Source organism: Harpia harpyja, unplaced genomic scaffold, assembly GCF_026419915.1.
Source record: "Harpia harpyja isolate bHarHar1 unplaced genomic scaffold, bHarHar1 primary haplotype scaffold_47a, whole genome shotgun sequence".
In the NCBI taxonomy this organism is placed as follows: domain Eukaryota; kingdom Metazoa; phylum Chordata; class Aves; order Accipitriformes; family Accipitridae; genus Harpia; species Harpia harpyja.
The window spans coordinates 1,340,045-1,409,602 of NW_026293404.1; the positions used below are offsets into that span (position 1 = coordinate 1,340,045).

General features: G+C 47.6%; 2 protein-coding genes across 3 annotated transcripts; one reads left to right on the top strand and one right to left on the bottom strand.

The window, feature by feature from the left end:
* Positions 1 to 5,698: 5,698 nt before the first annotated feature.
* LOC128138484 (ubiquitin-associated protein 2-like) lies at positions 5,699 to 41,671 on the bottom strand. Of its 2 annotated transcripts, XM_052779735.1 has the most exons (5): positions 41,016 to 41,671; positions 7,369 to 7,435; positions 7,224 to 7,286; positions 6,508 to 6,595; positions 5,699 to 6,035 (listed from the first exon to the last, which is right to left on the bottom strand). In XM_052779735.1, the coding sequence occupies exons 2-5, from the start codon at positions 7,371 to 7,373 to the stop codon at positions 5,826 to 5,828; spliced, it is 366 nt and encodes a 121-aa protein (XP_052635695.1). In that variant the 5' UTR covers positions 7,374 to 7,435; positions 41,016 to 41,671; the 3' UTR covers positions 5,699 to 5,825. The 2 variants fall into 2 exon arrangements, with proteins under 2 accessions (XP_052635695.1, XP_052635694.1); XM_052779734.1 differs by lacking the exons at positions 5,699 to 6,035; positions 6,508 to 6,595; positions 7,224 to 7,286; positions 7,369 to 7,435 and adding an exon at positions 40,092 to 40,362.
* On the top strand, positions 19,137 to 25,512 carry LOC128138483 (uncharacterized). The gene is made up of 8 exons (XM_052779733.1): positions 19,137 to 19,404; positions 20,866 to 20,925; positions 21,376 to 21,447; positions 21,908 to 21,979; positions 22,180 to 22,251; positions 23,854 to 23,961; positions 24,769 to 24,916; positions 25,104 to 25,512. Exons 1-8 carry the CDS (start codon positions 19,245 to 19,247, stop codon positions 25,486 to 25,488), a joined length of 1,077 nt encoding a protein of 358 aa, XP_052635693.1. The 5' UTR covers positions 19,137 to 19,244; the 3' UTR covers positions 25,489 to 25,512.
* Positions 41,672 to 69,558: the final 27,887 nt, after the last annotated feature.

The window sequence follows — 69,558 nt, forward strand, 5'->3', positions numbered from 1 at the left end:
CTGCGGAGAGTTCTCCAGGGACTTCAGAGGACAGTCCTGTGGAGAGTCCCCAGAAGGATCCCCTGAAGGTTCCTCTGGAGAGTCCCTTGCTGAGCCCTCTGCGGATCCAATTAGACAAAGTTCCTGAAGTAACTCAAGCTAGACAAAGCCATTAAATGCTTTATGAGATCATACAGGAAACTGAACTCAAGTGCCTGCCATGGCATTGCCTCGGTATGCCTTACACTCAAGCAACCAACCTTCAGTACTTTTTCATAAAGCTTATGTAGAAAGCAATTCTGGAGCACTTGCTTTTCATGCATCATTACAGTTATCGGCTACATGATCACTGTTTCACTGGGATGCCTTTCATACAATAGCTCCCAGTACTATAAAAAGAACTGCTTGTTGAGCCCTACATCGCTCCTGGGTAAAGGGTCTCCTACAGCCTCAAGCTACTCACCAGCTAGTGTTTCCCAGAAGTCAACCGCAAAATTCCGCTTCCTCCTAATTTCTGCTTCCGTCCATAGCAGGCACGGAGGGGCTTTTCACCCAGGAACCTCTGGGCTCTGATACCGTAAAACAGGGAGGAACCTAGCCCCATTCCCACTGTGATGATGTGCTCGTAGAAGCTCACCCATCAAATACCTGTCAAACAGAGAAGGGACATACAACACAGTGAGGAAGATGGATGCTTTACCTCTGCAGTGCTGCTGCTTGATGTCCAGTATTTTCTCAAGGAGGAACTATCTACTTGTATTCTCCACAACACTGAAGCTTCCCCACTGCTAGGGTGCAGTGCAGACAAATCCCATGGATGCTACTGGAACAGCAGCTTCAATTCCATACACTGCTGCCCTTCTCCTCTGAGGCCGTCAGCTCCACTGATGGTGCACAGCCAGAAGCTTCATGCTCAGCAGGCCCCAGCTCTGCCAGAGAAGCAAAGATCACAAGCCATTTCAGATCAAGAGCAGCTTTGTTCCATCTTCCACAAGCCTCTAAGGAAACGCACCATGAGCTAGTACGTGGCAGCAGACAGAGGAAAGAACGTCACACTGGTTTCCTCCATGAGCTCTGTCGTGGTTTAACCCCAGCCAGCAACTAAGCACCACGCAGCCGCTCACTCACCGCCCTCACAGTGGGATAGGGGAGAGAATCAGAAGGGTGAAAGTGAGAAAACTTGTGGGCTGAGATAAAGACAGTTTAACAGGTAAAGCAAAAGCCGCGCACGCAAGCAAAGCAAAACAAGGAATTAATTTACTACTTCCCATCGGCAGGCAGGTGTTCAGCCATCTCCAGGAAAGCAGGGCTCCATCAAGCTCACACCCCATCTAGCTACCTGCCAAGCTGCGATAGCTGACGATGTGAGAGAAATTACTGTCCCAGCTGCCACCAAGTGCATTTTGCTGTTCAACAGGCTAGCAGTAAGCAAGTATAACCATAATAATCACTAGTCACTTTGCTGCTCAGATAGGTCAGGCTCTTAAACAATTTTGAAGCTCTCTCCACTCAAATATTCTCACACAAGCACACCTTACTCTCTGTAGCTGGCACTTTTAGCACTTCCCCCAGCCACGAAAACAGACTAGGAATCCCGCAACCTAAGCGACACCATGTTCCACCACTACATGGGAAGCTACAGCAAGCTTCCAGTCCAAACAAAACATTCTAGCACCATTCAGTTATGCCATGAGATTGCGTAAAAGAGTACATTTTGCTTTCACAAAATCTACATCTGAAACCTCAGCTAAACAAGGATCCTTTGGCAAATAGTTGGGGGGGGGGGGGGGGATTCTCTATGTAGGAGTTTGCAATTTGCAAAATGTCCTGTCATCTCATCTCTATTTATTGGGCATGAGGTTGGTTCTGTGTAAGCACCCTACCCCAAACAACTCTTTTACGCAGATTGAACCCCACCACGTCTATGCTTTTCCTTCCTGCACACCACGACACCAAGTTACAAACCCTAGGGCTTTTTTAAGCCCTCTTTGAAGTACCACTGCATTACAGCTAAACAAGCATTCAAACAGGAGGGGAAAAGAGGGCCTTATGCCAGCTACATCCATGTGCCAACTGCTGTCACCGTACCAAGTGAGACCGAACACCACAAAACTTGTAGCCTACTGGAATACACCCAGCGGTACACATGGCAGCAGACATGCGAGAGGCGTGGATGCAGCCAGGGAGTTTCCCCTTCCCCTCTGTACAGATTCCTAACCAGAAACACATCCTCATCCTTCGCCTCCACAACCTCCTGATGTTGCATCCACAGCCGCCCGCATCTGTGACACACACTTCGAACAGGCAAGGCCACACTGTCCTACTCCAGATGTGAGGTGAAGTCTTGGCTGCAGGCTTAATAGGTGGGAAACAGCTGTGCAAGTCTCACACCTGCTGAATTAGATTTACCAGATTTAGATAAGAATTTCCCACTTTAATTCAGAGAACTACAAAGGCATCTGAGCAAGTTGGAGACATGCCCCCCTGCCATTCCCCCCATTCTACAGGCCTGCCTCTGGCAAATACATGCAGAAAGCTTCAAGCCCTCTGCCATCAGCAAGAGCATTCACTTGCCTAAGAGGAGAAAGGGACAAGAGGGGATGTCCTCTTATTTCTGCTCCAAAACTGCTCTTGACAAGCAACCCGGCGCAACACTTCCTTAACAGAAACAGGTGATGGAGGATGAAAGCAGATGGCATATACTTTTTAATGCCATTTATTAATAAAAAGCTATAAAATGCAGAACAACTGTGAATCTTTCTCTAATCCAAAAAATTAACTGAAGGAATCCCTGATGTATCCATGACTAAGAGGATGTGTAGAACAGACTTTCAAGAACAGCACTTCAAATTGGCTCCTAAGGGGCTGAAGTCCCTCAGGTTCATCATTCCCATCAAACAAAAAGCACAACCTGTGCCTAGAACTCATCAGGGTAAGCTCTCCAACATAGCCAGTACTCTACCACCTCTGGACCCGGATTACTTGGGTCAGCAAATTGAGACTTACTCTTGAGAGGCAGGGAGGCTCTACAAATTCCAGAAGGAAAGGAAGACACGGTAGCGTGTCCTACACAGGGAGCAGACACAGAGTCTGTGCTGCGCAAGCCCTGTCCACTACATTAACATTGCTACCTTTGGGATGTAAAGTCAAGGGCACACGACACCACACTGCATGCCAGTCGAGCAGAAAGCAATTGCTCTCACAGATCAAGAGCTAGCGTCCAGGGCCTGCACCTCCCTGTACAGCTGCAAAGAAAAGCAACACTTAAAAGATGCACTAAAAAGCATTAGCTACCTTCTCATGGAGAGAGACAGGCTTATACTGGGTAAAAACCAGTCTTAACTAAGCAACCGCCTTTCTCTGACCTGCTTTTGTATACAACACTAAGGATCTGAAGTTAATGGGGACTTACCCCATTCAGCAGGTACATTTGGAAGCTGAAAGCGCATTCAGGTAACACTTCAAAGCACTTAAAAGTCAATCCAGATGTTAGCCTGCAAATCAGGAAAGAGCCTACTTTCTAGAGGTGCTGCACCACTCCAAGTCCCAGTGAGAGCAAGAGAAAAGTTGAAACACTCGGTATCTTGGGAATTAATACTACTTAAGTGCCTCCACCACCATGCCAAAAAAAAGAGATCTGCCTACTACGCAGAGCAGAAAACAGCACTGAACAAAGGCTTTCTCCAGACATGAACTGGAGATGCCCCAGAGATACTACCTACACATAGATCATCCCCCCAGCAGGGATGATCGCATACAGCAGCTTTCAGCCATCAGTCACGACACTCCAGTAACTTGGTATTTCTTCCCTCTGATACCGAAGGGTGACAGTGTCAGGACCTCCACAGAGCCCTCACTGACAGCGGGTCAGGACAAGGGCTGTTGCTGGTAAGGTGGGCAGGTGACAACACGAGCTGGCGAAGCACCTTTTCTCATATCACAGAAACTTCTCCCGCACCTGAAAGAAGCGGACCCTGACATTCACCTGGACAGCACTGTTCAAACTCCAGTAACCACATCAACAAAACTTTCCCAATCCTTGCCGACATGCATTCTCTTTTCATAACTTGCCCGATGATAAGATGGATGCCTAGAGCCCAGCTAAATAAGGACTGCAATTTAGTAGTCTGGGATTCATATGGTTTAAAATGGGCATCACAGCACAGTGCCTTCTCATGTTTGAAAATAAAGGCTAAGAGAAGCAGCTTATGGGACCACGCACCCTGCAAGCCCTCACACTTGACCCTGCTGTAAAGTTCCATTGGACATACTGCATCCACATCAGAAAAGGAAAACAGCACGCAAATCTGCAAGCTTTTTTCTTTTTTTCTTTTGAAAGAGTGAGCTTTTGTGTATTTGAAGCAAATAAATTCACACTGAAAATTAAGAGTCTCACTCATGACTTTAAAATTCCAAAGCAAGCATTCACTCACAGCACAGACTCCTAATATGATACCACAGAGCAGACAACATGTTTTTTTTTCCATCCCCAGAGGAAAATGCAAGAATAGACAGTATTAGCAGTGGTACAAAGACTGGATTTGCTTTGAGATGAAGTAAAACAGACTAAGACGCGGTACAAAAAAAAGAAGTAGAAGCAAAATTCAGACTTTTCAAAGTTCAGAAATATTTGGATAGTGTACAATTTAGTTGATCATAAAAGCATTAATATTGTCTACCATTAGATTTCAGAGTTGCTTTCACGTTTGGTTTCTCGGTTGCTCGAGCAATACTGTGATAGAACACTTCTGTAAGCTAGGTTCAAGGAAGTTGCAGTGATAAAAACATAACACAGCTAAAAGGAGAAAAGCAACAACCTGACCCAGAGAAAAAAACCTGAAGGAGATGGGATGCCTTATCTGAACCAAGCTGAGATGATAAAGGCTGAAGCCAAGTATTATGCAAAGAACAATGGACATTTTGGTCAGTTGTTTTACCAAACTCAGCTGTGGCTGCTTAGTCCAGAGCTTAATTTTATGCCTACGGACTGCTGAAATACACTGCTGCAGGGTTTTTATCCTTTTCCCTTGCATATCTGTAATCACCTCTGCTGTTCTCTTCAAGCTTAGGAGCTGACAATGTTTTTTTTTTAATGCAGATAGTTGGGCTGGGGACTTGCAAGGATCAACTTTTATATTAAATTCAAAATCAAATTCCAGGATTAGCTTTTGGGGTTTGGGGAAAAAAAAATAAAAACAAACCACAACACAATCTTACTGAACTAACAATTCAAGTATTTGATTTTTATATGAGACTGTTACGATCTTCTGTCACCTGCAGTCTGACACCTCCTTGTACAGAATACTACACCCTGCAGTAGTACTGTACGGCAAAGACAGTAATATTCTGATACTAGAAAAATCAAATCTAGACCGGCGCCCTACAAATAAAACAAAGTGATGCACTGCACTAAGACCAAGAAGGGTTTCAATAGCCAAGGGAGTTCCAAGTGGCTTCCAAAAAAAAAAAAACCCACACTATTTTAAATATATGTATGTACACACATATATACACACAGTCACAGAGTACGTAGGACGATATTAAAAAATAAAAATTGTAGGTGTATGCACAAACACGCACAGAGTAGGATATTAAAAGGAAAAAATGCCTGTAGGGGGGTGTGTATATACACACATACATAATATATATATATGTCTGTGCATGTGTAGATATATACACACCCCCCTACAGACAATTTTTTCTTTAACTAATACCCTACTACCTTTTAATGAAAAAAACCCTGAAGTACAGAGACAACTCTTACTAACAAGAAATATCTACAACACCATTCATTTCTATTTATCAATTTACTCAATTTTTAGAAAAAAAAAGAACTCCTCTGCCAGTTAATATTGCAAACCTGAAGACACCAAGGGAGCTGACCCTGTGGTAGCAGCTGCTAGAGACACACTGGTAACACTCAGGCCAAGGCTGTTTGCAGCGTTCGTACTGCTTGCCATGCTGACAACCAAAGAGGTGGTGCTAGGGGCTGAGGTTGAAGCAGTTGAAAAGGTTCTTGAGGGCTGGAGCAAAGTTGTGTTCTCAACACTGGTGTGCTAGAAAGGAGACAAAAAGAATGACGATCACAGAGCAAATAAAGCACAGTGGGGGAAAGAAAAAACAAACAAACAAACAAACAAACCCCAGCCAACAATCTTTTAAGTAACAGCAGCACACGCAAAAGATAGGCATTATCTATATACCAAGCAAGCAACTAAGTTGCATGCTTGTGATTTTTAAGTATTCAAAGAAAATTATTATGAGTTCAATTCAAACCACTATATCATCACAACATTATACCACAGTAATTTGAATCTCACTCCATTGCATTATTTCTTCCCCTTTGCTTGTACGCTCCTTTAAGCTAGTACTTGTTCTGTTAAACTCCTACATCCTTCCAAAAGACAGCATTTGTTTTCAAAAGACAGGACACTGCTATAGTGATTTCCCCAATGCACTTGTGCAATTTAAAAGATTAAAACTGTAGTGCCCCCCAACAGAGTCAATGTGGTAAACTCAATCACAGACCAGATGTAGGACAGGACCACAGGAGGATAAAGGAGTTCCCGGTTTGAATCCAGCACAATACAGTGCCTTAGCTGTAAGCTGATCAGACCTGCAAAACAGTGTCATCAACACACAGAAGCCAAAACAACTCTGACAACGGAAAAGAAGGACAGTTGGACAAGTGTGAATTTTTAAGTTGCATACTCAGTAGGGATGGAGCATGACAAACCAAACTACAGGCATAAAGAAAGGCAGTAACCTATCTGCACACCCCAACTGGGGTTGTACAGAAGTACCCCAGCACAGAACAAGGCAGCGTCTCTGACATTTGTTTGTGCAACCCTCATCCAGAGCACTGTGTTCACTACCATTTGCCTTGCTCTCTCAAATGCATTAAATACACAGGTGACAACAATGCCACATGGTCAACCCTAAAGCCATCTGTCATGAGGCATTTGTCACGACATGTATCACTCCATCACCTGCATTTTGCCACCTAACCTCTCCAGTAGAGGCTGCTAACAGGCCACATTTTGGAGCAGTCTCAGACAGCCACTTCTAAAGATTTTTTTTATTTTATTTTTTTTGTTTAATGCATTTGTTACAAGAAATTCTTTCTTTAGTTCATCCCCCCTTTCTGGCATGAAAGTTTCCTCTGCAGTTGTGTGACTGGCCAGCCTCTGTAATAGCTATTCCTGATTTAGTAAAAATCACAAGTGGGAAAGATATTTTTTTACCACAAGAGAGAGGGCTGGCAGTCCTTCTTCCCTGAGATAAGGCTCCTTTCAGTTCTTCCTGTACTGGGTCACAATGAACATTAAGAGAGGGTCAGTTTATCTGATGATTATGCCAAACAGCTGTTGAAATGCAAATAGGACTTACTGCATGTGATGTGCTTGAAGACAGCCCTGAGGAAGGGGAGAGGCTGCTCTGATGACTGGAAAGAGAGCTAGAAAGAAATAATAAAATTATTTTTTCCTAGAATTATTTCAAATATATATATGTATGGATATATATACACACACACATACGTATATAAACACATATGTACATATAGACAAACACAGAGTAGGCAGTAGGATACATAGTTAAAGAATAAAAACTGTACCTGTGTGTATGTGTATACACATACACACACAGAGTAGGATCTTAAAGGAAAAAATGCCTAGAGGGGCATGTGTATATACACACACAGATATATACACATATCCCTACAGACTATTTTTTCTTTAACTAATATCCTGCAGCCCTGCTCTGACAACTGGGGTCAGCTCTGACTTAAAACTGCTGGGTTTTGCTATTGAAAAATAGTAAAATTAATGTTTGGTGGTGGGCAGCGAGCAGTTAAAAGATCGTCCTTAAATTTCAGAGCTTTAATTACAAGTCAAGCAGCAAAGCCTCAGTGCAGGCCCCATGCCAGTCCCAGAAAAGTGCAACTCCTGGCTCCCCAGCACCAGGTTCTCATCTTTATTTTTGGCCCAAATTCTGCCAAACAAGACACAAATCTTGGATCTGTTGGTAAAAGTCCTGTTGGGGATGGAGGGGGGGGCAACAGGTGGTTGGTAGTAAAATAGGTGAAAAATCAGGTTTAAAATTCATTGTCAATTTGGAAAAAATTAAAAAAAAAATTGGTGTACAGAAAGTAACAATTTTGGGGATGTATTTTTGTTTGGACATATAGAAACTGATGTTGTACATAAAGTAACAAGTTTTTGGATGTATTTTTTTTTGGACATGCAGAAATTGAGGTTTCATCCTGCCATGCTCCAAAAAGTATGTTCAGGCCCTAAACAGGAAGCTAGGGACTGTGTGGTCCCGGGTCAGGAAAGGGGCAGGGGACCCCCAAACCCCGCGGGTCAGGTCTAGGACAGGGGCAGGACAACTGCAAACCCTGCAGGTCATGGACCAGACAGGGACAGGGCACCCCAAACCCCACGGGTCAGGGCCAGGACCGGTGCAGGGAAAGCCCAAACCCCGTGGGTCACCGCCATGGCAGGGGTAGAGAGCCCCAAACCCATGAGTCAGTGCCAGGACAGGGGCAAGAAACATCCAAACCGCACAGGTCAGGGCCAGGACTGGGGCAGGGCACCCCCAAACCACACGGGTGGGTGATGGCCATGACAGGGCAAGGCATCAACAAACCCCAACGGAGAGGGTCAGAACAAGGGCCAAGAACCCCCAAACCCCACAGGTAACGGCCCAGACAGTGGGTCAGGTCCAGAACAGGAGCAGGGCACCCCCGAGCCAAGTTGCTTTGGGGAAGGGAGCGGGCCACGAAACCCCGAACCCCAAGGTTCAGGGCCAGGACAGGGGCAAGGATCCCCCAACCACCACAGATCAGGGCCAGGACAGGGGTAGGGTGCCCCCAAACGGCACTCGTAGTGGCCAAGACGGGGGTGAAGAACCCCACACCTCGCTGGTCAGGGCCACGACAGGCACGAGGCAGCCTGAAATCCCCACGGGCCACAGCCAGGGCGGGGCAGGGAACCCCAAACCTCACAGATCGCAGCCCATGCAGGGGCCAGGTGATAGCATATTTCCATACATTCTGTATGGTATGCCTAAATAGTTTGATGGTTTTAATATTTTGTACCAGCCGTGGAAACTGGTTTGCTGCTAGGTGACTGTAAAAGTGAGATTTGGTAAATAATGATTAGAAATCTTATACTAACACTATGATTGAAACAACAGACAAAAGGATAGCCAAGCAATTAACTAGTAGAGGTAGTTACTCATAAGTTTTGCAGTTCTTTGCTCTTATGACTAGATGTTCCTGTACGCTAGATGGGAACAATGTTGAAACTGACCACATGTGACTGAAGCTGCGTTAAGCTTCAAGGTCAAAGAACAAGGTCAAGAATAAAGACTTCAAGGACAGCCAACAAGAACTTCAAATGGGTCGGTGGTCGCAAAAGCAGCCCTTCCACTCAAATGGATCCTTCACTGCGCGTGATCGGATGTAGGCAGTCCTGAGATAATCCGTTGCAATTATTTTTATGTATACGTATACTAATCTGATTCATATGCAGTTAGTTATTCTGTATAACCTGTTAGTGCTAAAGCTGTGGTATGCACGCTAGGTGGAACCATCCCCCGTGCATCCAGCGCTGCAATACAGAATGCCTGCTTTCTAAAACCCCAAGACGAGCCTTAGAGAGTTTCTTCAACCGGCTTTTCGGTATCACAGGCACCCCCAAAAGACTGGATCGGGGCCAGGACAGAGGCAAAGCACCCCCACACCTGCGGATCAGGCTGTGGTGGGTTGACACGCCTGGGGAAGGGGTTGTTAAGAGCTGGCTTTATTCCTCAGGACCCTGCTCTGGTTCGGCTGGCGCTACATTACGTTCCTTTCCCCAGGTCGAGTCCGTTTTGCCCGCGACGGTAACTGCTGAGCGATCTCCCTGTCCTCCTCTCGACCCACGAGCCCTTCGTTCTCTTTTCTCTCCCGCTTCCCGCTGAGGGGGGGCAGTGACAGGGCGGCTCTGGGGGGCCCCTGGCGTCCTGCCAGGGTCAGCCCGCCGCAGGAGCGCCCCGGGGCATGCTGGGAGCTGTAGTCCTGGGGCCTGCGGGGCTGCCGGGGGCCCTGGGGGTTCCCGGGGCATGCTGGGAGCTGTAGTCCTGGGGCCTGCGGGGCTGCCGGGGGCCCCGGTGGTTCCCGGGGCATGCTGGGAGCTGTAGTCCTGGGGCCTGCGGGGCTGCCGGGGGCCCCGGTGGTTCCCGGGGCATGCTGGGAGCTGTAGTCCTGGGGCCTGCGGGGCTGCCGGGCGGCCATGTTGGTCTCTGCAGTCTCTGCTGCGGCTGCGGCCCGGCTGAGGGGAGGGCTGGGGCTGCCCGTGAGGCGAGCGAGGCCCTTGGGCGGGCGCGGGGGTGTCTCCTGCCCGCTGCCCGCTCCCCGCTCGGCTGGAGCCGGGCCCGGCCGGGGCAGCCCCGGCAGGGACCCGGGAGCTGGGGAGGGGAAGGAGCCGGAGCCGGAGCTGGAGCCGGAGCCGCCACCGGGCACAGGCAGCGGGCGCCCCGACTGCCAGAGCCCCCCTGAGCCGCCCCCAGCACCTCCCCTGAGGCCTGTCCCGCCGCCCCAGGCCGCCCCACGGCCTGTCCTGGCAGCAGCGAGCCGGGCCTCGGGTGCCCTCGGGCCTCGGCTAAGGCGGGTGCGGGGAAGGAGTGTTACCGAAATCCGGACTAAAACTCCTTCACAGCAGTGAGAAGGTAAGAAGCGGGCACTCCTTTATTGCAGCGCTGGGCACACGGGGGATCGCTCCACCTACCGTGTGCACCTGTCTAGTCTAAGTGTGCAGGTTAAATACACACCTCTTATACATAGTCGCTAAGCTTCTGGAAAATGCTATACATAAGCATTAACTTTCCGATAAATCATTAGCATATCTAAACGTCTCTTCACGCAGGCGCAGTGAAGGTCTCTGGTGGTCTTCAGGAGCCCTCTGGTGGTCTTCCATAGTCTTCCTCACTTGTCCGCTTCTTGACCTCTTGGGGGATTCTGCGCGGTACGATTCTCACCGTCATCTATATTAGTTTACATAAAAGTGCATACTATGTCTATTCTTAAATATAACCTTTCTAATAATTGGTCCTTCAGTCGCACCATCTTATTAATATTCTCATGTTCAAACAATCATTGGTTAATCTCACTTAACTCTACTGATTGCAATCCTCGATAATTAGATCGAGGTGGGAAGGGTAAGGGGTTTCCAAGCAGCAAATTGGTGTCCATACTGGTTTCCTTAGTTTCTTAAAACAAAACACTACAAATCAACAAATCTTTGTCAAAGTTTCTGTGGTGAACTGATTTTAGACACTACTTGAATTCTTATGGTTACACATAGTACGTTTTCTAAAGTTCCTAAGTTCCTACGACTACATTTCAAACTTAACACTCCCATACCTATGCTTCACAATTTTCTACTTCTTAATCAAACCAAACTCTTTTATATAATCAAATTTTAATTTCTTTATCAAAATATTTGCAACAGGAGCGGTGTCTGCAGGAGCTCCTGCAGCAGGAGGGGCTCCAGCCTGGGGCCGGCTGCAGGAACCGAAGCTGCTGCTGCTTTCCCTCTCCCAGAGGCCACACTGAGGGCTCAGGTGTCCGTTGACTGCATCTGGCTGAGGTGTGCCAGGTGGACTGTCTCTGGCTGTGTTCTCCTGGTGGCGGGTGGATGCTTGCTGCCTTTGGCGAGGAGCTGCTGCGGCTGAAGCCAAAGAGATCAGAAGAAGGTGAAGCAGCTGGAGAATGAGGACGGCTGGCCCTCTGTCTCTCTCCAGCTGCAAGCAAGAGGGCAGACCTCTGCGGGGGAGGAGGGATCCCTCTGCGTAGTCCTCGGCAGACCAGATCACCAACGTGCACCGTGGGCTCTGTATATGCAATGGCAAATATAGGGCGGCCCCGTAGTGGGTGGCTGTGTATCTAGGAAGCCTCACGCTGTCAGACACTAACGCGTTCTCTTAGGTGGAGGACAGGCAAGTGACTGGAGCTGCAGAAGGGGAAGGCAGGAAAGGACACACAGACAGAGAAGGAAGTGCCAGAACTGTAAAGTTTGCCTGGTAATGCAGAGAGTCAGCGCTCCGGTGAGTCCCAGGCCCTTGGGGCCATGTCACCCCTCTTCTGCGCCCCTCAGTACTTCCCTGCCCCCTCCCCTTTCTCTCTGTGTAATTTTTTTCTCACTTCCCCTGTACCTCTTCCCCTATCTCTATTTTTGTGTCCTGCTCCCTGTCCCTCTCTTTTCTCCAGGTCCCTCTTTCTCTTTTGCTCTCCTTGTCCCTTTTGGTTCCTTGCTGTCCCTCTCTCCTCCTCCCTGCCCCTCTGGTTTTTTCTTCCTCTCTCTCTGCCCTGCAGCCCGTTGCTGTTGTTGTCTTCTCTGACTCTTTGTCCAGATCTGCATCGCGCTCTGATTTTCACAGTCTCTCTGGCCTGTTCCTTGTCCTTTGTCTCTCTCTGCTAGTATGTCCCGCTCCGTGTCCTTATCTGCCTGCCCCACCCCCCCGTCCTTCTGCTTCTCTTTCTTTCTCTCTGTCGCTCTGTCCTGCTCATCCCTGTCTTTTTTCATTCTCTATGCCACTGCCCCTGTCCTTCTTCCTGTCCATCTCTTATCTCTCTGTCCCTCTCTGCTGCTCCCTGACACTTTGGGGTTTTTTCCCTTCTTCCACCTCCCTGCAGGGCTCCTGATACTGCTTTTGCTTTCTCCATCCTTCCGTGCTGCTCACCGTCCCTGTCTTTCTCTTTGTCGTCATTCTTGTCTGGCGCTCTGGCCTGCTCCCTGCCCCAGTGTTTCTCACTATATCCTTCTGTCCTGCTCCCTGCCCCTATTCCTTTTTGCTCCCTCTCCATCTTGCTGCCCACCCCAGGCTTTTTTTGCAATCTCTATCCTGCCCCCAGTCCTTATTTTTCTTTCTCTCTCCTGCCCCCTCTCCCTCTTTCTGCCTCTCTTCCTCTTTCCCTGCTGCTTCTTTTTCCATCTCTGTCCAGACCGCTGTCCCTTTTTTTGCTCTTGCTGTCCCTCTGTCCTTTTTCTTGTCCCCATCTTTTCTGTCTTTCTGTCCTGTTCCCTGGCCCATCCTTTCTCACTATATCCCCCTGTCTGTCCCTTCTTTCCCCTCTCTCTTGCGCAGTATTTTTCTTTTCTCCATCTCTCTGTCCTGCTGCCCATCACGGTTGGTTTTTCCTCCCGTGCTGTCCTGCTCCCTGTTGCTTTTTTCTGTCCCTGTCACTCTGGCCTGCCCCCTTTGTCTATTTTTTACTTCCTCCATCTCAGTCCTGCAGCACATCGCTAGTTGTTGCCTCTTCCACCCCTTTGTCCTGCTCCCCGCCCCTGTCCTTGTCTCTCTTTCCTTTTGTTCTGCCGCCCATCTTTTCCCCCTTCTGCTCCATCTCTCTGTCCTGCTCCCTACTCCTCTCATTCTCTCTCTGGTTCTCTGTTCTTCTCCCCGAGTCTTCCCCCTGTCCTCTACCTTTGTGTCCTGCTCCCTCTTCAGGTTTTGCCCTCTCTTAGTCACTCTCTCCTGCTCCCTGTCACTGTTATTTCTCTCTCCATCTCTGTCCTGCTGCCCAACCCCGGCTTTTTTGCCTCCCTGTCCTGCTCCCTGTCTCTTTTTTTTTGCCTCTCTTTCTCTTTGTCCTTCCTCCCTGTCCCTTTTTTCTCTCTCTGTATCGCCTTGTCCTGCTCCCTGTCCCTGTCTTCTTTCTCTGATGATCCATGTACTTACTGCTCCCTGTTACCGTCTTGCCCTGTCCCCCCCCTTCTTCTTGTCTTTTTCTTCTCTCTATCCCTCTGTCCCTGCTGCTTCTCTCTCCACCTCTGTCCTGCTCCCTGCCCCCATCTTTTCTGTCTTTATTTCTCTGTCCTGCTGCCTGTCCCATCGTTTCTTGCTATACACCGCTGTCCGGCTGGCTCTCCCTTTAATTTGTCCTCTCTTCCTCTTTCCTGCTTCTCAGCCCTCTTGTCCTCTTCCTCTGTCTCTGTCCTCCAGCCCCTTGCTCTTTTCCCCCCCTTCTCGGTCTCTTTGTCCAAATCTGACCCTCTCTTTATTTCTCAGTCCCTTTGTCTTTCTCCCTGTCCTTCGTTTTCTCTCTCCGTCTGTACGTCCTACTCCCTGTCCCTGTCTGTCTCCCCTTCCTTCTCCCTCTTTCTGTCCCCATCTCTCTGTCCTGCTCCTCACCCCTACTTTGTCTTCCTCCTCCTCTCTGCAGGGCACCTCGTCCCTGTTTGACTTCTCCATCTCTCTAGCCTTTCTTTCTCGGCTCCTCAGTCTTCTCCCTCATCTTAGTGTTCTCCTTCTAGTCCTCTGTCCTCCCCATCAGCTTAAACTGAATGACCAGGTGTCCCTGTGCTCGGGTATTTCCTTAGCATTGCCCTAGGGAAGATCTGTGGTTTTAGGGCTAGGGATCATTAGGAGCTGGTCTCCTTGTGTAGGTGGCAGAGCTAGGTGTAGTTAAAGCAGAGGTTGTTCTCAGCTGGTGCTCTCTGCCTCTTGCTCAAACAGCAGGCTGCGGGCCTTCACTTGAAGGAAGGTTTCTTGTTCTGCGCTTCTTGCTCCTCAGGATGCTGCACAGGAGTTGGTGGCAAGTAAAAGCACTTGCAGTTGGCTTTTTTATGCAGTCTTCCTGTGGAGCTCTTGGTCTTGACCGATTTCTGGGAAGCAAGACCTGAGTGCCTGTGTGCTCCTAGATGCTGTGCTGCCTCCCCAGATAGGTCCGCCCTCCTCCACTGCTGCTTCTTCATTCAGTCAGCGGCGAGGCCGGCAGACGCAACGGTAAGTCGGCGGCTAAGCGCTAGATTGAGGCGGACTGGGAGGTTCCCGAGGCCCAGGAGTGCTGGGGAAGAGCGGAGGGACCCGTCCAGAGCCGGCGGCTCTGGCGAGAGAGGCTGACGCGGCGTGGGCATTGCCATGGGCAACCGCGGGAGATTTGAACGGCCCTAAGGAGCGCCAGCGACCAGGAGCACGGCGAACAGGGCGTGGCGCATCAGAAAGGGCGTGGCGCGGCAGTTCGCACAGGCAGGGAGTGCAGGTAGGGCGCAGCCCCCTTCTTCCCAGCTCGAGAAGGCTACTCAAGTGGTGGGTGTCGGCCCAGAGGGAGACCCAGGTATGGTTGCCACTCAGGTGAAAGCCATTGCTAGGAAAAATGTGGCGACGCAGACAGAGCTCCCATGTAAACATGCAGCTGTCCAGGTCTCTGGCTGCAGGGAGTGCCTGAGTCTATCGCTGATGTCAGAGGTCAGCAGGGACACCTTTTGTGTGAGGTGTGACCAGGTGGATGATCTACTCAGCCTGGTGGCAGAGCTGAAGGAGGAAGTGGAAAGGTTGAGGAGTATCAGGGAGCGTGAGAGGGAGATAGATTGGTGGGCCCACACCCTACCATCCCTGAGGCAGAGGCAGCAGATGGAGGCTCCACAAGAAGCGGAGGTTCCCCTGCCCTCCTGCCACCAGGCAGGAGGGGACCTAAGAGATGGAGGGGAATGGAGCCAGGTCCCTGCTCGGGGAGGCAGGCGAATCCGCTCCTGGTCTCCTTCACCTTCCCCCATGCCCCTACACAACAGGTATGGGGCTCTGGAACTTGAGGACCAGGCCAGTGAAGATCAGGGTGTAGATGAAGCCCTATCCAGGGAGGTGCCTAGGCCCAGTCAGGCAGCCCCACGCATTCTCACAGCCTCTGAAAAAAGAAAAAGGAGGGTAATTGTCGTAGGCGATTCTCTTTTGAGGGGGACAGAGGGCCCAATATGCAGACCTGACCCATCGCACAGGGAAGTCTGCTGCCTCCCTGGGGCCCGGGTAAAAGACATTACCAGGAAACTCCCTGGTCTGGTTCGGACCTCTGATTATTACCCATTGCTGGTTGTGCAGGTTGGCAGTGATGAGATTGCAGAGAGAAATCCAAAGGCAATCAAAAGGGACTTCAGGGCACTGGGACGATTAGTGGAAGGATCGGGAGCACAGGTAGTGTTTTCCTCAATCCCTTCAGTGGCAGGGAAATACACTGAAAGGAACAGGAAAAGACACCTGGTTAATACGTGGCTCAGAGGCTGGTGCCATCGGTGGAATTTTGGATTTTTTGATCATGGGGAGGTTTACACAGCACCGGTCTTGCTAGCGACAGATGGTGTCCAGCTATCTCAAAGGAGTAAAAGAATCCTTGCTCGTGAGATGGCGGGGCTCATAGAAAGAGCTTTAAACTAGGTTCGAAGGGGGTAAGGGATAAAACTAGGTGCACCAGAGATGAGCCTGGGGGCAGCATGCCGATGTTAGGGGTGGATTCGATAACCCAACTCAAATGCATCTATGCCAATGCACGCAGCATGGGCAATAAACAGGAGGAGCTGGAAGCCATCGTGCAGCAGGATAGATATGACTTAGTCGCCATCATGGAAACATGGTGGGACGACTCCCATGACTGGAGTGCTGCAACGGATGGCTACAAGCTCTTCAGAAGGGATAGACAAGGTAGAAGAGGTGGTGGGGTGGCTTTCTATGTTAGGGAATGTTTTGACTGTACAGAGCTACACGATTCTGATGACAAGGTGGAGTGCTTATGGGTGAGGATGAGAGGGAAGGCCAATAAGGCAGATATTGTGCTGGGAGTCTGTTATAGACCACCCGACCAGGTTGAAGAGACGGATGAATCGTTCTACAAGCGGCTGGCAGTAGTCTCAGAATCGTGTGCCCTTGTTCTCGTGGGGGACTTTAACTTTCCAGACATCTGCTGGAAATACAACACAGCAGTGAGTAAACAATCTAGGAGGTTCCTGGAGTGTGTGGAAGATAACTTCCTGACACAGCTGGTGGGTGAGCCAACCAGGGGAGGAGCCTTGCTAGATCTGTTGTTTACGAACAGGGAAGGACTGGTGGGAGGTGTGATGGTCGGAGGCCGTCTTGGGCTTAGCGACCGTGAAATGATAGAATTCTCAATTCTTGGTGAGGTAAGGAAGGTGTTCAGCAAAACCACCACTATGGACTTGCGGAGGGCTAACTTTGGCCTCTTCAAGGCACTGGTTGAGAGAGTCCCTTGGGAGACGGTCCTGAAGGGCAAAGGGGTCCAGGAGGGATGGACATTCTTTAAGAAGGAAATCTTAATGGCTCAGGACCAGGCTATTCCCATGTGCCGCAGGTCGAACCGCCGAGGAAAACGACCGGCCTGGCTGAACGGGGAGCTTTTGCTAGGACTCAAGAAAAAAAGGAGAGTTTATCATCTCTGGAGGAAAGGGCGGGCAACTTGGGAGGAGTACAGGGATCTTGTTAGATCATACAGAGAGAAAATTAGAAAGGCAGAAGCTCAGCTAGAACTAAATCTGGCCACTATCGTAAGGGACAACAAAAAATGTTTTTACAAATATGTTAACAGTAGAAAGAATCCCAAGGAGAATATCTTTCCTTTAATGGATACAGAAGGGAATGTAGCAACCAGTGATGAGGAAAAGGCCGAGGTACTTAATGCCTTCTTTGCCTCAGTCTTTAATAGTGAGTCCAGTCATCCTCAGGGTACTCCACCCCGTGAGCTGGAAGGTAAGGATGAAGAGCATGACATACCCCCCTTAATCCAGGAGGAAATAGTTAGGGACCTACTACGCCATCTGGACACTCACAAATCTATGGGACCTGATGGGATCCATCCAAGAGTACTGAGGGAACTGGCAGAGGTCCTTGCCAAGCCACTCCCTATCATCTGTCAGCGTTCCTGGTCAACAGGGGAGGTCCCAGGGGACTGGAGGCTTGCCAATGTGACTCCCATTTACAAGAAGGGTCGGAGGGAGGATCCGGGGAACTACAGGCCTGTCAGCCTGACCTCGGTACCGGGGAAGATTATGGAATGGTTTGTCTGGAGAGCACTCTCATGGCAAGTCCAGGATAAGAAGGGGATCAGGCCCACTCAGCATGGGTTTACGAAAGGCAGGTCCTGCTTGACCAACCTGATCTCCTTCTATGACCAGGTGACCCGCCTAGTGGATGAGGGAAAGGCTGTCGATGTTATTTTCCTAGACTTCAGCAAGGCCTTTGACACTGTCTCTCATGGCACACTCCTTGAGAAGCTGGCATCTCGTGGCCTGGATAAGTGGGTCTTTTTCACTGGGTGAAAAACTGGCTGGATGGCCGAGCCCAGAGGGTTGTGGTGAATGGGGTGAAATCCAGCTGGCGGCGGGTCACAAGTGGTGTTCCCCAGGGCTCGGTGTTGGGCCCTGTTCTGTTTAATATCTTTATCGATGATTTGGATGAGGGGATTGAGTGCACCCTCAGCAAGTTTGCAGACAACACCAGGTTGGGAGGCAGGGTCGATCTGCTTGAGGGTAGGGAGGCTCTACAGAGAGATCTGGACAGGCTGGATCGATGGGCTGAGGCCAATCGTATGAAGTTCAACAAGGCCAAGTGCTGGGTCCTGCACTTCGGTCACAGCAACCCCATGCAGCGCTACAGGCTTGGGGAAGAGCGGCTGGAAAGGTGCCCGGCAGAGAAAGACCCGGGGGTGCTGGTTGACAGCCGGCTGAGTATGAGCCAGCAGTGTGCCCAGGTGGCCAAGAAGGCCAACGGCATCCTGGCCTGTATCAGAAATAGTGTGGCCAGCAGAAGCAGGGAGGTGATTGTTCCCCTGTACTCGGCACTGGTGAGGCCGCACCTCGAGTACTGTGTTCAGTTTTGGGCCCCTCACTACAGGAAAGACATTGAGTTGCTGGAGCGTGTCCAGAGAAGGGCAACCAAGTTGGTGAGGGGCCTGGAGCACAAGTCTTATGAGGAGGGGCTGAGGGACCTGGGGCTGTTTAGTCTAGAAAAGGGGAGGCTGAGGGGAGACCTTATCACTCTCTACAACTACCTGAAGGGGGGTTGTAGTGAGGTGGGTGTTGGTCTCTTCTGTCAGGTGGCTGGAGATAGGACAAGAGGAAATGGCCTCAAGTTGAGGCAAGGGAGATTTGGGTTAGATATTAGGAAAAATTTTTTTACTGAGAGGATTGTCAAACATTGGAATAGGCTGCCCAGGGAAGTGGTCGAGTCACCATCCCTGGAGGTATTCAAAAAGCGAGTGGACAGCGTACTTCAGGACATGGTTTAGTGGGCATGGTTGATGGTTGGACTCGATGATCTTGAAGGTCTTTTCCAACCTAAATGATTCTATAATTCTATGATTCTTCCACACTCGTGTAGAACCAGGAGATGCCATAGTGTGCCGATTCAGTAATGCCCTGGCAGCGGGGCTGTGCTGGGGAGGCCTGGCGGAGGGGGTGGCCCGACAGGGCTGTGAGGTCACAGAGCCCCGCTTTGACATGCTGTGCTGCGCCAGCTGCGGGCAACACTGTGGCAGCAGCGGCAGCAGCGGCAACAGCATGGCGCGAGCCTGGGGGGCCGTGGTCCTCGCCTGCCTCCTCCTGCTGGCCCTGCAAGCCTGGGACGCCCAGGCTGCTCCAAGGCGAGCGCAGGGAGCAGGTAGGCAGGCGGGCAGGGGGCCAGCACCCAGCTCCGAGCAGGGCAGCGTGGCATCCACCGCACCTCAGCGGGGCAGCAGTGGGGCCGGGGCTAGGGCTGGGTCTGGGAGAGCAGCTGGGCCAGGCTGAGCGAGCCAGGCAGACACCCTGTGGGGAGGCATAGAGGGGCTGCAGCTGCTTCGGGGGCGTTTTCTGGGCGAGCAGGGGAGCTGGGAGCGGCGGTGCGGGGTAAGAAACCCGGCGCTGAGTCCCTGCGGGGCCCTCTCTGCCGCCCGGCCCAGTCTGCCCCCAGTATGTGTGTTGGGCCGGGGGTGGCGAGTAAGTGGTGCTGCAGGAGCCAGGCGACAGCCCGTGGCAGCGCTTCTCCCCGGGCTGGCTGCAGCCGTGCCCAGGGCCGTGGGTCTGGCCTTCAGCCTCGGGGACGTCCCGGAGGGGCGTGCTCAGGACTCATCCGCTCGGGAAAATGGGAGCATTTCTGCTCTAGTCCTGCAGCCCTGCTCCCCTTGGATGACCCGCAGGTCCCCAGCCCGGAGGAACACGCGGGGTTAGCGCTGGCGCAGCCTTTCACAGGCTCTCGTCCCCAAGAAGCGTGGGCGATCGCTTTTTCCTCCAGTTCGTTGGTGTTGGCTTCCTCAGCCACTTTAACAGAGTGATTGGATGGAATTTGTTACAATGAAATCTGTGACTTAAGGATTCAAAAATGGCAAGGATTGCCCGAAACTTGCAGCAGGGTTGCACACAGGTGGAGGTTAAATCAAACCACACATGCGCACAGACGGAGAAGACGGTTCTGAACCACACACAGACAGGCGAAATAGTTCCGAACCAAATCACACAGAGACAGGCAAATAGTTCCGAACCAAACTCCAAATGCACACGCACAGATACAACAGTTCTGAACCAAATTTTATGCCGCCCCCCCCCCCCCCACACACAGAGGTTAACCTATGATTAAAATTTCCCTTTCATGAGTTTCATGAATTACTCGCTTTTATGTACCGGCATTCGTCAACGGATGGTCAGTAAAGCTCGCGCAATCAGGCCCTTAAGTCCTCGCAAAACCGTCGACAGACAACAATCTTTCAATCCTCGCAAAATCTACCCTGGGTGGCGTCCCAGCTCAGGGGAGGTGCTGGGTCACACAGCCTGCTGCAGTCCCAGAGAGCTCCAAAGGTCTCGTCTTGGATCGCTGTTTATAGGGTCTCGAGATGATTGGCTTTGGTCATTATTTTACCTTCTGGCCACAGTTTGTGCTGAGTCATTCTGATACATAGTTCGGGCAGCAGATGGGCCAGGGGTGGCCAGGGGCTGCCTGGTGCCCTAAAGGCGCTGCACTTACAACCAAGATAACAGCACAATAGGGGGTTTTCCCAAAGCATGCATGGTTTATCCTGAGATCTCAGAGTGGCTCAGGGGGCTGCACCACCACACCTGTGTTTGATTACCTGTTTGGTTCCCGCAGTCCATGTTGATCAAGATGCTCAGTGGAATCCTGTTCCTGAGGTTGGGGGGAATCCCAGAGGTAAGAAGTATTCAGTCTTCATTTGTTATTGGCCTTTTGTATTTTTTAATATTTGGTTTGTTATTTGTTAATGTTTTGTTGTGGTAGTTCAGCCTTCCAATGGCCAGCAGGCTCTTCTCTGTAAGAATCGCGAATGATCATTTTTTCCTCTGGGGCTACATGCTCCCACTTTAGTGTGGGCTTCCTTTTGTGTGTGTGAGAGGTCTGGTGAGAAGGCCCTGAGAGGCCGTATGTTTGTCCATCTGGTCCTTGAGGGGTGTTGCACATGGGCTGGAGACAGAGGTTTGAAAGCTGCCGGTCCCAGCCAGGTCCCTCTGCAGCTTTGGACGTCTCAGCCCGCATCTGGGTCCCGTGTTGTTGCCTGACCCCCTTCCAGTCACTGCGGGTCACTAAGGAAGAGGTAGATCACAACATGCGATGGGAACGTTTTTCATCTCTGCTTGGTTACAGCTGTCCGTGGAGACAGGGGTTACTTGACTTCTCAACTTGAGCCTGTCCGTGAGCCTTGGGGCGATCCCACAGGTAAGGCCCTTCAGTGAATGAGCATTTACATTTTAATTTTCTGTTCCTGTGAAATTTAGCTTACTACTTTCTTGGCTGATGCTCAGGCACGCAGAAGAGCAGAGAGGGAAATGGGTCTGGCTCAGTGATGTGCCCCGGGGCGCTCTGCCTTGCTAAACTGTCTTTGCCAGCCTCTCCGCCCCTGCACTGCTTCTGGGGCTGGCCGCAAAGCCAGCGGGCACGTCGGGGTTGAGCTTGGAGCTGGTGTGAGCTCCAGGGAGTCCTTTCTCCCGACAGTTCCATGCCTGGTTAGTGGCCACTGCAGGCACCCGATAAATGTTTGCAAGATGCTCCTGAGTGGAAGGGAGAGAGGAGTGCTCTGGAGTAATCCTGTGTTTGAATTGCATTCACTGTCATTCAGATCTGAAGAAGTATGTTGAAGTATTTCACGGGAGCTGCTCTGTCCTATGTTCATTTACAGATGTGGCTGCAGGCGATGGTTATCCAGCTTCCTGGCTGGGTTTCAGGGCTGACCCACAGGCAGGTCGCATGGGTACGTCATGGCTTTTCACTTCTTTGAGAGCTGCCAGCTCAAAGTCCGAATGTCAGCCAGGTGCCTCTGCAGGTGTGAGAATACAGACCTGCATGTGCATGCCGTGACATTACGTGATCCCCTTGCATGTTCTGCTACTCAGTTATGACGATGTAGGTCAGAACACGTGATGGTAACTTCTCGTGGGTGTTTGGTTGCAGATGTGGCCAGACGGAGGGCTTTTCCAGCTCCTTGGCTGAATCCTGGGCTGAATCCCAGCTGGCATCCCAGGGGTGAGTAGTCAGTCTTTATTGACTTGACAGAATAAGCGCTCATTTTCAATATTTTATTCATGTGACATTTACCTTCATACTTCCTGTTAATGTCCTCAAAGACAAAAGTATAAAGCTAAAATAGGGAACTATTCCCAAAAGATATCTGCAGTTCCAAAGGAAATCCTGAAAGACTTGGAGAAAGCAGCACCTGGTTAATGTATTTCACTCTGTTAACCGTACAGCTTGGGAAGCTGAGGTTTTAGATTCATGTGTGGACGTGCTGTAGCCTGCACAGCAGGAAGGGATCAGTCAGAACCTCGCTGCAGTGGCACTCGATTTCATGCCTTGCCTGGGCTGATGAACCACAGAGATGGTCCAGCACAGTGTCTGCTACCCGTTGTGGTTCTGGCTGAGTCCCAGAGGCAGCTGCTGCCCCAGTTGTACCATTACTGGTCAGAGCTGCTTTGTGCAGATGCTGGTATCCAGATGTCAGGAACCAGTGTGTGCTGAATTTCTGTTCAGCTCATGCACAGCCCAGTTTGCAGCTGGGCAAGTTCAAGGCAGGAATGACGTCCCAAGAAATCTTGGCTGCCCTTTCCTAATGTTGGAAGTCAGGTGCAGATGCTGATTCTGCAGGCATTTGTTTGTGATTGACGTTCAGCCTGCAGACTGATAGCTGTGGTAGGATGAGTGTGACTGTTGGTGCTGCTCCCGGAGCGTGTGAGGCACGTGCGGAGGAGCTAATTGCTCATGAGCCATGAGGGGGCCAGCACCCTGCCAGTCGCTGGAGAGGAGAGGGCCCTTGGCTTGTGGAGACGATGCGCAAGCAGCTTTCGGTCGCTGGGATCAGCAGGCTTTGCCTGGGCTGCAGGCAGGATCGATCCTCCGGCCGGGTTTGGAGCAGCCCGGGCTTCACAGCCTGGTCCAGCCCCTTTGCTCTCCCTGATGTCTGAGGACTCTCGGTGACACCTTGGGGTCAGGGGCGGGTCGCAGCCGGACACCCAGCTTGAGGCCGGACACCTCACTTGAAGGCGGCCTTAAGTGGATCGTTCAGTTAATTCAGTCTTGGGTGGTTTAGCTCTCCATTTCTAGTTGTGTTTCAGAAAACTTGGCTGTGGTTTCCTCTTGTTTTGGGGGACTTCACTGCCGCTTGTGAAAGTGCCCAGAACATGGTTGCAAGAGCTTGGGGTTCAGTCCACCGTGTGTGTCTGTTCCCCTTCCCGTGTGCTGGAGTTGGCATGGTGGGATGTGCTTCTCAGAAGGCCTCTTTCCCCAGCTGAGCTGGCTGCGGCTTTTTCCCATCCTCTTTGAAGGAAGCAATTTAGCATCATCTTGCAGTTTGCCAAAAATGCAGTACATGTAATGTGAACAAGAAGATCACACGTGCAATTTCCCGTTTCCCAGCAGGTCAGGTTTTGCTGTCTGTATTGGTAGAGTGAAAAGTGTCATGTGCTTAATTTTTTCGCTGTGAACGTCACATTCTTTGGACTAGATGCACTCCCAAAAGCCCAGGCTTTGTTTCTAAGCTTTATTAATGTATTTGGGGAGTATTGCCTCGTGAAGGTATCGTCTTCCTGATGAGGAATGGTTGCCTCTAATTGTCCCGCTTGCTTTCTACAGAGACCAACCGTAAGACTGTGCAGAAGGAGGCCTTTCAGAAGGGAAGCAGGCACACCGTGCCAGTCTCCGATGAAGAAAGAGAGGCAATGCAAGAGACTGGCATGCCAGGTAATTGCTGTCCCGTGGTCATCCGGTGTCACCAGTCAGAATCCCTGTGTGCCTGCAGGCTCTTCCCCCGGAGCCCGCTCTTGCACGTCATGTCAGCAGCCAAACCTGGAAGTGTTAGTGCAGAGAAGGTGTTGTCAAAGAAGCCAGGAGTGGCTCTCTGAGGATGACTGTCGTCTCTGGTGTGTGGAGGTTATTGCCAGCAGCGTGCCAGAGAGATGCTGTTAGACCTCTCTGGACGTGGTTAGAGATTGCTCACCTCCTGCCACACCCAGTTCCCAGGAATTTAGGAACTTTGCCCTTTTGGGCATGAGGCCATTTGAGGGCTACAACCCAGCCCTGCGCCACGCTCTCCCGGGGCAAGCCTTCCCCGCAGTGTGTGCATCGGGGCCGGGGGTGACAAGCAGGTGGCACTGCAGGAGCAAGGCAATAGCCCGTGGGCTGGCTCCCATCTTTCAGGCTCTGGGACGTCCTGAAGGGGAGTGCTCAGGAGATGTCCGCTTGGGAAAACAGGAGCGTTTCTGCTCTACCCCCGCAGTGCCGTTCGTTGGTTGAACTGCAGGTCCCCAGCACACAGCCCTGGCCTGCAGCCCGGAGGAACAGACAGGTAGTGCTGGTGCAACTGCTCGCTGGCACGTGGGCTCTTCTCCCCGAGAAGTTTAAGCGATCCTTCTTGTCCTCTGGCGCTAAGACACCAGAGCCAGAGGCACCAACCACTGAAAAACAAATCTCTTGGGCATGTGAAGCACACTGTGAGACTATCCATAGCGCAGAGCACAGTAACGTGTGGCGTTGTCTTTTCTCCTGCAGGGGCAGATGCTGGGAGAAGGTCTGAGGCTGCTGGTCACGAATTGCTGCACAAGTACTATATCCCAGTGACTGCAGTAGCCTTGGCTGTGGTGCTGTCTGGGCTAGTTGGATCTTGCATAGTCATTTCACGGCTGAGGAAGAGAGACCCGTGAGTTGGCTTTTCCCCAGAGTTAGTTATTGCTGCAGTTGGCAATGGGGTATTTGCAGTTAGAGTATCCTGGAGTGCCAAGGCAGCTGCTGGCAGTACTCTGCTGGGGTTTCTGCTGTAAGATTTTTTTTACCTGGCCTCTTAATTCCTATCAATGAGTAGTCTTTTCTGAAACCCATTTCTACAGAAGGAGCCAGGGAGATGAAGCAGCACTGGGACAAGCTGATACTGGCTCTGCCTGGAAAAGTGAAGATCCAACTAGAGATAAAGGCAAAGCAGAGTCAGGAGCAGGAACAAGAAAAGTTGAGGTTGCTCAAGAAAATGGGACTTTCAACAACAGCTCCAGCCCATCACCGTGGCCTTTTGTGGCAGAGCTCACGCAGCTGTACAGGAGCGCAAGCGCAGACCCCTCACCTCTGCCCGCTTGTCCCAGCTGCTCTTTCACCAACGATACCTCTTCAGTGGACAATTCGATTTCTCTCGACTCACCTCAGCCTAACCCCTTCTGGTGTCCCTGTCACCAGTTCCAACAGGGATACTGTACCTCAGAAGATGAGTCTTTTTTAGAGTAAATAAAAAATACATTTTGGCCAAAAGCAGTGCGTCCTTGGCTGTTTTGGCCGTTTCCGTCGGGGTATAACGCACAGAGCTGGGACCAGCGCTGGATCTGTGAGAGAAGCTGTCAGAGACCTGCGCTCCAGTGAGGGACCCCTTTGTCCCAGCATCAGCCTGGTTTCCCAGCTGGGGCTGTCAAGAAGGCTTTCACCCACCAGAATGGGGACGTGCTGGTGGGACGTGAGGTGCGAAGGGTTGTCCTTGAACTGACTGGGGATGCTGCCCTGAATGCGGATGGACTGGGCAGAGAGGGAAGGGGGTGCTGGAAAGGATGGCCGACCAGTGCTGAGCACATCAAGGAGGGCTGACGGGGTGGCAGAGGCTGCGGGGCTGGAGCAGTGTTCCCCACCCCAGACCCTGGAGATGATAAATGAGCGGAAAGCTGGAGTGGGGCTGGGTGGGAGAAGGAGCGGAAGGAATGTGATATTGGTAAGCAGGCTGGCATTAAAAATGGAACAGAGTATAACGAAATATTAATAATACTGTAAAAAGAAATGGGTTAAGCTTTGCAGACTGCCAGCAAAGGGGAGGAACACCTTTGGAGTACATCTAAAGTCACGCTGGCCAAATACAGCAGATCCCGTTAAGGCTGACGTGGAGGCCTGACTCGCGAGGGTCTTCTCGGAGCATGTCAGATGACGCAAAGGACGGACCTCAAACCCAGTCTTATCACAATTCCGCTCTGCAGTTGCGACTGAATGGTACAGCAGCCAGGCAGAACATCGTTCTAGGCTGCCTTGCTGGGCAGTACGAGCACCTCCTCCCAGCGCTCCTCCCCCTGTGCAGAGCACCCCATGGCCAGCCCCGGGGAAGCCCACCACGCCGGGATGTATGATTTTTTTCAAAAGAATCCAGGTACTGAGCAGTCTTGCAGGGAGCCATAAGTGGGAGACAAGTCCTGAAAACTGGGGGTGTGCAAGCGGTGCCCATGCTGGAGAAAAGGCAAAGGGGGAGAGCGAGGTTCAGGTGTCTCCTGAGAGGGCCTGACTCTGTCCCCTCGGGGTGTGGGTGCTGGGCTGGGGGGGGAGAGCTGCGGGTGGCACTCCCTGATGCAGGGATGGTTTTTGTCGGTGCGGCTCAAAGGAGCGATTGGTCAAAGAGCTGCGCTCCCCCACGTGCTCTCCATCTGGCCTCCTGAGTTCTGTTCAGTGGGACAGCTTGTCCCAACGGGTCAGCGAGAGCCTCCAGGCAGCAGCACTAGCGAGCCTCGGAGAGTGAACGTGGGCGAGCGCAAAAGAAATTGCGCGCAAACGTGAAGGGTGGCCGAGAAGGGGGAGCAAAGCCATGACACTGGGAAAACTGGATTACGGCCGTCCCAGAGTGTAAGCAAAGCTGAGAGGAGAAAGAGAGGCTCCAGAGTGCATTGATTTGCAATGGCTTTGCAAGGTTCCTTTGTTTCTGCTGAAACCAAGGAAATGTTGCAGCCCCAGGATGTTCACTCATTCGGAGATGCTAACAAAGTGAGAAAGAACATTTCCTGGCAATGTCAGACCTCCTGTGAGATCACCAGTAGCGCGCAGGACCCACTAACGTGCAGAATTGTTCCTCCAGGTGTGGATGGCAAGAGAAACGCAAATGCCGCAGACGCTAAGGATTTCCAGAAGTACTGCATAGAAGGTGCCATGGTGGTCTTGGGCTCCGTGCTGCTTGGCATGGTCTTGTGTTGCATGGTCCGTCTGTGGAGGAAGAGAAGACAGTGAGTTGTTGGCAGGGGTTTTTGCCAAACTTGTGTATTAGATGGCTGAGATGTATTAGACGGCTGAGATGTATTAGACATGAAGCATTTAGAGGTAAGGTATTCTGGAGTGCTGAGTTATTTACTGGCCAGACTCGACCGAGTCGGTTTCTGCTGTGTCATGTTTCAACTGACCTCTCAATTCATGGGCATTCTTTTCTGAAACGCCTTCTTCCTGTGGGAATTGTTAGTTAAAAGTGACCCTGCCTGGACAAGAGCAGACCCAGCGACAGACGTATGCAGAGCAAGGTCAGAAAGTAAAACCAGCAAGGGATGACATGGCCACAGAAAGTGAGACCTGCAAGAGTGCCATCTCCCTACCATGCCCAGCTTTGGTCCCCTCGGTCTGCAGGGTCAGGTCTCCTTCCCGGCACGTGTAGAGCAGCCCGGTCAGGATGGTCAGGGCCGAGAGGAGACGAGCCGTGGGCAGGCGAGCAGAGCCCCAGCCGAGGGGTGCGGGGCGTCCCGTTTTCTGCATGGAGCTCTCCGTGCCCACAGCTCCCACGTGCAGCCGGGTGCCCGCACCCCACAGTGCACCCAGCGCTGCCCCGCACCCCACAGTGCACCCAGCGCTGCCCCGCACCCTCGCACCCGCCCAGCACCACAGCCACACTGGGGCCTCACCAGACTCTTCTCTCCACAGGCACCTCGCCGCAGCTTCAGGAGCCCGTATCACTTTGTATAAACTATGCATACCTTGCTGGAAGTGATCCAAGGTGAGACCATTGGAGCTCTCTGGGACTTCAGCGGGCTGTGTGACCCAGTGTCTCCACCTCAGCTGGGAAGCTTCTCAGGGTAGATTTTGTGAGGACTGAAGGATCGTCTTTTGATGATTTCATGAGGGCTTAAAGCCTTGAACAAGGATTTTGGCCCGAAAACGGGACTTTGGGCCCTACAAATGGGTCTTGGACACTCAAAATGAGGCCTTGGACATGAAGGAAACGGGGCTTTGAGCCCTAAGTAAGGCGTTTCTACCCTAACATGAGGGTTGGGACCCTAGCATGGAGTCTTTCAACCCTGGAATCAAGGATTTGGACCCGAAAATGAGTCTTTGGGACCTAAACCTGAGGCTTTGAGCCCTAAAATGGGGTTCTGGACCCTCCAAATGAGGGCTTGGACACTCCAGATGTGCCTTGGACCCTAAAAATGCCTGTCTGGACCCTAAAAAGAGGCTTTGGACCCTGAACATGAGACTCTGCAAACTAAAACTAAGCCTTTGCACCCTGAAAATGAGAGGTTTGGAGCCTAAAATGAGCATGTGGTAGGCAGAATGAAGACTTGGACCCTAGAAATTCATATTTGGAGTCTATAAAGAGGCTTTAGACCTTCAAAATCAGATTTGGGGGCATAAAAACGATGCTTTGGGCCCTGAAAATGCATCTTTGAACCTTAAAAGTGCAAACCCTGGACCTTTGGACCCCCTCAAATGATGCTTTGGACAGTCCGGATGTGGCTCGGACCATAAAAATGCCTGTCTGGAAACTAAAAAAGCAGCTTTGGACCCTGAAAAAGGCATTTTTGGAGCATAATGGGAGGCTTTGGACGGCTAAGACTTTGGAAAGTAAATACGAGGCTTTAGACCCTAGAAATGCGGCTTTGGACTCTACAAATGAGGCTTTGGACCTTCCAAATCAGACTTTGGGGCTTCAAAATGATGCTCTGGACCTGTTAAAATGCATATTTGAACCTTAAAAGCGTGAACCCTGGAACTTAGGAATGAGGCTTTGGACCCTGACGGGGAGGCTTTGGACCCTAGAACTGGAACTGTGGGCCCGGAATAAAGGCTGTGGGTACTAAAACATGGGCTTGGACCCTAAAACCAAGGATTCGGGCCCTAAAACGGGGCTTTGGGCTCTATGAATGGGTCTTTGGACACTCAAAATGAGGCCTTGGACATGAAGGAAAAGGGGCTTTGAGCCCTAAGTAAGGCGTTTCTACCCTAACATTAGGGTTGGGACCCTAGCATGGAGTCTTTCAGCCCTGGAATCAAAGCTTTGGCCCCTAGAAATGAGGCTTTGGGACCTAAACCTGAGGCTTTGAGCCCTAAAAGGGGGTTCTGGACCCTCCGAATGAGGGTTTGGATGCTCCAGATGCGGCTTGGACCCTTAAAATGCCTGTCTGGAATCTAAAACTGATGCTTTGGACCCTGAATATGAGACTGTTGAAAATAAAACTGAGCCTTTACACTCTAAAAATGAGGGGTTTGTTGCCTAAAATGAGGCTTTGGAAAGTAAACACGAGGCTCTGGACCCTAGAAATGCGGCTTTGGACTCTACAAATGAGGCTTTGGACCTTCCAGATCAGACTTTGGGGCTTAAAAATGATGCTCTGGACCCTTTAAAATGAGTCGTTGAACCTTAAACGCGTAAACCCTGGAACTTAGGAATGAGGCTTTGGACCCTGAAAAGGAGGGTTTGGACCCTAAAACCGAAACTGTGGGTTCTCCAAAAAGGCTGTGGGTACTGAACAACAGGCTTGGACCCTAAGTACGAGGATTTTAGTCCTCAAATGGGGCACTGGACCCTTACCATGAGGCTTTGGACGTGAAGGAAATATGCAGTTTTGCAGCCTAAAATGAGGCCTCGATAGCAGACTCTGGGCCTTCCAAATGATGGTCTGCGCCCTCAAAATGAGTCTTTGAACCTTTACGAAGCATGTGACGGAATTACTCCTTCATTGTTTATCATGTTGAGCAGCTGCATGGATTACTAATGTTTCACAGTATTAATTCAGCAGGCTCTCAGTCACTTACTGAGGACCTGCGATGGGTAAGGGGTCTCTCTTCCTTGGGCAAGGATCTGAAACCTTGAGAGGTGTCCCTGCTCAAGGGGACAGTCGCTGGGCGTGCAGTCCAGCTGCACTTCAGGGAGAGCTCAAAGTGGGCACAACCTGATGAGCGAAGTGGCTGGCTGCTAGCCAATAGCCGAGACGGGCTAGATGTCTTCGTTTCCTCTCCGGTATCTTGTTCTGTACTTTGGTTATCTTGCACTTTTGGGTGTCGAAACCACCTTTCGAAGTCTTTTCCGAGACACCTTCGCTCCCTCGCCTGTGAGCCAGGGGCTCCCCAGCTTGCAAGTTCACCCCCAGGACGCCAAGGAGCCTGTCGCTCCTTAGTCACCCCGCACCAGAGCACGGCTAGGGGTCAAGTGTATCCATCCCACCCGTGCCGGCGAAGGACCGCCGTGAACAACTACAAAAGCCGACGCTCTTCCGCAGCTTCCCGTCCCCTCAGAGCTTTCCCTCCCCTCAGGGCTTTCCCGCCTCTCTGCCGCCTCCCGAGAGCGGCGCTGGGATTGGGCAGTGCAGGCCCAGCTCTGATTGGCGGCGCTTCCCGCGGCAGCAGCCGATTGGCTGTCGCTCTGCCGGCCGGGGAAGGCTCTGGGCTGGAGGGGGGGAGCGCTCCGGGGCGGGGGGGGGGGCGGTTGTCATGGCAGCGGCGCGGCCCAGCCCCTGCCGCGGCCTGCGCTGTCAGGCGCTGGTGGGGGGGGGCTCGGGGCCTGCCCTCAGGAGCAGCACCGCGAGTTACCGCTGGGAAGTGTCAGGGAAATTCCCTTCCCCAGCGGGAATCCTGTCGGCCAGGCTTTAGGGCAGGAGAGCGTATGAACTTTGTGGCTGTAGCTGTGAGTTCAGCACAGGGGCTGCAGGGTGAGGAGGTGCTGGAATGTGGCCGCAGGCGCTGGGGTTGCTGCTGCCGAAGGAAGCCAAACAAAAGGCAGGGTGCTAGGGCAATCCAGCTTGCTTAGAAGAATGAGCACTGCCTGCGACTAGCGTCAGGCTTCAGACCACCCTGTCAGGATGGCTTTGTCCCCTCAGAGCAAGTAGCGAGGCTTTAAAAACGAGGCTTGGGGCCCTAAAACTTAGGGTTTGGACCCCAGGAAGGAGGCTTTAAATCCTCAAAAATAATGAACGTTTGGGCCCTACGATGAGGCTTTCAGCCCTCCCAATTAGGCTTTAGGCCTGAGAGAGTTAGACCCCCAAATGAATGTCTGGACCATAAAAATGAGTATTTGGACGCCCGGCGTGCGGCTTTGGCCCTTAGAAATGAGTCCTTGTATGCCCCGAATAAACCTTTGGACCCTGAACCTGAGGATTTTCTTTTTAAGTGGGGGCTTAGACCCTACAAATGAGCATTTGGGCTGTCAAAATGAGGCTTGAGACCCTTCAAATGAGGAGAGGGATCCTACAAATGAGGCTTTGGGCCCTACAAACGAGACACGCAGGGAGAAATTGTGGCTTTAAAGATGAGGCTTTGGACCCTAAAAATTAAGATTTGGACCCTAGAAATGAGGCTTAGAACCCTAAAAACGAGGCATTGGACCCCGAAAATGAGACTTTGGAACCTCAAAATTTGGGACTAGAAACAAAAGACAAGAATTTGGACAATAAAATGAGATTTTGGACTCTAAAAGAACGATCGGGGTCTTATAAATGAGGCTTTGGAGCCTCCAAATAAAGCTTTGGACCCTAAACCCAGTCCTTCGTTCCCTAACAAGAGGGTTTAGACCCTACAAATCAGTATTTAGCCACTCAAAATGAGGCTTTGGACTGGGAAATCAGGTTGTGTCCTATAATAAGGATTTGAACCCTATAAATGCATCTATGGATCCTAATAACGAGGGGTTGGGCCATATAAATGGGAACTTTGACTCTCATCATCCCAGTAAACTAAAACTGAGGCTTTGGGCTCCAAAAATGAGGCTTGGTACCCTAAAATGGGGGCTAAGGCCCTACCAGTGAAGCTTTGGATTCTAAAAATGAAGGTTTTGATCTGAAACTGCCTCTCTGAGCCCTAAAAATGAGGCTGTGGACAAAGAATGCCCCAAGCCTGTCAGTGTTTAAGAGGCATTTGGACAATGCCCTCATTAACATGCTTTAACTCTGTCAGCCCTGAATTGGTCAGGCAGTTGGACTAGATGATTGATGTAGGTCCCTTGCAACTGAAATAGTCTATGCTGTTCTATTCTAAAAAACCGAGGCTATGGGAGCTAAACTGAGGGTTTGGACCCTAAAAATGAAGCTTTGGACATTCAAAATCAGACTTGGGGCATTAAAAGTGATGCTTTGGGTCCTTAAAAAGGCTTTGCACCTTTGAAGTGGGGTTTGGAACTTACAGATGAGGGTTTGTATCCTAAAACTGAGGTTTTGGACCTTAAAAATGACTTTCTGGACCCCCAAAAGGAGGCTTTGGGCCCTAAAAATGAGGCTTGCATCTTGAAAATGAGTGTTTGGCTCTTAAAAATGAGTCTTTAGAGACTAAAATGAGGCTTTGGGGCCCTTAAATAGGTTTTTGTGCCTTTAAGATGCAGCTTTGGGCTCTCAAAAGGAGGCTTTGTACCCTAAACATGAGGGTTGGGCCTCAAAAATGATGATCTGGGCCTTAAAGAGGAGGGCTTTTTTACCCAAAGTGTGCACAGACCTTGTAGCCCAAGGGGCAAGACTTGGATGGTATTCATACCTCAACCAGGCATGTCCTTGAGCAGCCTGATGGGCCCTGCCGTGAGCATGGGGTTGGGCTGGAAACTGCTTGATGTCCTGATTTGACGAGCTCAGCTGGACAGGGTGACACTACAGACTCCCCGGTGAGACACATCTCACCCCAACACTGAGCTCCTGGTTCTGGCTCTCAAGTTTGGCACTTCAACAAGATATTCAAATTCCCAGCCTGGCACTCTCAGATCTCTTGCAAACGGTGCAGAAAGATCTGCCCCTGCAAAGTGAAATTCAGCTTTACAGACACTCATCACACTGTTCCCCTCAGGAACAACCTTCACTCAAGGTCAGGCTTGAATTTTTAGGGACCTTTGCCCCAGATGCTGGAGGGGGTCCTAAGCAGAAGCTTCCCGTAAGGACGGTTTGGTTCCTGGGTTGAATAGGATGGATTTGGGCAAGGAGGAAAATGCCAGGAAACAGGAGGCTACGTGATGAGTGTCATAGTGCTGGGACTGGAGATGGACCGTCTTGGCCCATGGGATGGCCACATGGGGCACCTACTTGGAGGATTTCCTAAGTAGAGATATAAATAGGATATAAATTGGGTAAATTGGGAGTCAAGAGCCCCAAGTGGAAGTAGAAAGTCCAGCCCAGCAGAGCTGGGCTCAGCCTTGCTCTCTTTCCTTCCCTGGTCCCTTATGGCCCTGGGTGAAAGCTCAGGTGGCCTCCACTGCCCCTGCCATAGGTGCCCTCCATGCCTCCCGAGCTGCGCTCGCATCTTCTCCTTTCCCCTCCAGGGACTTTCAGTTCTTCACAACATTGCTCCAATTGAATTGGTCTAAATTATATAAGATAAAGCAAGATAAAAATGAATCTCCCTCTGTGTTTTTGGAAAAATTGAAGGAAACTGCTAAAAAATATACTGATTTGAAATTGGAAACAGAGGCAGAACAACAGCAATTGACTTTGATTTTTATGGGGCAGTCAGCAAAAATGATGACTTTAAATGAATGAAGGGGACCGGAGGGGAACCCAGCTGAACCTCTGGTTACAATTAAGCTGGGAAATGATAAAGTTGAATTTTTAGTTGATATGGGAGCAGTATATTCTGTTCTGAATATTTATAAAGGGAAATTGGGAAATAAAACAGCGAATATAATTGGAGCGACTGGGAAACAAGAAAATAGACCATTCTTTCAACCCCTTGATTTAAAATTTGGAAATAAGGCAATTACACATGAATTTTTGTATGTGCCAGAATGTCCGATACCCTTGTTGGGTCGAGATTTGTTATCCAAATTAAATGCACAGATAGCTTTTGAGGGAGGAGAAATTCTTTTAAAGATACCAGAATCAAAGACAGGAGAAATATTGATGATATAAGAGAAGGTTAAGATTTAGGAGATGCCACAAGAAGTTGATGATGCTGTGATCCCTACAGTTTGGAACACAGAGATACCTGGAAAATCTAAAATGGCACAGCCTGTAAAAGTAGAACTGAAGGAAAATGTGAAACCAGTGAGATTAAAACAGTATCCAGTTAAATCTGAGGCTAGATTGGGAATCAAGAAATTAATTGATAAATTTTTGGAATATGGAATCTTAGAGGAGTGTGAATCTGAATATAATACTCCAATTTTACCAGGGAAAAAACCATCAGGAGAATATAGATTAGTACAGGATCTGAGGGCGATAAATCAGGTAGTGAAAGACATACATCCTGTAGTGGCCAATCCATATACACTTTTAACAGCTCTAGGGGAGAACCACCAGTGGTTTACAGTGCTTGATTTAAAAGATGCTTTCTTTTGTATACCCCTGGAAGAAGGAAGTCGAAAATTATTTGCTTTCGAGTGGGAAAATCCAAAAACAGGACGAAAAACACAATTGACATGGACAAGATTGCCGCAAGGATTCAAGAACAGTCCAACAATTTTTGGGAGCCAATTAGCAAAAGAACTTGAGATGTGGAAACGAGATGGTCCCAAACCTGGACATTTGCTCCTACAGTATGTAGACGACATATTGATAGCAACAGAGGAGAGACCAGCGTGTATAAAGGTAACAATTGATCTTTTAAACTTTTTGGGGTTAAGCGGATACAAAGTCTCTAGAACTAAGGCCCAGATAGCAAAACAGACTGTGATATATCTGGGTTTTGAAATCTCACAAGGGCAAAGACAATTGGGAACAGACCGCAAAGAAGCAATTTGCAGTATCCCGGAGCCGAGAAATACCCACGAATTGAGAACCTTCTTGGGAATGACTGGGTGGTGTCGGCTATGGATAATGAACTATGGTCTGTTGGCTAAACCATTATATGAAGCTCTTAAAGGTCCACCATTTGAACGGGGTCCAGATCAGCAGAGAGCTTTCAAGAATCTAAAACAGGCCCTGATGACAGCACCAACCCTGGGACTTCCGGATCTGACTAAAGACTTCCAGTTATTTGTACGTGAGAAACAACACATTGCACTGGGAGTGCTGACTCAGAAGATGGGAAGTTGGAAGCGACCGGTTGGATATTTTTCCAAACAATTGGACTTTGTAAGTAAGGGCTGGCCTGCTTGTTTGAGAGCAGTAGCAGCCACTGTGATGATAATACAGGAGGCCTGAAAATTGACTTTGGGAAGGATGATGGTGGTGTATGTACCACATATGGTGATATCAGTGTTAGAGCAAAAGGGGGGCCATTGGCTCTCCCCAAGCAGAATGATGAAATATCAGGTAATTTTGATGGAGCAAGATGATGTAATTTTGAAAACCACTAATTTAACTAATCCTGCAGTCTTTTTGAGTTCTATACAGGAAGAAGGACAACTGGAACATGATTGCCTGACTACCATTGAGTATGTATATTCCAGTTGAGAGGATCTGAAGGATGTACCTATGGACAATCCAGACTGGGAATTGTACACAGATGGTAGCAGCTTTGTTGAAAATGGAATCCGCTATGCAGGATATGCGGTAACAACTGAAAAATCAGTTATAGAAGCCAATGCTTTGCCAAACACAGCTTCAGCTCAGAAGGCGGAATTAGTGGCTTTGACAAGGGCTCTAGAATTGAGTGAAGAAAAGAAAGTGAATATCTGGACTGATTCGAAATATGCATTTGGTGTGGTCCCTGTCCATGGGATTTTATGGAAAGAAAGAGGATTATTATCCTCTCAGGGGTCCAACATTAAATATAAAGAGGAGATTTTACATTTACTACAAGCAGTTCGGAAACCAACTGCAGTAGCAATCATGCACTGTAAAGCACATCAGTCAGGGAATACAAAAGAGATTATAGGGAACAGATTAGCAGATAAATCAGCTAGGGAAGCAGCCAAAAGGAATGCCCTACAAATGGCATTAATTCCTACAAAAACTATTGCAATACCAAAGGAAAAACCTAAATATTCAGAGGAGGATGAGAAATTGGGGAAACTATTAAATGCAAGGAAAAATTTGAAAGGATGGTGGGTGACATCAAAAGGACAAGTAGTAATTCCACCATTTGTAATGAGGGAAATAATACAGACAAAACATAAGGAATGTCATTGGGGGGCAGAAGCATTAATAACTCTTTTGAAAAGACAAGTAGTATCAGTAAAAATGCTAGAAATAGCTAAAATGACAACTGCAAAATGTGAGATATGTTTAAAGAATAATCCAGTTGTAAAAAGGAAGGTTCAAATGAGAATGTTGAAATCAGGAATGGAACCAGGGGATTATTGGCAAATAGATTTTTCGGAGTTACCTCGACAGAATGGGTATCGATACATTCTGGTGGGGGTTGATACGTTTACAGGATGGCCAGAGGCCTTTCCCTGTCAGACCAATCAAGCAAAGGAGATCATTAAATGGTTATTACAAGAAATTATCCCGAGATTTGGAGTACCAATTGGAATCTCTTCTGATAGAGGTTCCCATTTTGTTGCAGAAGTGGTCCAGGGTGTTAGCAGAATTTTGGGAATTACATGGGACTTACACACACCTTGGAGACCACAATCTAGTGGGAAGGTGGAAAGAATGAATCAAACATTGAAAAGACAAATTAGTAAAATATGTCAGGAAACTAATTTGAAATGGCCTCAAGCACTCCCACTGACCCTTTTACGAATTCGGGTTCAGCCAAAGAGTGGGACATTAATCAGTCCCTATGAGCTATTATATGGTAAACCTTATGAATCTCTTGAACCAAATCTGAGCATACATTTAAAAGGAAAACAAGATGTATATAACTATCTGCTTTCTTTAGGAAAAACTTTAACTGCACTTCGGAGTGTGGTTGTTTGGAACAGACCTCTGTCTTTGGAAAATCCAGTACATGATTTCCAACCAGGTGATTATGTCTATGTGAAGACATGGACTTTTGAACCTCTTCAGGAACGCTGGAAAGGACCCTTTCAAGTATTGTTGACTACTTTCACCGCTGTCAAGATTGCTGAATCAGATGCATGGATCCATCATCTTGGAAAGTTATATAGAGAGACCCTAGAACCTTAAAACTGACTTTGAAGCATGCCTAATCTTCCATATAATTTTGAAATCTGGGGGAAATGCATTTTGATTTGGAAAATAATATTGGTGGGGGTCTGGTCTGAGATTGTGGCTGAACAACAAGTAACAGTGAACTATGGAGGTATTCTGGGATTGGGATGTAACTTTACTCAGATTCCAGAATTTGATCCTGACAAATTAGAAATTAGTTGGATGAGAGATAAAGGAAAAGGCAAGTATCTACCAGGACAAATTGAACTGAAGAAAAAGACAAGAAATAAGAAACAAACTGAACAATTAATTTACCTCCCAAAGAAAACTCAGGAAGAAAATTTGATGGTAGGATTGATTAAGGGATTTGCTAATTTCCAGAATGTGACACAAATTACTGCCTGTTTACCAATACCAAGGGCAGTTGGTGAATCCGTTCCATGGGGAATTTTGACAATGAATTTAACTAATTTAGAACATAGAAATGTGACTACCCACTGTGAACAAAGGCCAGTAGTTGGATGGCAAGAACAAGTGACAATTATCAAGAAGCAATGGAAGTCTCCAGGGAGCAGGGCAGATTGTGAAAAATTATTAAATTCTGTTTTTATTGAAGTTGGGAGATTTCATAATGTAGGATATTGTACTTATGATAAACAAGTTAAGAAAAATACAACTCGAATGATCATGGAATGGAAATGTGACAAGGCTAATCAGACAATGTTAGAAAGGACAATTAGTTGAGACTCAGTGTGGTCTATGACTATACTGTCTCAATTCCAATATATGGCTAAAGCTCCTTGGTGTTTTACTTAGGATGGAACCATTTTTACAACTTGGCCAGCGGTAAATGATAAAGGGAGTACATTACGAGAAAAGGAAAATTCAGTACCGTGGTGGAAATGTGAGAAAATATACAATTACAGTACTAAAGACAAGGCAATCCAAAGAATTCCACCTTTAGCAGCAGCCGTGAAGTATGGCTGCTTGTGTAGAGGACTTAAAAATGATCTTCAATTGACTGAAACCTTTAAACCTAAAAGAGGAACAATATTTAGTTGCAGAAAAACTACTATTCAGAGTCCAGGACACTTAGTTTGGGCAATGAGTGATGGAACCTGGACAACCCACCTGCCTCTTGATGGGAAGGTAAAACAAATCACTTTGGGAATGCCAACATTATGCCCAATTTGGAAAAAGTCTCCTTTTAAAGGATCATTAGAAAATTTGAAATTGAAACGGGCAAAAAGGTCAGAAATAGATGATGAATGGAGTGAACCCTCCACTGGAGTTAGAATTAGTTGAGCCCTAGAATCTCTACTAACCCCTTTGGCAATATATAGGAATCGAGACTGGCTGTACCAACTAACAGGACAAGTAGAGAAACTGGCCAATGTGACCAGAAAAGGATTTAGAGATCTAAATATACAATTACAGGCCACTTCCAAAATGACTCTGCAAAATAGAATGGCTTTAGATATGCTTTTACTCAAAGAACACGGAGTGTGTGGATATTTAAAAGACAGAATAGAGCATTGTTGTATACACATTCCGAATGTAACTCAGGATGTGGAACATGATTTGGAATTATTGGGAAAAATTGAGAAAGACACTCAAGAGTTGCAACAAGATATGCAAGAGAGTTGGATAGACAAGATCTTTAAGGGATTAGGTTAGAATCTGAGTTCTTGGATCAAATCATTGATTAGTACAATATTAACCTTGTTGATAATTTTTGTAATGATCATTTTGATTTATTACTTTTTGAAAAGGCAAATTACTCGTAAAACTTCTTTTAATCGCATGATCATCCAAGCTGTTGCAAGACAGCAAGATGGACAAACAATCTCAGAGTTTCCTCCACCATATAGTAAGTGATTAGTAAAATGATAGTGAAAGTATTGAAATGATTTTCAAAACTTTCAAAGGGGGGAATGTTGAAAATATTCTGATAAAGAAATTAAAATCCAATTATATATATATAAGAGTTTGGTTTGATTAAGAAGTAGAAAATTGTGAAGCATAGGTATGGGAGTGTTAAGTTTGAAATGTAGTCATAGGAACTTAGAAACTTTAGGAACTGTGTTATGTGTGACTATAGGAACCTTAGTATTGTTAAGTTTGAAATAAGCAAACCATAGAAACCTCACCAGGAAGATACTGGTCTTTCTATGTTTTGTTTCAAAAACTAAGGAAACCGTCATGGACACCAGTTTGCTGCTTGGAAACCCCCTTACCCTTCCCATCTCGTAGAGTTAAGTGAAATTGACCAATGATTGTTTTAACATAGGAATATTAATAAGGTGGTATGATTAAAAGACCAATCATTGAAAAGGAATTAACATTTTGCTTGGAAATCTACTGAATATGTATAACAGGTGTGTATTTAACTGTATTGTTAGACAAGACAGGTGCACACGATAGGTGGAGCGATCCCCCGTGTGCCCAGCGCTGCAATAAAGGAGTGCCTGCTTCTTAACTTCTCATTGCTGTTAAGGAGATTTATTCCGGATTTCGGCAACAATAGACTCCAAATATGAATTTCTAGGGTCCAAGTCTTCATTCTGCCTACCAAATGCTCATTTTAGGCTCCAAACCTCTCATTTTCAGGGTGCAAAGGCTTAGTTTTAGTTTGCATAGTCTCATGTTCAGGGTCCAAAGCCTCTTTTTAGGGTCCAGACAGGCATTTTTAGGGTCCAAGGCACATCTGGAGTGTCCAAGCCCTCATTTGGAGGGTCCAGAACCCCATTTTAGGGCTCAAAGCCTCAGGTTTAGGTCCCAAAGACTCATTTTCAGGTCCAAATCCTTGATTCCAGGGTTGGAAGACTCCATGCTAGGGTCCCAACCCTCATGTTAGGGTAGAAACGCCTTACTTAGGGCTCAAAGCCCCGTTTCCTTCATGTCCAAGGCCTCATTTTGAGTGTCCAAGACCCATTTGTAGGGCCCAAAGTCCCGTTTTCGGGCCAAAATCCTTGTTCAAGGCTTTAAGCCCTCATGAAATCATCAAAAGACGATCCTTCAGTCCTCACAAAATCTACCCTGAGAAGCTTCCCAGCTGAGGTGGAGACACTGGGTCACACAGCCCGCTGAAGTCCCAGAGAGCTCCAATGGTCTCACCTTGGATCACTTCCAGCAAGGTATGCATAGTTTATACAAAGTGATACGGGCTCCTGAAGCTGCGGCGAGGCGCCTGTGGAGAGAAGAGTCTGGTGAGGCCCCAGTGTGGCTGTGGTGCTGGGCGGGTGCGAGGGTGCGGGGCAGCGCTGGGTGCACTGTGGGGTGCGGGCACCCGGCTGCACGTGGGAGCTGTGGGCACGGAGAGCTCCATGCAGAAAACGGGACGCCCCGCACCCCTCGGCTGGGGCTCTGCTCGCCTGCCCACGGCTCGTCTCCTCTTGGCCCTGACCATCCTGACCGGGCTGCTCTACACGTGCCGGGAAGGAGACCTGACCCTGCAGACCGAGGGGACCAAAGCTGGGCATGGTAGGGAGATGGCACTCTTGCAGGTCTCACTTTCTGTGGCCATGTCATCCCTTGCTGGTTTTACTTTCTGACCTTGCTCTGCATACGTCTGTCGCTGGGTCTGCTCTTGTCCAGGCAGGGTCACTTTTAACTAACAATTCCCACAGGAAGAAGGCGTTTCAGAAAAGAATGCCCATGAATTGAGAGGTCAGTTGAAACATGACACAGCAGAAACCGACTCGGTCGAGTCTGGCCAGTAAATAACTCAGCACTCCAGAATACCTTACCTCTAAATGCTTCATGTCTAATACATCTCAGCCGTATAATACATCTCAGCCGTCTAATACACAAGTTTGGCAAAAAACCCTCCCAACAACTCACTGTCTTCTCTTCCTCCACAGACGGACCATGCAACACAAGACCATGCCAAGCAGCACGGAGCCCAAGACCACCATGGCACCTTCTATGCAGTACTTCTGGAAATCCTTAGCGTCTGCGGCATTTGCGTTTCTCTTGCCATCCACACCTGGAGGAACAATTCTGCACGTTAGTGGGTCCTGCGCGCTACTGGTGATCTCACAGGAGGTCTGACATTGCCAGGAAATGTTCTTTCTCACTTTGTTAGCATCTCCGAATGAGCGAACATCCTGGGGCTGCAACATTTCCTTGGTTTCAGCAGAAACAAAGGAACCTTGCAAAGCCATTGCAAATCAATGCACTCTGGAGCCTCTCTTTCTCCTCTCAGCTTTGCTTACACTCTGGGACGGCCGTAATCCAGTTTTCCCAGTGTCATGGCTTTGCTCCCCCTTCTCGGCCACCCTTCACGTTTGCGCGCAATTTCTTTTGCGCTCGCCCACGTTCACTCTCCGAGGCTCGCTAGTGCTGCTGCCTGGAGGCTCTCGCTGACCCGTTGGGACAAGCTGTCCCACTGAACAGAACTCAGGAGGCCAGATGGAGAGCACGTGGGGGAGCGCAGCTCTTTGACCAATCGCTCCTTTGAGCCGCACCGACAAAAACCATCCCTGCATCAGGGAGTGCCACCCGCAGCTGTCCCCCCCCAGCCCAGCACCCACACCCCGAGGGGACAGAGTCAGGCCCTCTCAGGAGACACCTGAACCTCGCTCTCCCCCTTTGCCTTTTCTCCAGCAGGCAAGGTGAGGTCCAAAGCCTCATTTGTAGAGTCCAAAGCTGCATTTCTATGGTCCAAAATCTTCATTTTGCCTTCCAAATGCTCATTTTAGGCTCCAAACCCCTCGTTTTCAGGGTGCAAAGGCTTAGTTGTAGTTTGCAGAGTCTAATGTTCAGGGTCCAAAGCATCAGTTTTCGATTCCAGACAGGCATTTTTAGGGTCCAAACCACATGTGGAGTGTCCAAGCCCTTATTTGGGGGGCCACAGTTCCAGGGTTCACGCTTTTAAGGTTCAAAGATGCATTTTCAGGGCCCAGAGCATCATTTTGAAGCCCCAAAGTCTGATTTGGAAGGTCCAAAGCCTCATTGGTCGAGTCCAGAGCCACATTTCTGGGGTCCAAAGCCTCATTTTTACTTTCTAAAGCCTCATTTTAGGCAACAAACCCCTCATTTTTAGAATGTAAAGGCTCATTTTTATTTTCAACAGTCGCATTTTCAGGGTCCAATGCCATTTTTTAGCGTCCAGACAGGCATTTTTAGGGTCCAAGCCACATCTGGAGTGTCCAAGCCAGCCCTCATTTGGAGGGTCCAAAGTTCCAGGGTTTGCGCTTTTAAGGTTCAAAGATGCATTTTCAGGGCCCAGAGCATCATTTTTGTGCCCCAAAGTCTGATTTGGAAGGTCCAAACTCTCTTTATAGAGTCCAAATCTGAATTTCTAGGGTCCAAAGCCTCATTTTTACTATCCAAAGTGTTAGCCTTCCAAAGCCTCCCATTATGCTCCAAAAATGCCTTTTTTCAGGGTCCAAAGCTGCTTTTTGAGTATCCAGACAGGCATTTTTAGGGTCCGAGCCACATCTGGACTGTCCAAAGCCTCATTTGGGGGGGTCCAAAGTTCCAGGGTTTGCACTTTTAAGGTTCAAAGATGCATTTTCAGGGCCCAGAGCATCATTTTTCTGCCCCAAAGTCTGATTTGGAAGGTCCAAAGCCTCATTTGTAGAGCCCAAAGCTGCATTTCTAGGGTCCAAAATCTTCATTTTGCCTTCCAAATGCTCATTTTAGGCTCCAACCCCCTCGTTTTCAGGGTGCAAAGGCTTAGTTGTAGTTTGCAGAGTCTAATGTTCAGGGTCCAAAGCATCAGTTTTCGATTCCAGACAGGCATTTTTAGGGTCCAAACCACATGTGGAGTGTCCAAGCCCTTATTTGGGGGGCCACAGTTCCAGGGTTCACGCTTTTAAGGTTCAAAGATGCATTTTCAGGGCCCAGAGCATCATTTTGAAGCCCCAAAGTCTGATTTGGAAGGTCCAAAGCCTCATTGGTCGAGTCCAGAGCCACATTTCTGGGGTCCAAAGCCTCATTTTTACTTTCTAAAGCCTCATTTTAGGCAACAAACCCCTCATTTTTAGAGAGTAAAGGCTCATTTTTATTTTCAACAGTCGCATTTTCAGGGTCCAATGCCATTTTTTAGCGTCCAGACAGGCATTTTTAGGGTCCAAGGCACATCTGGAGTGTCCAAGCCCTCATTTGGAGGGTCCAAAGTTCCAGGGTTTGCACTTTTAAGGTTCAAAGATGCATTTTCAGGGCCCAGAGCATCATTTTGAAGCCCCAAAGTCTGATTTGGAAGGTCCAAAGCCTCATTGGTCGAGTCCAGAGCCACATTTCTGGGGTCCAAAGCCTCATTTTTACTTTCTAAAGCCTCATTTTAGGCAACAAACCCCTCATTTTTAGAGTGTAAAGGCTCATTTTTATTTTCAACAGTCGCATTTTCAGGGTCCAATGCCATTTTTTAGCGTCCAGACAGGCATTTTTAGGGTCCAAGCCACATCTGGAGTGTCCAAGCCCTCATTTGGAGGGTCCAAAGTTCCAGGGTTTGCACTTTTAAGGTTCAAAGATGCATTTTCAGGGCCCAGAGCATCATTTTTCTGCCCCAAAGTCTGATTTGGAAGGTCCAAAGCCTCATTTGTAGAGTCCAAAGCTGCATTTCTAGGGTCCAAAATCTTCATTTTGCCTTCCAAATGCTCATTTTAGGCTCCAAACCCCTCGTTTTCAGGGTGCAAAGGCTTAGTTGTAGTTTGCAGAGTCTAATGTTCAGGGTCCAAAGCATCAGTTTTCGATTCCAGACAGGCATTTTTAGGGTCCAAACCACATGTGGAGTGTCCAAGCCCTTATTTGGGGGGCCACAGTTCCAGGGTTCACGCTTTTAAGGTTCAAAGATGCATTTTCAGGGCCCAGAGCATCATTTTGAAGCCCCAAAGTCTGATTTGGAAGGTCCAAAGCCTCATTGGTCGAGTCCAGAGCCACATTTCTGGGGTCCAAAGCCTCATTTTTACTTTCTAAAGCCTCATTTTAGGCAACAAACCCCTCATTTTTAGAGTGTAAAGGCTCATTTTTATTTTCAACAGTCGCATTTTCAGGGTCCAATGCCATTTTTTAGCGTCCAGACAGGCATTTTTAGGGTCCAAGCCACATCTGGAGTGTCCAAGCCCTCATTTGGAGGGTCCAAAGTTCCAGGGTTTGCGCTTTTAAGGTTCAAAGATGCATTTTCAGGGCCCAGAGCATCATTTTTGTGCCCCAAAGTCTGATTTGGAAGGTCCAAACTCTCTTTATAGAGTCCAAATCTGAATTTCTAGGGTCCAAAGCCTCATTTTTACTATCCAAAGTGTTAGCCTTCCAAAGCCTCCCATTATGCTCCAAAAATGCCTTTTTTCAGGGTCCAAAGCTGCTTTTTGAGTATCCAGACAGGCATTTTTAGGGTCCGAGCCACATCTGGACTGTCCAAAGCCTCATTTGGGGGGGTCCAAAGTTCCAGGGTTCACGTTTTTAAGGTTCAAAGATGCATTTTAAAGGGCCCAGAGCATCATTTTTGTGCCCCAAAGTCTGATTTGGAAGGTCCAAAGCCTCATTTGTAGAGCCCAAAGCTGCATTTCTAGGGTCCAAAATCTTCATTTTGCCTTCCAAATGCTCATTTTAGGCTCCAAACCCCTCGTTTTCAGGGTGCAAAGGCTTAGTTGTAGTTTGCAGAGTCTAATGTTCAGGGTCCAAAGCATCAGTTTTCGATTCCAGACAGGCATTTTTAGGGTCCAAACCACATGTGGAGTGTCCAAGCCCTTATTTGGGGGGCCACAGTTCCAGGGTTCACGCTTTTAAGGTTCAAAGATGCATTTTCAGGGCCCAGAGCATCATTTTGAAGCCCCAAAGTCTGATTTGGAAGGTCCAAAGCCTCATTGGTCGAGTCCAGAGCCACATTTCTGGGGTCCAAAGCCTCATTTTTACTTTCTAAAGCCTCATTTTAGGCAACAAACCCCTCATTTTTAGAGTGTAAAGGCTCATTTTTATTTTCAACAGTCGCATTTTCAGGGTCCAATGCCATTTTTTAGCGTCCAGACAGGCATTTTTAGGGTCCAAGGCACATCTGGAGTGTCCAAGCCCTCATTTGGAGGGTCCAAAGTTCCAGGGTTTGCACTTTTAAGGTTCAAAGATGCATTTTCAGGGCCCAGAGCATCATTTTGAAGCCCCAAAGTCTGATTTGGAAGGTCCAAAGCCTCATTGGTCGAGTCCAGAGCCACATTTCTGGGGTCCAAAGCCTCATTTTTACTTTCTAAAGCCTCATTTTAGGCAACAAACCCCTCATTTTTAGAGTGTAAAGGCTCATTTTTATTTTCAACAGTCGCATTTTCAGGGTCCAATGCCATTTTTTAGCGTCCAGACAGGCATTTTTAGGGTCCAAGCCACATCTGGAGTGTCCAAGCCCTCATTTGGAGGGTCCAAAGTTCCAGGGTTTGCACTTTTAAGGTTCAAAGATGCATTTTCAGGGCCCAGAGCATCATTTTTCTGCCCCAAAGTCTGATTTGGAAGGTCCAAAGCCTCATTTGTAGAGTCCAAAGCTGCATTTCTAGGGTCCAAAATCTTCATTTTGCCTTCCAAATGCTCATTTTAGGCTCCAAACCCCTCGTTTTCAGGGTGCAAAGGCTTAGTTGTAGTTTGCAGAGTCTAATGTTCAGGGTCCAAAGCATCAGTTTTCGATTCCAGACAGGCATTTTTAGGGTCCAAACCACATGTGGAGTGTCCAAGCCCTTATTTGGGGGGCCACAGTTCCAGGGTTCACGCTTTTAAGGTTCAAAGATGCATTTTCAGGGCCCAGAGCATCATTTTGAAGCCCCAAAGTCTGATTTGGAAGGTCCAAAGCCTCATTGGTCGAGTCCAGAGCCACATTTCTGGGGTCCAAAGCCTCATTTTTACTTTCTAAAGCCTCATTTTAGGCAACAAACCCCTCATTTTTAGAGTGTAAAGGCTCATTTTTATTTTCAACAGTCGCATTTTCAGGGTCCAATGCCATTTTTTAGCGTCCAGACAGGCATTTTTAGGGTCCAAGCCACATCTGGAGTGTCCAAGCCCTCATTTGGAGGGTCCAAAGTTCCAGGGTTTGCACTTTTAAGGTTCAAAGATGCATTTTCAGGGCCCAGAGCATCATTTTTCTGCCCCAAAGTCTGATTTGGAAGGTCCAAAGCCTCATTTGTAGAGTCCAAAGCTGCATTTCTAGGGTCCAAAATCTTCATTTTGCCTTCCAAATGCTCATTTTAGGCTCCAAACCCCTCGTTTTCAGGGTGCAAAGGCTTAGTTGTAGTTTGCAGAGTCTAATGTTCAGGGTCCAAAGCATCAGTTTTCGATTCCAGACAGGCATTTTTAGGGTCCAAACCACATGTGGAGTGTCCAAGCCCTTATTTGGGGGGCCACAGTTCCAGGGTTCACGCTTTTAAGGTTCAAAGATGCATTTTCAGGGCCCAGAGCATCATTTTGAAGCCCCAAAGTCTGATTTGGAAGGTCCAAAGCCTCATTGGTCGAGTCCAGAGCCACATTTCTGGGGTCCAAAGCCTCATTTTTACTTTCTAAAGCCTCATTTTAGGCAACAAACCCCTCATTTTTAGAGTGTAAAGGCTCATTTTTATTTTCAACAGTCGCATTTTCAGGGTCCAATGCCATTTTTTAGCGTCCAGACAGGCATTTTTAGGGTCCAAGCCACATCTGGAGTGTCCAAGCCAGCCCTCATTTGGAGGGTCCAAAGTTCCAGGGTTTGCACTTTTAAGGTTCAAAGATGCATTTTCAGGGCCCAGAGCATCATTTTTCTGCCCCAAAGTCTGATTTGGAAGGTCCAAAGCCTCATTTGTAGAGTCCAAAGCTGCATTTCTAGGGTCCAAAATCTTCATTTTGCCTTCCAAATGCTCATTTTAGGCTCCAAACCCCTCGTTTTCAGGGTGCAAAGGCTTAGTTGTAGTTTGCAGAGTCTAATGTTCAGGGTCCAAAGCATCAGTTTTCGATTCCAGACAGGCATTTTTAGGGTCCAAACCACATGTGGAGTGTCCAAGCCCTTATCTGGGGGGCCACAGTTCCAGGGTTCACGCTTTTAAGGTTCAAAGATGCATTTTCAGGGCCCAGAGCATCATTTTGAAGCCCCAAAGTCTGATTTGGAAGGTCCAAAGCCTCATTGGTCGAGTCCAGAGCCACATTTCTGGGGTCCAAAGCCTCATTTTTACTTTCTAAAGCCTCATTTTAGGCAACAAACCCCTCATTTTTAGAGTGTAAAGGCTCATTTTTATTTTCAACAGTCGCATTTTCAGGGTCCAATGCCATTTTTTAGCGTCCAGACAGGCATTTTTAGGGTCCAAGCCACATCTGGAGTGTCCAAGCCCTCATTTGGAGGGTCCAAAGTTCCAGGGTTTGCACTTTTAAGGTTCAAAGATGCATTTTCAGGGCCCAGAGCATCATTTTTCTGCCCCAAAGTCTGATTTGGAAGGTCCAAAGCCTCATTTGTAGAGTCCAAAGCTGCATTTCTAGGGTCCAAAATCTTCATTTTGCCTTCCAAATGCTCATTTTAGGCTCCAAACCCCTCGTTTTCAGGGTGCAAAGGCTTAGTTGTAGTTTGCAGAGTCTAATGTTCAGGGTCCAAAGCATCAGTTTTTGATTCCAGACAGGCATTTTTAGGGTCCAAACCACATGTGGAGTGTCCAAGCCCTTATTTGGGGGGCCACAGTTCCAGGGTTCACGCTTTTAAGGTTCAAAGATGCATTTTCAGGGCCCAGAGCATCATTTTGAAGCCCCAAAGTCTGATTTGGAAGGTCCAAAGCCTCATTGGTCGAGTCCAGAGCCACATTTCTGGGGTCCAAAGCCTCATTTTTACTTTCTAAAGCCTCATTTTAGGCAACAAACCCCTCATTTTCAAACTGTAAAGGCTCATTTTTATTTTCAACAGTCGCATTTTCAGGGTCCAATGCCATTTTTTAGCGTCCAGACAGGCATTTTTAGGGTCCAAGCCACATCTGGAGTGTCCAAGCCCTCATTTGGAGGGTCCAAAGTTCCAGGGTTTGCACTTTTAAGGTTCAAAGATGCATTTTCAGGGCCCAGAGCATCATTTTTCTGCCCCAAAGTCTGATTTGGAAGGTCCAAAGCCTCATTTGTAGAGTCCAAAGCTGCATTTCTAGGGTCCAAAATCTTCATTTTGCCTTCCAAATGCTCATTTTAGGCTCCAAACCCCTCGTTTTCAGGGTGCAAAGGCTTAGTTGTAGTTTGCAGAGTCTAATGTTCAGGGTCCAAAGCATCAGTTTTCGATTCCAGACAGGCATTTTTAGGGTCCAAACCACATGTGGAGTGTCCAAGCCCTTATTTGGGGGGCCACAGTTCCAGGGTTTGCACTTTTAAGGTTCAAAGATGCATTTTCAGGGCCCAGAGCATCATTTTGAAGCCCCAAAGTCTGATTTGGAAGGTCCAAAGCCTCATTGGTCGAGTCCAGAGCCACATTTCTGGGGTCCAAAGCCTCATTTTTACTTTCTAAAGCCTCATTTTAGGCAACAAACCCCTCATTTTTAGAGTGTAAAGGCTCATTTTTATTTTCAACAGTCGCATTTTCAGGGTCCAATGCCATTTTTTAGCGTCCAGACAGGCATTTTTAGGGTCCAAGCCACATCTGGAGTGTCCAAGCCAGCCCTCATTTGGAGGGTCCAAAGTTCCAGGGTTTGCACTTTTAAGGTTCAAAGATGCATTTTCAGGGCCCAGAGCATCATTTTTCTGCCCCAAAGTCTGATTTGGAAGGTCCAAAGCCTCATTTGTAGAGTCCAAAGCTGCATTTCTAGGGTCCAAAATCTTCATTTTGCCTTCCAAATGCTCATTTTAGGCTCCAAACCCCTCGTTTTCAGGGTGCAAAGGCTTAGTTGTAGTTTGCAGAGTCTAATGTTCAGGGTCCAAAGCATCAGTTTTCGATTCCAGACAGGCATTTTTAGGGTCCAAACCACATGTGGAGTGTCCAAGCCCTTATTTGGGGGGCCACAGTTCCAGGGTTCACGCTTTTAAGGTTCAAAGATGCATTTTCAGGGCCCAGAGCATCATTTTGAAGCCCCAAAGTCTGATTTGGAAGGTCCAAAGCCTCATTGGTCGAGTCCAGAGCCACATTTCTGGGGTCCAAAGCCTCATTTTTACTTTCTAAAGCCTCATTTTAGGCAACAAACCCCTCATTTTTAGAGTGTAAAGGCTCATTTTTATTTTCAACAGTCGCATTTTCAGGGTCCAATGCCATTTTTTAGCGTCCAGACAGGCATTTTTAGGGTCCAAGCCACATCTGGAGTGTCCAAGCCAGCCCTCATTTGGAGGGTCCAAAGTTCCAGGGTTTGCACTTTTAAGGTTCAAAGATGCATTTTCAGGGCCCAGAGCATCATTTTTCTGCCCCAAAGTCTGATTTGGAAGGTCCAAAGCCTCATTTGTAGAGTCCAAAGCTGCATTTCTAGGGTCCAAAATCTTCATTTTGCCTTCCAAATGCTCATTTTAGGTTCCAAACCCCTCGTTTTCAGGGTGCAAAGGCTTAGTTGTAGTTTGCAGAGTCTAATGTTCAGGGTCCAAAGCATCAGTTTTCGATTCCAGACAGGCATTTTTAGGGTCCAAACCACATGTGGAGTGTCCAAGCCCTTATTTGGGGGGCCACAGTTCCAGGGTTCACGCTTTTAAGGTTCAAAGATGCATTTTCAGGGCCCAGAGCATCATTTTGAAGCCCCAAAGTCTGATTTGGAAGGTCCAAAGCCTCATTGGTCGAGTCCAGAGCCACATTTCTGGGGTCCAAAGCCTCATTTTTACTTTCTAAAGCCTCATTTTAGGCAACAAACCCCTCATTTTTAGAGTGTAAAGGCTCATTTTTATTTTCAACAGTCGCATTTTCAGGGTCCAATGCCATTTTTTAGCGTCCAGACAGGCATTTTTAGGGTCCAAGCCACATCTGGAGTGTCCAAGCCAGCCCTCATTTGGAGGGTCCAAAGTTCCAGGGTTTGCACTTTTAAGGTTCAAAGATGCATTTTCAGGGCCCAGAGCATCATTTTTCTGCCCCAAAGTCTGATTTGGAAGGTCCAAAGCCTCATTTGTAGAGTCCAAAGCTGCATTTCTAGGGTCCAAAATCTTCATTTTGCCTTCCAAATGCTCATTTTAGGCTCCAAACCCCTCGTTTTCAGGGTGCAAAGGCTTAGTTGTAGTTTGCAGAGTCTAATGTTCAGGGTCCAAAGCATCAGTTTTCGATTCCAGACAGGCATTTTTAGGGTCCAAACCACATGTGGAGTGTCCAAGCCCTTATTTGGGGGGCCACAGTTCCAGGGTTCACGCTTTTAAGGTTCAAAGATGCATTTTCAGGGCCCAGAGCATCATTTTGAAGCCCCAAAGTCTGATTTGGAAGGTCCAAAGCCTCATTGGTCGAGTCCAGAGCCACATTTCTGGGGTCCAAAGCCTCATTTTTACTTTCTAAAGCCTCATTTTAGGCAACAAACCCCTCATTTTTAGAGTGTAAAGGCTCATTTTTATTTTCAACAGTCGCATTTTCAGGGTCCAATGCCATTTTTTAGCGTCCAGACAGGCATTTTTAGGGTCCAAGCCACATCTGGAGTGTCCAAGCCAGCCCTCATTTGGAGGGTCCAAAGTTCCAGGGTTTGCACTTTTAAGGTTCAAAGATGCATTTTCAGGGCCCAGAGCATCATTTTTCTGCCCCAAAGTCTGATTTGGAAGGTCCAAAGCCTCATTTGTAGAGTCCAAAGCTGCATTTCTAGGGTCCAAAATCTTCATTTTGCCTTCCAAATGCTCATTTTAGGCTCCAAACCCCTCGTTTTCAGGGTGCAAAGGCTTAGTTGTAGTTTGCAGAGTCTAATGTTCAGGGTCCAAAGCATCAGTTTTCGATTCCAGACAGGCATTTTTAGGGTCCAAACCACATGTGGAGTGTCCAAGCCCTTATCTGGGGGGCCACAGTTCCAGGGTTCACGCTTTTAAGGTTCAAAGATGCATTTTCAGGGCCCAGAGCATCATTTTGAAGCCCCAAAGTCTGATTTGGAAGGTCCAAAGCCTCATTGGTCGAGTCCAGAGCCACATTTCTGGGGTCCAAAGCCTCATTTTTACTTTCTAAAGCCTCATTTTAGGCAACAAACCCCTCATTTTTAGAGTGTAAAGGCTCATTTTTATTTTCAACAGTCGCATTTTCAGGGTCCAATGCCATTTTTTAGCGTCCAGACAGGCATTTTTAGGGTCCAAGCCACATCTGGAGTGTCCAAGCCCTCATTTGGAGGGTCCAAAGTTCCAGGGTTTGCACTTTTAAGGTTCAAAGATGCATTTTCAGGGCCCAGAGCATCATTTTTCTGCCCCAAAGTCTGATTTGGAAGGTCCAAAGCCTCATTTGTAGAGTCCAAAGCTGCATTTCTAGGGTCCAAAATCTTCATTTTGCCTTCCAAATGCTCATTTTAGGCTCCAAACCCCTCGTTTTCAGGGTGCAAAGGCTTAGTTGTAGTTTGCAGAGTCTAATGTTCAGGGTCCAAAGCATCAGTTTTTGATTCCAGACAGGCATTTTTAGGGTCCAAACCACATGTGGAGTGTCCAAGCCCTTATTTGGGGGGCCACAGTTCCAGGGTTCACGCTTTTAAGGTTCAAAGATGCATTTTCAGGGCCCAGAGCATCATTTTGAAGCCCCAAAGTCTGATTTGGAAGGTCCAAAGCCTCATTGGTCGAGTCCAGAGCCACATTTCTGGGGTCCAAAGCCTCATTTTTACTTTCTAAAGCCTCATTTTAGGCAACAAACCCCTCATTTTTAGAGAGTAAAGGCTCATTTTTATTTTCAACAGTCGCATTTTCAGGGTCCAATGCCATTTTTTAGCGTCCAGACAGGCATTTTTAGGGTCCAAGGCACATCTGGAGTGTCCAAGCCCTCATTTGGAGGGTCCAAAGTTCCAGGGTTTGCACTTTTAAGGTTCAAAGATGCATTTTCAGGGCCCAGAGCATCATTTTTCTGCCCCAAAGTCTGATTTGGAAGGTCCAAAGCCTCATTTGTAGAGTCCAAAGCTGCATTTCTAGGGTCCAAAATCTTCATTTTGCCTTCCAAATGCTCATTTTAGGCTCCAAACCCCTCGTTTTCAGGGTGCAAAGGCTTAGTTGTAGTTTGCAGAGTCTAATGTTCAGGGTCCAAAGCATCAGTTTTCGATTCCAGACAGGCATTTTTAGGGTCCAAACCACATGTGGAGTGTCCAAGCCCTTATTTGGGGGGCCACAGTTCCAGGGTTCACGCTTTTAAGGTTCAAAGATGCATTTTCAGGGCCCAGAGCATCATTTTGAAGCCCCAAAGTCTGATTTGGAAGGTCCAAAGCCTCATTGGTCGAGTCCAGAGCCACATTTCTGGGGTCCAAAGCCTCATTTTTACTTTCTAAAGCCTCATTTTAGGCAACAAACCCCTCATTTTTAGAGTGTAAAGGCTCATTTTTATTTTCAACAGTCGCATTTTCAGGGTCCAATGCCATTTTTTAGCGTCCAGACAGGCATTTTTAGGGTCCAAGCCACATCTGGAGTGTCCAAGCCAGCCCTCATTTGGAGGGTCCAAAGTTCCAGGGTTTGCACTTTTAAGGTTCAAAGATGCATTTTCAGGGCCCAGAGCATCATTTTTCTGCCCCAAAGTCTGATTTGGAAGGTCCAAAGCCTCATTTGTAGAGTCCAAAGCTGCATTTCTAGGGTCCAAAATCTTCATTTTGCCTTCCAAATGCTCATTTTAGGCTCCAAACCCCTCGTTTTCAGGGTGCAAAGGCTTAGTTGTAGTTTGCAGAGTCTAATGTTCAGGGTCCAAAGCATCAGTTTTCGATTCCAGACAGGCATTTTTAGGGTCCAAACCACATGTGGAGTGTCCAAGCCCTTATTTGGGGGGCCACAGTTCCAGGGTTCACGCTTTTAAGGTTCAAAGATGCATTTTCAGGGCCCAGAGCATCATTTTGAAGCCCCAAAGTCTGATTTGGAAGGTCCAAAGCCTCATTGGTCGAGTCCAGAGCCACATTTCTGGGGTCCAAAGCCTCATTTTTACTTTCTAAAGCCTCATTTTAGGCAACAAACCCCTCATTTTTAGAGTGTAAAGGCTCATTTTTATTTTCAACAGTCGCATTTTCAGGGTCCAATGCCATTTTTTAGCGTCCAGACAGGCATTTTTAGGGTCCAAGCCACATCTGGAGTGTCCAAGCCAGCCCTCATTTGGAGGGTCCAAAGTTCCAGGGTTTGCACTTTTAAGGTTCAAAGATGCATTTTCAGGGCCCAGAGCATCATTTTTCTGCCCCAAAGTCTGATTTGGAAGGTCCAAAGCCTCATTTGTAGAGTCCAAAGCTGCATTTCTAGGGTCCAAAATCTTCATTTTGCCTTCCAAATGCTCATTTTAGGTTCCAAACCCCTCGTTTTCAGGGTGCAAAGGCTTAGTTGTAGTTTGCAGAGTCTAATGTTCAGGGTCCAAAGCATCAGTTTTCGATTCCAGACAGGCATTTTTAGGGTCCAAACCACATGTGGAGTGTCCAAGCCCTTATTTGGGGGGCCACAGTTCCAGGGTTCACGCTTTTAAGGTTCAAAGATGCATTTTCAGGGCCCAGAGCATCATTTTGAAGCCCCAAAGTCTGATTTGGAAGGTCCAAAGCCTCATTGGTCGAGTCCAGAGCCACATTTCTGGGGTCCAAAGCCTCATTTTTACTTTCTAAAGCCTCATTTTAGGCAACAAACCCCTCATTTTTAGAGTGTAAAGGCTCATTTTTATTTTCAACAGTCGCATTTTCAGGGTCCAATGCCATTTTTTAGCGTCCAGACAGGCATTTTTAGGGTCCAAGCCACATCTGGAGTGTCCAAGCCAGCCCTCATTTGGAGGGTCCAAAGTTCCAGGGTTTGCACTTTTAAGGTTCAAAGATGCATTTTCAGGGCCCAGAGCATCATTTTTCTGCCCCAAAGTCTGATTTGGAAGGTCCAAAGCCTCATTTGTAGAGTCCAAAGCTGCATTTCTAGGGTCCAAAATCTTCATTTTGCCTTCCAAATGCTCATTTTAGGCTCCAAACCCCTCGTTTTCAGGGTGCAAAGGCTTAGTTGTAGTTTGCAGAGTCTAATGTTCAGGGTCCAAAGCATCAGTTTTCGATTCCAGACAGGCATTTTTAGGGTCCAAACCACATGTGGAGTGTCCAAGCCCTTATCTGGGGGGCCACAGTTCCAGGGTTCACGCTTTTAAGGTTCAAAGATGCATTTTCAGGGCCCAGAGCATCATTTTGAAGCCCCAAAGTCTGATTTGGAAGGTCCAAAGCCTCATTGGTCGAGTCCAGAGCCACATTTCTGGGGTCCAAAGCCTCATTTTTACTTTCTAAAGCCTCATTTTAGGCAACAAACCCCTCATTTTTAGAGTGTAAAGGCTCATTTTTATTTTCAACAGTCGCATTTTCAGGGTCCAATGCCATTTTTTAGCGTCCAGACAGGCATTTTTAGGGTCCAAGCCACATCTGGAGTGTCCAAGCCCTCATTTGGAGGGTCCAAAGTTCCAGGGTTTGCACTTTTAAGGTTCAAAGATGCATTTTCAGGGCCCAGAGCATCATTTTTCTGCCCCAAAGTCTGATTTGGAAGGTCCAAAGCCTCATTTGTAGAGTCCAAAGCTGCATTTCTAGGGTCCAAAATCTTCATTTTGCCTTCCAAATGCTCATTTTAGGCTCCAAACCCCTCGTTTTCAGGGTGCAAAGGCTTAGTTGTAGTTTGCAGAGTCTAATGTTCAGGGTCCAAAGCATCAGTTTTTGATTCCAGACAGGCATTTTTAGGGTCCAAACCACATGTGGAGTGTCCAAGCCCTTATTTGGGGGGCCACAGTTCCAGGGTTCACGCTTTTAAGGTTCAAAGATGCATTTTCAGGGCCCAGAGCATCATTTTGAAGCCCCAAAGTCTGATTTGGAAGGTCCAAAGCCTCATTGGTCGAGTCCAGAGCCACATTTCTGGGGTCCAAAGCCTCATTTTTACTTTCTAAAGCCTCATTTTAGGCAACAAACCCCTCATTTTTAGAGTGTAAAGGCTCATTTTTATTTTCAACAGTCGCATTTTCAGGGTCCAATGCCATTTTTTAGCGTCCAGACAGGCATTTTTAGGGTCCAAGCCACATCTGGAGTGTCCAAGCCAGCCCTCATTTGGAGGGTCCAAAGTTCCAGGGTTTGCACTTTTAAGGTTCAAAGATGCATTTTCAGGGCCCAGAGCATCATTTTTCTGCCCCAAAGTCTGATTTGGAAGGTCCAAAGCCTCATTTGTAGAGTCCAAAGCTGCATTTCTAGGGTCCAAAATCTTCATTTTGCCTTCCAAATGCTCATTTTAGGCTCCAAACCCCTCGTTTTCAGGGTGCAAAGGCTTAGTTGTAGTTTGCAGAGTCTAATGTTCAGGGTCCAAAGCATCAGTTTTCGATTCCAGACAGGCATTTTTAGGGTCCAAACCACATGTGGAGTGTCCAAGCCCTTATTTGGGGGGCCACAGTTCCAGGGTTCACGCTTTTAAGGTTCAAAGATGCATTTTCAGGGCCCAGAGCATCATTTTGAAGCCCCAAAGTCTGATTTGGAAGGTCCAAAGCCTCATTGGTCGAGTCCAGAGCCACATTTCTGGGGTCCAAAGCCTCATTTTTACTTTCTAAAGCCTCATTTTAGGCAACAAACCCCTCATTTTTAGAGTGTAAAGGCTCATTTTTATTTTCAACAGTCGCATTTTCAGGGTCCAATGCCATTTTTTAGCGTCCAGACAGGCATTTTTAGGGTCCAAGCCACATCTGGAGTGTCCAAGCCAGCCCTCATTTGGAGGGTCCAAAGTTCCAGGGTTTGCACTTTTAAGGTTCAAAGATGCATTTTCAGGGCCCAGAGCATCATTTTTCTGCCCCAAAGTCTGATTTGGAAGGTCCAAAGCCTCATTTGTAGAGTCCAAAGCTGCATTTCTAGGGTCCAAAATCTTCATTTTGCCTTCCAAATGCTCATTTTAGGCTCCAAACCCCTCGTTTTCAGGGTGCAAAGGCTTAGTTGTAGTTTGCAGAGTCTAATGTTCAGGGTCCAAAGCATCAGTTTTCGATTCCAGACAGGCATTTTTAGGGTCCAAACCACATGTGGAGTGTCCAAGCCCTTATTTGGGGGGCCACAGTTCCAGGGTTCACGCTTTTAAGGTTCAAAGATGCATTTTCAGGGCCCAGAGCATCATTTTGAAGCCCCAAAGTCTGATTTGGAAGGTCCAAAGCCTCATTGGTCGAGTCCAGAGCCACATTTCTGGGGTCCAAAGCCTCATTTTTACTTTCTAAAGCCTCATTTTAGGCAACAAACCCCTCATTTTTAGAGTGTAAAGGCTCATTTTTATTTTCAACAGTCGCATTTTCAGGGTCCAATGCCATTTTTTAGCGTCCAGACAGGCATTTTTAGGGTCCAAGCCACATCTGGAGTGTCCAAGCCAGCCCTCATTTGGAGGGTCCAAAGTTCCAGGGTTTGCACTTTTAAGGTTCAAAGATGCATTTTCAGGGCCCAGAGCATCATTTTTCTGCCCCAAAGTCTGATTTGGAAGGTCCAAAGCCTCATTTGTAGAGTCCAAAGCTGCATTTCTAGGGTCCAAAATCTTCATTTTGCCTTCCAAATGCTCATTTTAGGTTCCAAACCCCTCGTTTTCAGGGTGCAAAGGCTTAGTTGTAGTTTGCAGAGTCTAATGTTCAGGGTCCAAAGCATCAGTTTTCGATTCCAGACAGGCATTTTTAGGGTCCAAACCACATGTGGAGTGTCCAAGCCCTTATTTGGGGGGCCACAGTTCCAGGGTTCACGCTTTTAAGGTTCAAAGATGCATTTTCAGGGCCCAGAGCATCATTTTGAAGCCCCAAAGTCTGATTTGGAAGGTCCAAAGCCTCATTGGTCGAGTCCAGAGCCACATTTCTGGGGTCCAAAGCCTCATTTTTACTTTCTAAAGCCTCATTTTAGGCAACAAACCCCTCATTTTTAGAGTGTAAAGGCTCATTTTTATTTTCAACAGTCGCATTTTCAGGGTCCAATGCCATTTTTTAGCGTCCAGACAGGCATTTTTAGGGTCCAAGCCACATCTGGAGTGTCCAAGCCAGCCCTCATTTGGAGGGTCCAAAGTTCCAGGGTTTGCACTTTTAAGGTTCAAAGATGCATTTTCAGGGCCCAGAGCATCATTTTTCTGCCCCAAAGTCTGATTTGGAAGGTCCAAAGCCTCATTTGTAGAGTCCAAAGCTGCATTTCTAGGGTCCAAAATCTTCATTTTGCCTTCCAAATGCTCATTTTAGGCTCCAACCCCCTCGTTTTCAGGGTGCAAAGGCTTAGTTGTAGTTTGCAGAGTCTAATGTTCAGGGTCCAAAGCATCAGTTTTCGATTCCAGACAGGCATTTTTAGGGTCCAAACCACATGTGGAGTGTCCAAGCCCTTATTTGGGGGGCCACAGTTCCAGGGTTCACGCTTTTAAGGTTCAAAGATGCATTTTCAGGGCCCAGAGCATCATTTTGAAGCCCCAAAGTCTGATTTGGAAGGTCCAAAGCCTCATTGGTCGAGTCCAGAGCCACATTTCTGGGGTCCAAAGCCTCATTTTTACTTTCTAAAGCCTCATTTTAGGCAACAAACCCCTCATTTTTAGAGTGTAAAGGCTCATTTTTATTTTCAACAGTCGCATTTTCAGGGTCCAATGCCATTTTTTAGCGTCCAGACAGGCATTTTTAGGGTCCAAGCCACATCTGGAGTGTCCAAGCCAGCCCTCATTTGGAGGGTCCAAAGTTCCAGGGTTTGCACTTTTAAGGTTCAAAGATGCATTTTCAGGGCCCAGAGCATCATTTTTCTGCCCCAAAGTCTGATTTGGAAGGTCCAAAGCCTCATTTGTAGAGTCCAAAGCTGCATTTCTAGGGTCCAAAATCTTCATTTTGCCTTCCAAATGCTCATTTTAGGCTCCAAACCCCTCGTTTTCAGGGTGCAAAGGCTTAGTTGTAGTTTGCAGAGTCTAATGTTCAGGGTCCAAAGCATCAGTTTTCGATTCCAGACAGGCATTTTTAGGGTCCAAACCACATGTGGAGTGTCCAAGCCCTTATTTGGGGGGCCACAGTTCCAGGGTTCACGCTTTTAAGGTTCAAAGATGCATTTTCAGGGCCCAGAGCATCATTTTGAAGCCCCAAAGTCTGATTTGGAAGGTCCAAAGCCTCATTGGTCGAGTCCAGAGCCACATTTCTGGGGTCCAAAGCCTCATTTTTACTTTCTAAAGCCTCATTTTAGGCAACAAACCCCTCATTTTTAGAGTGTAAAGGCTCATTTTTATTTTCAACAGTCGCATTTTCAGGGTCCAATGCCATTTTTTAGCGTCCAGACAGGCATTTTTAGGGTCCAAGCCACATCTGGAGTGTCCAAGCCAGCCCTCATTTGGAGGGTCCAAAGTTCCAGGGTTTGCACTTTTAAGGTTCAAAGATGCATTTTCAGGGCCCAGAGCATCATTTTTCTGCCCCAAAGTCTGATTTGGAAGGTCCAAAGCCTCATTTGTAGAGTCCAAAGCTGCATTTCTAGGGTCCAAAATCTTCATTTTGCCTTCCAAATGCTCATTTTAGGCTCCAAACCCCTCGTTTTCAGGGTGCAAAGGCTTAGTTGTAGTTTGCAGAGTCTAATGTTCAGGGTCCAAAGCATCAGTTTTCGATTCCAGACAGGCATTTTTAGGGTCCAAACCACATGTGGAGTGTCCAAGCCCTTATGTGGGGGGCCACAGTTCCAGGGTTCACGCTTTTAAGGTTCAAAGATGCATTTTCAGGGCCCAGAGCATCATTTTGAAGCCCCAAAGTCTGATTTGGAAGGTCCAAAGCCTCATTGGTCGAGTCCAGAGCCACATTTCTGGGGTCCAAAGCCTCATTTTTACTTTCTAAAGCCTCATTTTAGGCAACAAACCCCTCATTTTTAGAGAGTAAAGGCTCATTTTTATTTTCAACAGTCGCATTTTCAGGGTCCAATGCCATTTTTTAGCGTCCAGACAGGCATTTTTAGGGTCCAAGCCACATCTGGAGTGTCCAAGCCCTCATTTGGAGGGTCCAAAGTTCCAGGGTTTGCACTTTTAAGGTTCAAAGATGCATTTTCAGGGCCCAGAGCATCATTTTTCTGCCCCAAAGTCTGATTTGGAAGGTCCAAAGCCTCATTTGTAGAGTCCAAAGCTGCATTTCTAGGGTCCAAAATCTTCATTTTGCCTTCCAAATGCTCATTTTAGGCTCCAAACCCCTCGTTTTCAGGGTGCAAAGGCTTAGTTGTAGTTTGCAGAGTCTAATGTTCAGGGTCCAAAGCATCAGTTTTCGATTCCAGACAGGCATTTTTAGGGTCCAAACCACATGTGGAGTGTCCAAGCCCTTATTTGGGGGGCCACAGTTCCAGGGTTCACGCTTTTAAGGTTCAAAGATGCATTTTCAGGGCCCAGAGCATCATTTTGAAGCCCCAAAGTCTGATTTGGAAGGTCCAAAGCCTCATTGGTCGAGTCCAGAGCCACATTTCTGGGGTCCAAAGCCTCATTTTTACTTTCTAAAGCCTCATTTTAGGCAACAAACCCCTCATTTTTAGAGTGTAAAGGCTCATTTTTATTTTCAACAGTCGCATTTTCAGGGTCCAATGCCATTTTTTAGCGTCCAGACAGGCATTTTTAGGGTCCAAGCCACATCTGGAGTATCCAAGCCCTCATTTGGAGGGTCCAAAGTTCCAGGGTTTGCACTTTTAAGGTTCAAAGATGCATTTTCAGGGCCCAGAGCATCATTTTTCTGCCCCAAAGTCTGATTTGGAAGGTCCAAAGCCTCATTTGTAGAGTCCAAAGCTGCATTTCTAGTGTCCAAAATCTTCATTTTGCCTTCCAAATGCTCATTTTAGGCTCCAAACCCCTCGTTTTCAGGGTGCAAAGGCTTAGTTGTAGTTTGCAGAGTCTAATGTTCAGGGTCCAAAGCATCAGTTTTCGATTCCAGACAGGCATTTTTAGGGTCCAAACCACATGTGGAGTGTCCAAGCCCTTATTTGGGGGGCCACAGTTCCAGGGTTCACGCTTTTAAGGTTCAAAGATGCATTTTCAGGGCCCAGAGCATCATTTTGAAGCCCCAAAGTCTGATTTGGAAGGTCCAAAGCCTCATTGGTCGAGTCCAGAGCCACATTTCTGGGGTCCAAAGCCTCATTTTTACTTTCTAAAGCCTCATTTTAGGCAACAAACCCCTCATTTTTAGAGTGTAAAGGCTCATTTTTATTTTCAACAGTCGCATTTTCAGGGTCCAATGCCATTTTTTAGCGTCCAGACAGGCATTTTTAGGGTCCAAGCCACATCTGGAGTGTCCAAGCCCTCATTTGGAGGGTCCAAAGTTCCAGGGTTTGCACTTTTAAGGTTCAAAGATGCATTTTCAGGGCCCAGAGCATCATTTTTCTGCCCCAAAGTCTGATTTGGAAGGTCCAAAGCCTCATTTGTAGAGTCCAAAGCTGCATTTCTAGGGTCCAAAATCTTCATTTTGCCTTCCAAATGCTCATTTTAGGCTCCAAACCCCTCGTTTTCAGGGTGCAAAGGCTTAGTTGTAGTTTGCAGAGTCTAATGTTCAGGGTCCAAAGCATCAGTTTTCGATTCCAGACAGGCATTTTTAGGGTCCAAACCACATGTGGAGTGTCCAAGCCCTTATTTGGGGGGCCACAGTTCCAGGGTTCACGCTTTTAAGGTTCAAAGATGCATTTTCAGGGCCCAGAGCATCATTTTGAAGCCCCAAAGTCTGATTTGGAAGGTCCAAAGCCTCATTGGTCGAGTCCAGAGCCACATTTCTGGGGTCCAAAGCCTCATTTTTACTTTCTAAAGCCTCATTTTAGGCAACAAACCCCTCATTTTTAGAGAGTAAAGGCTCATTTTTATTTTCAACAGTCGCATTTTCAGGGTCCAATGCCATTTTTTAGCGTCCAGACAGGCATTTTTAGGGTCCAAGCCACATCTGGAGTGTCCAAGCCCTCATTTGGAGGGTCCAAAGTTCCAGGGTTTGCACTTTTAAGGTTCAAAGATGCATTTTCAGGGCCCAGAGCATCATTTTTCTGCCCCAAAGTCTGATTTGGAAGGTCCAAAGCCTCATTTGTAGAGTCCAAAGCTGCATTTCTAGGGTCCAAAATCTTCATTTTGCCTTCCAAATGCTCATTTTAGGCTCCAAACCCCTCGTTTTCAGGGTGCAAAGGCTTAGTTGTAGTTTGCAGAGTCTAATGTTCAGGGTCCAAAGCATCAGTTTTCGATTCCAGACAGGCATTTTTAGGGTCCAAACCACATGTGGAGTGTCCAAGCCCTTATTTGGGGGGCCACAGTTCCAGGGTTCACGCTTTTAAGGTTCAAAGATGCATTTTCAGGGCCCAGAGCATCATTTTGAAGCCCCAAAGTCTGATTTGGAAGGTCCAAAGCCTCATTGGTCGAGTCCAGAGCCACATTTCTGGGGTCCAAAGCCTCATTTTTACTTTCTAAAGCCTCATTTTAGGCAACAAACCCCTCATTTTCAAACTGTAAAGGCTCATTTTTATTTTCAACAGTCGCATTTTCAGGGTCCAATGCCATTTTTTAGCGTCCAGACAGGCATTTTTAGGGTCCAAGCCACATCTGGAGTGTCCAAGCCCTCATTTGGAGGGTCCAAAGTTCCAGGGTTTGCACTTTTAAGGTTCAAAGATGCATTTTCAGGGCCCAGAGCATCATTTTTCTGCCCCAAAGTCTGATTTGGAAGGTCCAAAGCCTCATTTGTAGAGTCCAAAGCTGCATTTCTAGGGTCCAAAATCTTCATTTTGCCTTCCAAATGCTCATTTTAGGCTCCAAACCCCTCGTTTTCAGGGTGCAAAGGCTTAGTTGTAGTTTGCAGAGTCTAATGTTCAGGGTCCAAAGCATCAGTTTTCGATTCCAGACAGGCATTTTTAGGGTCCAAACCACATGTGGAGTGTCCAAGCCCTTATTTGGGGGGCCACAGTTCCAGGGTTCACGCTTTTAAGGTTCAAAGATGCATTTTCAGGGCCCAGAGCATCATTTTGAAGCCCCAAAGTCTGATTTGGAAGGTCCAAAGCCTCATTGGTCGAGTCCAGAGCCACATTTCTGGGGTCCAAAGCCTCATTTTTACTTTCTAAAGCCTCATTTTAGGCAACAAACCCCTCATTTTTAGAGTGTAAAGGCTCATTTTTATTTTCAACAGTCGCATTTTCAGGGTCCAATGCCATTTTTTAGCGTCCAGACAGGCATTTTTAGGGTCCAAGGCACATCTGGAGTGTCCAAGCCCTCATTTGGAGGGTCCAAAGTTCCAGGGTTTGCACTTTTAAGGTTCAAAGATGCATTTTCAGGGCCCAGAGCATCATTTTTCTGCCCCAAAGTCTGATTTGGAAGGTCCAAAGCCTCATTTGTAGAGTCCAAAGCTGCATTTCTAGGGTCCAAAATCTTCATTTTGCCTTCCAAATGCTCATTTTAGGCTCCAAACCCCTCGTTTTCAGGGTGCAAAGGCTTAGTTGTAGTTTGCAGAGTCTAATGTTCAGGGTCCAAAGCATCAGTTTTCGATTCCAGACAGGCATTTTTAGGGTCCAAACCACATGTGGAGTGTCCAAGCCCTTATTTGGGGGGCCACAGTTCCAGGGTTCACGCTTTTAAGGTTCAAAGATGCATTTTCAGGGCCCAGAGCATCATTTTGAAGCCCCAAAGTCTGATTTGGAAGGTCCAAAGCCTCATTGGTCGAGTCCAGAGCCACATTTCTGGGGTCCAAAGCCTCATTTTTACTTTCTAAAGCCTCATTTTAGGCAACAAACCCCTCATTTTGAGAGTGTAAAGGCTCATTTTTATTTTCAACAGTCGCATTTTCAGGGTCCAATGCCATTTTTTAGCGTCCAGACAGGCATTTTTAGGGTGCAAGGCACATCTGGAGTGTCCAAGCCCTCATTTGGAGGGTCCAAAGTTCCAGGGTTTGCACTTTTAAGGTTCAAAGATGCATTTTCAGGGCCCAGAGCATCATTTTTCTGCCCCAAAGTCTGATTTGGAAGGTCCAAAGCCTCATTTGTAGAGTCCAAAGCTGCATTTCTAGGGTCCAAAATCTTCATTTTGCCTTCCAAATGCTCATTTTAGGCTCCAAACCCCTCGTTTTCAGGGTGCAAAGGCTTAGTTGTAGTTTGCAGAGTCTAATGTTCAGGGTCCAAAGCATCAGTTTTCGATTCCAGACAGGCATTTTTAGGGTCCAAACCACATGTGGAGTGTCCAAGCCCTTATTTGGGGGGCCACAGTTCCAGGGTTCACGCTTTTAAGGTTCAAAGATGCATTTTCAGGGCCCAGAGCATCATTTTGAAGCCCCAAAGTCTGATTTGGAAGGTCCAAAGCCTCATTGGTCGAGTCCAGAGCCACATTTCTGGGGTCCAAAGCCTCATTTTTACTTTCTAAAGCCTCATTTTAGGCAACAAACCCCTCATTTTTAGAGTGTAAAGGCTCATTTTTATTTTCAACAGTCGCATTTTCAGGGTCCAATGCCATTTTTTAGCGTCCAGACAGGCATTTTTAGGGTCCAAGCCACATCTGGAGTGTCCAAGCCAGCCCTCATTTGGAGGGTCCAAAGTTCCAGGGTTTGCACTTTTAAGGTTCAAAGATGCATTTTCAGGGCCCAGAGCATCATTTTTCTGCCCCAAAGTCTGATTTGGAAGGTCCAAAGCCTCATTTGTAGAGTCCAAAGCTGCATTTCTAGGGTCCAAAATCTTCATTTTGCCTTCCAAATGCTCATTTTAGGCTCCAAACCCCTCGTTTTCAGGGTGCAAAGGCTTAGTTGTAGTTTGCAGAGTCTAATGTTCAGGGTCCAAAGCATCAGTTTTCGATTCCAGACAGGCATTTTTAGGGTCCAAACCACATGTGGAGTGTCCAAGCCCTTATTTGGGGGGCCACAGTTCCAGGGTTCACGCTTTTAAGGTTCAAAGATGCATTTTCAGGGCCCAGAGCATCATTTTGAAGCCCCAAAGTCTGATTTGGAAGGTCCAAAGCCTCATTGGTCGAGTCCAGAGCCACATTTCTGGGGTCCAAAGCCTCATTTTTACTTTCTAAAGCCTCATTTTAGGCAACAAACCCCTCATTTTTAGAGTGTAAAGGCTCATTTTTATTTTCAACAGTCGCATTTTCAGGGTCCAATGCCATTTTTTAGCGTCCAGACAGGCATTTTTAGGGTCCAAGCCACATCTGGAGTGTCCAAGCCAGCCCTCATTTGGAGGGTCCAAAGTTCCAGGGTTTGCACTTTTAAGGTTCAAAGATGCATTTTCAGGGCCCAGAGCATCATTTTTCTGCCCCAAAGTCTGATTTGGAAGGTCCAAAGCCTCATTTGTAGAGTCCAAAGCTGCATTTCTAGGGTCCAAAATCTTCATTTTGCCTTCCAAATGCTCATTTTAGGCTCCAAACCCCTCGTTTTCAGGGTGCAAAGGCTTAGTTGTAGTTTGCAGAGTCTAATGTTCAGGGTCCAAAGCATCAGTTTTCGATTCCAGACAGGCATTTTTAGGGTCCAAACCACATGTGGAGTGTCCAAGCCCTTATTTGGGGGGCCACAGTTCCAGGGTTCACGCTTTTAAGGTTCAAAGATGCATTTTCAGGGCCCAGAGCATCATTTTGAAGCCCCAAAGTCTGATTTGGAAGGTCCAAAGCCTCATTGGTCGAGTCCAGAGCCACATTTCTGGGGTCCAAAGCCTCATTTTTACTTTCTAAAGCCTCATTTTAGGCAACAAACCCCTCATTTTTAGAGTGTAAAGGCTCATTTTTATTTTCAACAGTCGCATTTTCAGGGTCCAATGCCATTTTTTAGCGTCCAGACAGGCATTTTTAGGGTCCAAGCCACATCTGGAGTGTCCAAGCCAGCCCTCATTTGGAGGGTCCAAAGTTCCAGGGTTTGCACTTTTAAGGTTCAAAGATGCATTTTCAGGGCCCAGAGCATCATTTTTCTGCCCCAAAGTCTGATTTGGAAGGTCCAAAGCCTCATTTGTAGAGTCCAAAGCTGCATTTCTAGGGTCCAAAATCTTCATTTTGCCTTCCAAATGCTCATTTTAGGCTCCAAACCCCTCGTTTTCAGGGTGCAAAGGCTTAGTTGTAGTTTGCAGAGTCTAATGTTCAGGGTCCAAAGCATCAGTTTTCGATTCCAGACAGGCATTTTTAGGGTCCAAACCACATGTGGAGTGTCCAAGCCCTTATCTGGGGGGCCACAGTTCCAGGGTTCACGCTTTTAAGGTTCAAAGATGCATTTTCAGGGCCCAGAGCATCATTTTGAAGCCCCAAAGTCTGATTTGGAAGGTCCAAAGCCTCATTGGTCGAGTCCAGAGCCACATTTCTGGGGTCCAAAGCCTCATTTTTACTTTCTAAAGCCTCATTTTAGGCAACAAACCCCTCATTTTTAGAGTGTAAAGGCTCATTTTTATTTTCAACAGTCGCATTTTCAGGGTCCAATGCCATTTTTTAGCGTCCAGACAGGCATTTTTAGGGTCCAAGCCACATCTGGAGTGTCCAAGCCAGCCCTCATTTGGAGGGTCCAAAGTTCCAGGGTTTGCACTTTTAAGGTTCAAAGATGCATTTTCAGGGCCCAGAGCATCATTTTTCTGCCCCAAAGTCTGATTTGGAAGGTCCAAAGCCTCATTTGTAGAGTCCAAAGCTGCATTTCTAGGGTCCAAAATCTTCATTTTGCCTTCCAAATGCTCATTTTAGGCTCCAAACCCCTCGTTTTCAGGGTGCAAAGGCTTAGTTGTAGTTTGCAGAGTCTAATGTTCAGGGTCCAAAGCATCAGTTTTCGATTCCAGACAGGCATTTTTAGGGTCCAAACCACATGTGGAGTGTCCAAGCCCTTATTTGGGGGGCCACAGTTCCAGGGTTCACGCTTTTAAGGTTCAAAGATGCATTTTCAGGGCCCAGAGCATCATTTTGAAGCCCCAAAGTCTGATTTGGAAGGTCCAAAGCCTCATTGGTCGAGTCCAGAGCCACATTTCTGGGGTCCAAAGCCTCATTTTTACTTTCTAAAGCCTCATTTTAGGCAACAAACCCCTCATTTTGAGAGTGTAAAGGCTCATTTTTATTTTCAACAGTCGCATTTTCAGGGTCCAATGCCATTTTTTAGCGTCCAGACAGGCATTTTTAGGGTCCAAGCCACATCTGGAGTGTCCAAGCCAGCCCTCATTTGGAGGGTCCAAAGTTCCAGGGTTTGCACTTTTAAGGTTCAAAGATGCATTTTCAGGGCCCAGAGCATCATTTTTCTGCCCCAAAGTCTGATTTGGAAGGTCCAAAGCCTCATTTGTAGAGTCCAAAGCTGCATTTCTAGTGTCCAAAATCTTCATTTTGCCTTCCAAATGCTCATTTTAGGCTCCAAACCCCTCGTTTTCAGGGTGCAAAGGCTTAGTTGTAGTTTGCAGAGTCTAATGTTCAGGGTCCAAAGCATCAGTTTTCGATTCCAGACAGGCATTTTTAGGGTCCAAACCACATGTGGAGTGTCCAAGCCCTTATTTGGGGGGCCACAGTTCCAGGGTTCACGCTTTTAAGGTTCAAAGATGCATTTTCAGGGCCCAGAGCATCATTTTGAAGCCCCAAAGTCTGATTTGGAAGGTCCAAAGCCTCATTGGTCGAGTCCAGAGCCACATTTCTGGGGTCCAAAGCCTCATTTTTACTTTCTAAAGCCTCATTTTAGGCAACAAACCCCTCATTTTTAGAGTGTAAAGGCTCATTTTTATTTTCAACAGTCGCATTTTCAGGGTCCAATGCCATTTTTTAGCGTCCAGACAGGCATTTTTAGGGTCCAAGCCACATCTGGAGTGTCCAAGCCAGCCCTCATTTGGAGGGTCCAAAGTTCCAGGGTTTGCACTTTTAAGGTTCAAAGATGCATTTTCAGGGCCCAGAGCATCATTTTTCTGCCCCAAAGTCTGATTTGGAAGGTCCAAAGCCTCATTTGTAGAGTCCAAAGCTGCATTTCTAGGGTCCAAAATCTTCATTTTGCCTTCCAAATGCTCATTTTAGGCTCCAAACCCCTCGTTTTCAGGGTGCAAAGGCTTAGTTGTAGTTTGCAGAGTCTAATGTTCAGGGTCCAAAGCATCAGTTTTCGATTCCAGACAGGCATTTTTAGGGTCCAAACCACATGTGGAGTGTCCAAGCCCTTATCTGGGGGGCCACAGTTCCAGGGTTCACGCTTTTAAGGTTCAAAGATGCATTTTCAGGGCCCAGAGCATCATTTTGAAGCCCCAAAGTCTGATTTGGAAGGTCCAAAGCCTCATTGGTCGAGTCCAGAGCCACATTTCTGGGGTCCAAAGCCTCATTTTTACTTTCTAAAGCCTCATTTTAGGCAACAAACCCCTCATTTTGAGAGTGTAAAGGCTCATTTTTATTTTCAACAGTCGCATTTTCAGGGTCCAATGCCATTTTTTAGCGTCCAGACAGGCATTTTTAGGGTCCAAGCCACATCTGGAGTGTCCAAGCCCTCATTTGGAGGGTCCAAAGTTCCAGGGTTTGCACTTTTAAGGTTCAAAGATGCATTTTCAGGGCCCAGAGCATCATTTTTCTGCCCCAAAGTCTGATTTGGAAGGTCCAAAGCCTCATTTGTAGAGTCCAAAGCTGCATTTCTAGGGTCCAAAATCTTCATTTTGCCTTCCAAATGCTCATTTTAGGCTCCAAACCCCTCGTTTTCAGGGTGCAAAGGCTTAGTTGTAGTTTGCAGAGTCTAATGTTCAGGGTCCAAAGCATCAGTTTTCGATTCCAGACAGGCATTTTTAGGGTCCAAACCACATGTGGAGTGTCCAAGCCCTTATTTGGGGGGCCACAGTTCCAGGGTTCACGCTTTTAAGGTTCAAAGATGCATTTTCAGGGCCCAGAGCATCATTTTGAAGCCCCAAAGTCTGATTTGGAAGGTCCAAAGCCTCATTGGTCGAGTCCAGAGCCACATTTCTGGGGTCCAAAGCCTCATTTTTACTTTCTAAAGCCTCATTTTAGGCAACAAACCCCTCATTTTTAGAGTGTAAAGGCTCATTTTTATTTTCAACAGTCGCATTTTCAGGGTCCAATGCCATTTTTTAGCGTCCAGACAGGCATTTTTAGGGTCCAAGCCACATCTGGAGTGTCCAAGCCAGCCCTCATTTGGAGGGTCCAAAGTTCCAGGGTTTGCACTTTTAAGGTTCAAAGATGCATTTTCAGGGCCCAGAGCATCATTTTTCTGCCCCAAAGTCTGATTTGGAAGGTCCAAAGCCTCATTTGTAGAGTCCAAAGCTGCATTTCTAGGGTCCAAAATCTTCATTTTGCCTTCCAAATGCTCATTTTAGGCTCCAAACCCCTCGTTTTCAGGGTGCAAAGGCTTAGTTGTAGTTTGCAGAGTCTAATGTTCAGGGTCCAAAGCATCAGTTTTCGATTCCAGACAGGCATTTTTAGGGTCCAAACCACATGTGGAGTGTCCAAGCCCTTATCTGGGGGGCCACAGTTCCAGGGTTCACGCTTTTAAGGTTCAAAGATGCATTTTCAGGGCCCAGAGCATCATTTTGAAGCCCCAAAGTCTGATTTGGAAGGTCCAAAGCCTCATTGGTCGAGTCCAGAGCCACATTTCTGGGGTCCAAAGCCTCATTTTTACTTTCTAAAGCCTCATTTTAGGCAACAAACCCCTCATTTTGAGAGTGTAAAGGCTCATTTTTATTTTCAACAGTCGCATTTTCAGGGTCCAATGCCATTTTTTAGCGTCCAGACAGGCATTTTTAGGGTCCAAGCCACATCTGGAGTGTCCAAGCCCTCATTTGGAGGGTCCAAAGTTCCAGGGTTTGCACTTTTAAGGTTCAAAGATGCATTTTCAGGGCCCAGAGCATCATTTTTCTGCCCCAAAGTCTGATTTGGAAGGTCCAAAGCCTCATTTGTAGAGTCCAAAGCTGCATTTCTAGGGTCCAAAATCTTCATTTTGCCTTCCAAATGCTCATTTTAGGCTCCAAACCCCTCGTTTTCAGGGTGCAAAGGCTTAGTTGTAGTTTGCAGAGTCTAATGTTCAGGGTCCAAAGCATCAGTTTTCGATTCCAGACAGGCATTTTTAGGGTCCAAACCACATGTGGAGTGTCCAAGCCCTTATTTGGGGGGCCACAGTTCCAGGGTTCACGCTTTTAAGGTTCAAAGATGCATTTTCAGGGCCCAGAGCATCATTTTGAAGCCCCAAAGTCTGATTTGGAAGGTCCAAAGCCTCATTGGTCGAGTCCAGAGCCACATTTCTGGGGTCCAAAGCCTCATTTTTACTTTCTAAAGCCTCATTTTAGGCAACAAACCCCTCATTTTTAGAGTGTAAAGGCTCATTTTTATTTTCAACAGTCGCATTTTCAGGGTCCAATGCCATTTTTTAGCGTCCAGACAGGCATTTTTAGGGTCCAAGCCACATCTGGAGTGTCCAAGCCAGCCCTCATTTGGAGGGTCCAAAGTTCCAGGGTTTGCACTTTTAAGGTTCAAAGATGCATTTTCAGGGCCCAGAGCATCATTTTTCTGCCCCAAAGTCTGATTTGGAAGGTCCAAAGCCTCATTTGTAGAGTCCAAA

Coding starts and splice junctions, on each gene's coding strand:
- LOC128138484 (XM_052779734.1), bottom strand. CDS start 41,338: ATGGCTTTGCAAGGTTCCTTTGTTTCTGCTGAAACCAAGGAAATGTTG. Junction 40,363..41,015: donor CTGTGGAGGAAGAGAAGACA/GTGAGTTGTTGG, acceptor TTCTCTCCACAG/GCGCCTCGCCGCAGCTTCAG.
- LOC128138483 (XM_052779733.1), top strand. CDS start 19,245: ATGCTGTGCTGCGCCAGCTGCGGGCAACACTGTGGCAGCAGCGGCAGC. Junction 19,405..20,865: donor AAGGCGAGCGCAGGGAGCAG/GTAGGCAGGCGG, acceptor TGGTTCCCGCAG/TCCATGTTGATCAAGATGCT. Junction 23,962..24,768: donor GCAAGAGACTGGCATGCCAG/GTAATTGCTGTC, acceptor TTTCTCCTGCAG/GGGCAGATGCTGGGAGAAGG.